Source organism: Agelaius tricolor, unplaced genomic scaffold (genome assembly GCF_023055355.1).
Source record: "Agelaius tricolor isolate 1412-34295 unplaced genomic scaffold, bAgeTri1.0.p SCAF_4, whole genome shotgun sequence".
NCBI lineage: Eukaryota > Metazoa > Chordata > Aves > Passeriformes > Icteridae > Agelaius > Agelaius tricolor.
In genome coordinates, this window is record NW_027269264.1 from 8,042,442 (window position 1) to 8,114,530 (window position 72,089).

Consider the following 72,089-nt stretch of genomic DNA (forward strand, 5'->3'; position numbering starts at 1 on the left):
CAGTGATATCAGGCTACATTATTATATTTCTATAAATGATGATGACATATAGGACAACCCATCAGGTTTAAACATATAAAAAAGAGAATTATTGCTCTTTCTAAAAAAGTATTTTTTTACCATGTGAGGTGAATCACTGCTTTGTGATTATTTTAGATCATAGATGGTCAAGGGAACCTTTTCTGGTCCATATCTTACAATATGCACAGCACAGATAATAAGAGAGTTCACACTACTTAGCTGGTAGTTTCCTTTGCTAGGAACCCTATGAAGTATTTCAGTTATTGTGATACTACACCAATTATTGGCCCTTGTGTGGAAGGGAGCTGCAATCTCAGAGATGGATCAAAGCTATGATCAACAGTGACATTTCTTGTCTGCTGAATAGAAAGAACGTGTTTCAAAAAATATATGACAGTGTTCCTGCAGTAAGAAAAATGGCAAGCATGCACGCTGAAAGCTATTTTAAAAAATGGCAGTGTGAGATAAATAGGATGGTGATTCAACACTTAATCATTTAGCGTAATTTTCCCACTCACTTCACTAAGTACTTTATTTATTTTGAGCCTACTCAGCTTTGCCAAAAAGTTGTTTTTCTTAATTTGTCTGTCGTTAGTTTTAACTCATTGTAAATTGTCTTTAAATTCACTTTAAACAGAATCAACTATATTTTAAAGCATAAACATGGAATTTCTTATTCCATGTACACAAATACATTGCAAATGAAACAAGAATCAGATGCTTTGGCTAGGAAATGATTTCTGGTTTTTTTGCCAGTCGATTTGGCACTAAGTTTTTGACATTATGCACATATAAATAATGCTACATAATGACAGAATGAAGGTGCCACCAGAGATTAAGGAATAGAAAGTATATTCTTTTTCTTATAGTACATTTTATTATTTTAAAAACCTATGTCCCTTTGAAAATAGCTCCTGTTGTAACCATTGAAGCTAGGAGATGTAGCAGGTTGACTTGTCATCAAGAATGATGACAGAAGGAATACAGGGAAGCAGGTGACTGACAGAAGAGACTTTATGTTTTTTGATAGGATCCTCACAATTGGCTTCTTAATAAACTGATAAAGAACTTTATATTTGAAAACATGTTTGGGGATGTAGTTTTTGAGGCCCTTCACCTTATTGCTATTGCAAATGTTGAAAAATCTTCCTGTGATTTGAAAACCAATTCAACATGCTAGCACTGTATGGTTAGGAAAAAAGCAGCAGATTAGAATAGGACAGAACAGGTTCTCAAAATTGCCCTTCTCTCTATAACATAAGTTTATATAGTTTGGTTGTCATCCCCAATCATTTGCTTGCAGATTTTATTTTACCTCTGTCAACTAAGAAAGCCTTCACAGACACAAATGATACTTCATTTTCCATCAAAAATTCCAGTTTCCTCCTCATATCAAAGCAAAAGGTGAGATGTGCGAATACAGTGCCATGTTTCTCTGATTAGTTATTCGTTATTATTAGTAATTAGTTTTTAAGGTTCATGAAACAACATAATTGTTTCATATTTTTCTGAGAGTCCAGACTCTTTCAGAGTGCAGACTGCATTCCATAATGCAGACTTGACTGGTGCACAACATTACTTATTCCCTGGAAATTAAGCCAAATATGTTGTTTCTAAGTCCTTAAATTAGAGGGAATGCTTAAAAGATTCTTGTTCTTTGGCTTGTTAGAAGGCTGGACAAAATCACTACTGAAATAATGTTGGCAATGAACATATTACCTGCTGTTTTGGTTGTCATATTATTTTCAAAAATAGAAAACAGGACAAAAACAGTCCACAAAATCACAAAACCAAAATTCAAATGGCATCAATGGTTCGTGCTAGAGACTTTTAGTGTGATCTTTAGGAAAGACTTAAAATGTTCTTCCTTTACTTCCATATTACTACATAGAAATGCCTAATAGGTAAATTGTTCAGGAAGGCTAAATCTGCCAGATTTTTATAAAACATCTAAAAAGTGTTTCAATATCATAAACTGGAGGTTCTATTACAGAGATTCCTTGTAAGGAATGTAAGGCTATTTGTTGCATGTTCCTCAGCTAAACTGTCTCCTCTGAAATTAAGCAAAGAAAACTTGGAAAACATCTTATTTTAAAAAAAAATTAACTAGTTGCTGTTACACTACTGCATTTTTCAGTGAACTGTATCTTCCCAAATGCCAAATGTGGGGTAAAGAGAGAATTAATATTCATGACCAGTTATCTATAAGTAACTGACATGTCAGCAGCAACATTAAGGCAAGGCTAGATAATGAAGATTAGCAACAGTTGATGCAACACTTCTAAATTTTTGGGGGGTGAACTTTCACTTCTGGATTTTAATTTCTTTATTTTCAGCATTTTTCCACTCTAGAAAAGTTACCCGACAAGGCAAGTGGTATCAGCAAAACACATTTAATACAAAATCTCAGTGTCATGGGCTGTTTTCCTGCATTTCATTCTTTTTGCAATGTAGCAAAAGCTGAATTAAATGTCAGAGGTCTTGCATTCTGGTCATTCCCCTGCCACTGTTGAAACATTTTGCTAGTGTTCATTAGCCAATTCAGACAGCTGTTATTGGTGAACTGACTGTGAAGGTGCTGAAAGCAAGGCCCTCAGGAATTGTATGGTGCAACAATTCATTCAGAATTTATGCTGCTGTGCTGAAAATTATCCATATCTATTTTTCCATAAAGGGTTTTGTAGGAAAGGCAATGCTGGAAAAGAACAGAGGTGCTGGGAGAGGTTCAATCCCAGCTAGGTGTGTGGGTAGCCATTTGTGCCAGCTCAGCCTCCTAGTCAAAAAAATCCAATAGCACTTGTTGATGGATCCATTATGTAGGAGAAGGAAATCTGACCTCAGTGGACCTTACAGGATATTTTATTTTTCTTGTGGTATATGCACATGATAAGATATCTGTGGTAAAAGAACACTTATGGCAGATGTGTTATTGTGAAAGTTCCTCTCCAGAGTCACTAATGAAAATCTCAGCATTGCTCTTCATTAGGGTTTTTACTGAGTGCTGCAAAGACAGGAGATGAACAGAATTTGATTTGGATTAATCACAGTGTAGTGAGGGGCTACATATTTACCTGGGAATGTTCCAGATGAGATCTTATCTTTTAAAGCCTGACTGGTCATTTGCAAAGTCTGGCAGCTGATGACAGAGATCTCAATGAAGGCAGAAGTAGTTGTTTTGCAGCAGCATTTCTTCTGGGTGCAGGGCAATTTCACCAGCAGCTGTTCATCCCTGAAATGATGTGAGCTCGAGACCAGGCACACGGGCCTATGGAATAGATGAATGAATGACATATTAGGGGTGTACTGTGCTCATGACTTGCAGGTCTCTGCTTCTGAAAGTTGTAATACTGATTACATACCAATGAGGACCCTCTGTATATCATAAAAAGCCTATTTGAACAAACTATTTTAGAAGTTTATAAAATTGGAAAATTAATTTCATGTATATGTGTATACCTGGACACTCCTGCCTATTTTTTTCTTTCCAAATGTTACAGCTACAGAAGATAACATCATACTCAGTGAGTCGTGGTTGATTTACTTAATTTTTCTGGATAGATGTAGCAAGACATTTTTTTTTACTGTCTAGCTGGAGCTTAGAGTTAGAATGGCATTTATCTGAGGTTGTTCAGGCTTTGGATGCTAAAGAGAGTCCCAAGTGATGGATTCATGAGTAGAAGGCAGGTAAGGCACACATAAAATTAACTTGTCACAAGGTAATTTATCACCTGATTGTGCAATTTTTCACATGGTTCTTACCCCTACAAAATAGCTGTAAGTGCTACATGTATAACGTAGAGGGAATGTTCTGTCTGCTTAAGAGGAATTCATTATATACCCACCTCAGATTTTTTTCATTTCTATAAGATATCACTTCAAAACAGTTTGAATTGCGTTGGCTGTAAGTGAATGTAAACATATTGAAGTAACAAACAGATAAACCCTTATCTTTGAAGAAGATATTGATATCTTTTTTCCTTGTGCCATCTAGTATCTATGGATACATCTAGATAATTAACTATTCACAGAATATTTGTTTGACAGTACCAATAGTTAATCTCCTTCTCTGAAGATCAGTGCTTTATGCTTTTGAAGATAAAACCACAAAAAACAAATGAAGACACAAAAATTCAACAGCTCCATGCTGCAAAAAAAGCAAAAGCAGAAATGTCCCATACAGATATGTATTTCACCATTTCTTCCACAATCCAAAGTTCAGTGTCAAGTATGACTCATGTACCTCTGTATGAAAATGTCCATTGTTCTAGTTGATGGGAAGAGGAAAAACTTAGTTGTTATATAAAAAGTGAACAAAGCAAACACAGGAATGAGTCTATATACTCTCTTCTATATATGAAAACATATGTTTTCATCAGCTAATCAACTTTAATGGAGCAGTATTTGAAGAGGCAAAGGAGGCTGATGGGGAAAAAAATCTTCCAAAAATATTCTAAATTTAATAGAAATAACATAGGATCAAGAAAAATGTTGTAAAATTGTTGGAACTGACATGTGGTAATAAGATTAGAACCTCAAGCAGACAGGGTTGATGTAGGATCTTAAAAGTTCCTAGCCTGAGGTGGAAATACTGTCCTCTGTCCTTTTGCATTTCTATGGGCTTTTTTTTTTCTAGACAGTTGCAAAAATGATAAATGTTCTCCTAGTGTTCTCCTTCTCAAGGGTTATGTAGCAGAAAGTCTAAATTATCAGTGCTGATATGTGTAGCTTTGAGAACTGCTATTACTTATTTATAAAATAGATATAGTTTCAATATTTCTTAAAAGAAAATGGCTAAGTTGTTGACCCCATTAGTATCTGAATATGTTATAATAGTACCAATATTTTATTAATATTGATATGATAGTTACAGTGGTGTGTTCACCATATTTATTCTCATGAGAGGTATCCAGAGGTCAGCTACAGGAGATGTATTTTTGAATTTGCTTCTGAAGTTCAGTGTTTAAGACTCTCAAGAAATAGTAATATTTTATTTATTGTATATTTTTGGTTAAAAATGGCCATTAAATGAAATGACTAAAGAATGGGTGCATTGAATTTCCCAAGTAGAATTATGTCTAAGAATGACAGGTGAATGGAGTTACTTATTCTGAGCTGATATTCTGAATGTTTTATAAAGGCCTTGTAAACACATCTATGTATTAAATGTGCTATAATTAGCCAATAAATTTTAAATTAAAGGCAGATATGCAGCTCAATGCTTCCCCTGTGTAGAAGTAACAGGAATTAGAAGAGAAATAAAGAAATGTTTTTATACAGGAAATGTAAGAGACAAGTGGTTCCTGAAACTGAAAATGCAGGTATGTCATTAGTCTTAAAAATAGCTAGGATTTCCCTTGCATACCTAAGTATCCTACGAGAAATATCAACATTCCTGTTTAATCATACTGTTTCTCCTTTACCCATATGGGTATCCAACCAAAAATTTTAAATCATATGCAAGTACAATTGAATGTTGGATACATATTGGTCTTTGCTAGATGCATAGAGTTGCACTAGGTTCTTTGCTTCTCTAGCCCAAGTGCTAAATAGAAACTACAAAAAATGTCTTTTTATAATGTGATAATTAAATTACCAATCATTATATTAGAAGCCTCTTATAGATTATATGGGCGTTGTTCTTCAAATAATATGTCAAAATACATAACAAATTAGACACAGGCACACTTAATATCTAAACTAGGAGTTAATATAGATTGAAAAAGGATAGCTAATTTTAAATTAGGCTGAAAGAAATGTTACTAAATATGTCAAAGAATGCAGGAGTTTAATGGAATGGTTTAGGTAAGTGGTTTGGAATTGCTGAAGAAAATTAATGCCTCAATTGTATCTATAAAATTTTAGGAAATGTAATTTTTTAAAAATAAGCACTTCCTTCATTTAGTTGTACTTGTTTTAGAAAGGATGTCTGTAGCTCATCATTCCTCCAAAACTCTTAACTACTGTGCAAAAGCACATTGTAATTCCTGCATGACTTTTAGTCTAAATATAATCAGACGTCATCTCCTGCTATTGACAACCAACTAATGAAATCACACAAAGGTCCTTGAAAATGCACCTGAGATCCTGACAGATATTTTTAGAATATGAGCTCCAGATTGACCCCTGAAAGTAGAAATTCAGCTAAGACCAAGAGTGTGCAACAGTTCCTTCTTCAGTTCCTGCAAGCAGCTTTTGTTACTTCAGACCTAGAGAAGAGAAGATAACAAACAAGCAAAGGTGTTACACTCTTTTGTGCTGTTACTGCAAACGAACAGGGCATTCTCCACGTCTGCCACTGATGGCGATTTTAATTTTAAAATAGACACAATATTATCATTTAAAAAAAATTAAATAACTAAAAGTGAACAGATGCAGGGCTGCCACAATCTCCAGGCTCAGATTTTTAGAAACGAAATTTGTGCAATTAAGACTCCACTTACTGATTCTTTTCCTTTTCTAAATGACTGAAGTGGGTCATTCAGTGGGCAAGTGCTTCTCTACCAGTCTCATGAAAGTGGAGCCCCTTGCTTTAAATCTAATGCAAATAAGAAGAACCAGCAATATATAACTATCTAATATGCACCTGAGAACTGCTCCACTGCAAGGATTTTTCCTTTAAGTACATTGGATAGGGCACATAAAAACCCTTCTATCTTCATCAATTGGCTCTGTATGGGGCAATTTACACCTTATGTGGAGACAATTTTTTCTCATGAGATAGCTGATTAAATTACAGCTCATTAACAAGAATACCTTTATTACTGAAACTTTCTCTTAACCATATGTAAGGCTCACTGTGACCTACTTCTATTGCTTTTAGAATGCTCAGATTTTTCATTTTTATTTGAGTACCTATCATACATGATTGGCTGCTGGATAAGACAGTATCACAGTCTAATTTTAGATTGGAAGATGTAGGTTTTCTTATGTGAGAAATAAATTAAAAAATAACTTTTTCGATAATAAAGATGCTGGCAAGTTTATGGAAATAGCTCACATTTCCATTCTAGCAGTGGAGAAAAGGGAAAAGTAATCTTGAACATTTATAACAGTGTTCTGATTCTTTATATTCAGATGAATATGGTTTTTTTCTGTCTGTGGCCCCAGAGGAGCTCTTTCTCAGGAAGTTTTTCCATTGCCTGTATTTCTAAAAACAGTATTTCTTTCTGGAAGATTCTGTAGAATTGAATGGGAAGCAAAAAGAAAGGTTTTAGAGAAATATAATGAGTTTTAGAGCAATTTCTGTGAAATTCCTAATAGTTTTATACAGAATTACTCATAATTTAATTTTTTGATTGCCTGTAAAATCCTGTAGTATGAATACAATTTTCTTCTACAGATTGGCTGGAAAATTCTGGAGAGACTGAAGTATATATTGAAGTATATATTAATCACTATAGTTTTTGGGGTTTTTTTTCCTCTTTCTTATTGAGAAATGAACTTTAAGTAAGTCATTGACCTGTATTATTAAGAAATTCCTAAAGTATTGCATCACCATGCAACTTTGGATTTCTGGGGCTTTCTGAGCAAAGGTACCATATTCTGGCACTGATAGAAGTGGATTCTATTCAGTGATTAGACAATGGCATTGCTATGTCTACAGACGGCAAGTGATCTAAGTGTGCAGAGAAAGATGTGATCCAGATACAAGACATCCTTCTGATGTCTTTCTTTGGTGCTCCTTCATTTATTCTACAGGCAAACTTAAAGTGGCACTTTTTGATCTGATGATCAAATGATCTACACCAGAACATGGAGGCATATCCAGACAATAATTCAGAGATCTATTTTTAAATCAATTGTCTTGCTTCAAGGTTTTTCCTTCCTTCAGATTCCACAATTTGGATTTTCAGCTTGTAACCTTCTGAATACAGAATGCATGAACTTAAAGATGTGCTTCAGCATGATCGAAACAGCTGTTTAGGTCTAGGCACTGAAATGGTCCTACTATAAGGTACTGGCCAAGGATTAAGATTTCCACAAATTTTGTTCTAATATACAAACACTAATTAAATTAAAAGAGCCATTTTTATGCACTTTTTAAATGAAAGTAAGATAGAATCTATAATCGTTCATCTGAACTGTGGAAATATTTGAAAAGAAAATTTCCATTTGCTAGGTAGTATTCCTAAATTACACATTCACTGTCAAGTCCCTTGAAAGAAAGCAAGATTATACATGTGATCAAATCTAGTACCTGCTGAATTGGTGCCTCGACTATCACATTGTTTTGCAAAAAATATGTAGCTCATGGCCTTTTCAGAGATCATAAAACAGAGCTTTTCTTTGGTAACGGGTGTCAGGACTACACAGTAATTATTTTGAACACTAAGAAGTAAAATAAAATGGCTTATCTGGTGTGCAGATGGTGGTTCCTATGAATTCAAATATAACTATTATAAACGAAAGCTTGACTTCCCAATGTCAGGGTTTAAATATCCTAATTAATGACATTGAAAACTAAAATGATTTCATTTTATTTGTTTTCTTCTATGCTCTACTAGGAGGAGCTGTTTTGTTTCGTTTTTTACCTCTGTAACCTGGATTTCTCAAGCGCACTGCACCTTCCAGTAACACCAAGGCCAAAAATATCTCATTCCTTCCTCAGTTGCCTTCTCTTACCACAAGCAAGACTGTTCTTCATCACAGCAGTAATAGCCATTAAGAAGTCCAATATATACAGGACCACAGGAGGGAATGAAACAAGCATTTATTTTATGTCTCTAAATCTCATTACTGTTTCCATTAGCTTTCAGTTTTTACCTGGTGGCATGTCCATGGCTACTTTAATCACTAAATACTTTTTAGAAATTTATTATTACCAAGTTATCCACAGAGGAATGAATGTCTTCAGGTATTGGTGATTTTTCTTTTTATTTAACTTAGAAATTAGGTGTGGTTTGTTAGGCTCATTAATCTAGACACCTATGTAGTAAAAACTTGGATAATTAAGCCTAACGTGGAACAACACTGGTGACAGTGACAGCCATCCATATAGCCTCCCCACCTGTCTAAGCTTAAACTTAAAGGGCAGAGTTGCAAGGCAGAAAAAAGTGGCATTCATGCTTTCTGCTTGTAGGGATAAGAAAGGTAAGATTTTGTTATATTTAGTTGTGCAGATGTTCAGAAATGCAAGTTTTCAGCAGTCTTTTTTCTCAGATTGCCATGTTCAGCAATCTTTAACATACCCTTGACATCCTCAGAATGTGATACAGAGCAAAATAAGCAATTCATCTTCCTTGCAAATTAAGAATATATAAATATACATATTTATATATAAAAATAAAAGGATCAGAGAAGGTAATGTTACAGGGCAGAATAGAAAGCTGTTGGCTGTAGAAATCTAAGACTTTGGCTTCTTTTGAGAGATAACACAAGAGCAACAAACATGTTGATCAACAGTTATTCAGTGCCTGGCATTTATGTTCAGGATAATACCCAAGACAGCAAAAGGACCAGATGAGCCTTTCAAAATTTGTGGAAATCTTAATCTTTGAAGAGTTATGGTACTGACCAATGGAAAGAAAAAGCTATTAAGTTAGGCAGAGGAGCTTACATCCTTTTTGTCATTCGCTGTCCTGGCACCCTGCTGAACAGAAAAGCACAATGACATTTCTCTGCTATGTTACAGTCACATCCAGCATCTCAGGGCCTTGTCTTCAGCCGTGAGGAGAATTAAGCTCAGAGTGTACATGAATGAGATAGCTGTACACACATATGTAGCTCTGTTTATATAAGATCATGTGTACTGGATTTGTTGCGTTCTTTTACTTTGCTGCAGTTTTTGCAAGCAGATTAACACTCATATGAAACTCTTGAGAATGTAGCATGGTCCCTAGATGTCAGTGCTAAGATGCTAAGATCCAATCCTAAGATGATGGAAACAACCTCTCTGAACAAAACAAAACAAACCAAACCAAAACAAAACAAAAAACCCCCAACCAACCAACCAAACAAAACCAACCAACCAACCAACCAAAAAAACAAACAAAAAAACACCCCCAAAAATCCCACCCAAAGAAACAAAACCGAAGCTGAAAAAAGATAATAAAATTTTCTGATTAATTTTTTGCATGTTATGAACTGGTAGCAGGAGAATACAACAGCAGAAAAAAAACATTACAAGGGAATTCACAAAGGCAAGCTAAATCATGAAAATGCTATGATGTTATTTTTTGCAGTCTCTTGTAGGGTAGAAATGCCCTTTGAGTTAACTTAGCCATTACCATCTCTGTTTAATTACTCCTTTGATAAAGAATTTCTGTTACATTTAGTGGCTGTTTTTCAGCACTTTACAGTGCAAAACCATTATTGTCCTTATCTCATTGTTACCAAAAAGATGATGTCAGGGAGTTAGTCTTTCTTCACTCCTTGCCATTTTACACATTGTTAACAATAGCAGTGTCTGACAATATTATGTGGTTTGTTTACTCATCCTGAATGAAACTAGTTTGACTCACTGTATTTTAAGTGATTGGATTTGTGCAAAATAGCAATAACTTTTTAATGCATTTTGCATAAAATGAATACAAATAAGTTCTGTAAATATATGAGGGTTGAGTGCATCATTTGTTACTCTTACAGCATATGGACACATGCCCTAATATTGATATTGCACTGTAACTAGAGTAGGAAAAAAATCATGTAAGGATGTTATGGCAGTCTCAAAATTACAAAAGCTGTGTTAACAGAAATTCTTTTTACATCAATTTACTGGGTTGCTGCATAATTTTACTTTTTAAACTGTGTCAGAAAAATGAAAACATAAAACTTCCTACACTCTGAGATTTTGCTTTACCAGTATTTGCTGGAAGAAGCAGTGCCCATTTATACACATCATATTTTTGGTAAGATTATAACATTATATCATTCTTAGTTTCCTGCAGAAAACCAGAATTAATTAAAGACATCCTTATTAGGGTGACTCCATATAATGACTCCATAGTTTTCAGCTCAAAAATCTGCTTAGTGTCATCTTTATTGCCGATTTTTGACCATCCAGACACAGACAAACAAAATTGCAACTTCAAATCTGATTAATGAAATCTAGATTAATGACCAAAGAGGACAAGATTTCCTCATGCTAATGAACTAATTCTGTTTATAGTTTGGTCTAAGGCCAGACTACACCTGTCATTCAATTTTATATCTTTCTAATGAGGGAGGCAATGTTTCAAGAAAAGGTAGGATTGAAAATTAACTCTCTTATTGAAAAGATTTTGCTTGTACTTTTAGGAATATAACCTCTGAAGATGGGAATCTCGGAACTTTAATGCTTGTCAAAAAACTAATATTTCCTAAACAACAGTAATCCTTTCTGAAGTACAAATGCATGACATTTTTTCTTATTTTCTCTCAAAATCTGGGAAGTTATGCAATTATTTCAATAATAGAAAGTATCCAAGCATTGTAAATATGAACTACACTTTTGAAAAAAAGTAGAACTGAGTTACAAAACATACCTCTGTAAAATTGCATTAAATTCCCTGTTCTGATTAGAAATAATAAGGTCATTACATACAACATTTTTCTCTTCATATATATTGTTTTGATAATGTGTTCATCTGCACATGTAGTGGCTTCAGAGTTTTTAATGATTTCTATGGAACATAAACATAACAACCTCCAAATATTTTTTTTTTCAGTAAAAATTGAACAAATTTCTTTTTTCCTAAAATATTCCTGGATTTACTTTGACCTTTTAAATGAAAAGGTCATACAAGGTCAGTGTGATTACAGTTTTTGTAATTAGTTGTAACTGGAGGTAATGTTCCTTCATTTTAGAAACAAAACCAAGTATTTAACAATGAACTCTTTTAAATGATGTTATTTTGTTGGACATGTGCAGGGAGGGAAATGCCATCCTGCAAGAATCCAGAAAAGATGAATTACCCACAGTCACATGATATGTCAATTACATAGGGAGAAAAAAATTAGGTCTATAGCACTCTTCCAAGTCCTTTGCTTCATTTTCAGACTCATTGCTCACTTTGAAAAGCACTTGAGTTGGAAGTAGTTCTGGATTTTTTTAATTGCATTCACAATAGTAAAGAAAAAAGTAATTTTCTTATGGCTTACAGAAAGCCATGTTTGTGTGTGTGTGTGTATTTTCCAGGATTAACTTTTGCAAGGGTTAAACAATAAATATATTTATCTTCTTCCACTTTTTAACAAAATAAGTAAGGGTGAATGAATAGAGAAAATCTGTTCCCCTTTAACATTTAAAATGAGACTCTGAGTGGAAAAAAAATATGAGTATTTGGTAAAGGGGTTTGTAAAGGGAGAGCAATACTCCAATTTACAGTACAAAAATGGACCAAAGAGGACCAAAAAAGAGATGTGGATTAAGGACATGCTAAAATGGACCAGGAACCTTTCAAAAACTAAATTTTAAACTGCATTCAAAAATGATACAGAAATTGGCAAAAATATTGCTAAAGACAATTTTGATTAAGGTTCCAATAAGAAGTTCTTGCAATTTTTGGAGGTTCAGACAGGATGTGAGATGGATGTTTGCCATGTAAATAAATTATTCATATGTAAGGAGGGTATCTTGGCATAAACACTTGGTTCTGTCTCAACCACATTGCATAGGCGGCTAGAATGAGTCACTGCATTTCTTCTTTGAACAAAGGTTACGCTTCTTGTCTTAGGGCTGAGGGAAATCTTGTCGTTAATGATGGACAAAATAGGGGGTTTTTTTCCCTGTGTTTATGTAGGCCAGCCCTGATAAGGCTCATATTAAGGTATATGGGTTAACTGGGAGATGGAAAAATGGGCACATTTAAATTATTAATCAAAATGTCAAGAATTAGTGCAGAGACTAAACAAGAATTTACATGTTTTCCAGCCTTTAAAGAAGTAGTACACTTTATGAAAGATTTTCTTCTGCTGTGATTGACAAATATTCCTTTTCAGTAGAGTGAAAGAAAATTACGTTTAAGGCCAGAGGGAACCATTTAATAAGTGCTTAAGGGCAAGAGATGAAGATGAGATGTTTGCTACAGAAGAAACAGGTAACTATTGTTAGAACTCTTTTCTCTTTCAAATAAGTTTGCCAATTGATAATATTTGCCATGCTAGATATTAGTAAAGATAAAAAATTCTTATAAAATTTTCAGTAAATTTTACTGAAAAGATGGTCACATATCCAGAGTCTTATTATTTTTTTTTCTTTTTATAACAAATACATGAAGGAAACATGCTTATTTTTATTTGTTTGTTTGTTTGTGTCCATAGAGTATTTTACTGCATGCATTTTAGCTTTAGGAAAATGGAAAATGTCAAATCTAATTGCCACTGATTCAGTTAGAAGATCATTTGCCATTCTCTGGTACATCTAATGGAAGGACTGGGGGAACCACCCTGCAAGGACCTCTGAATTTGTATTCTTAATGAATCCTTATGTTTAAAGAGGGCTAAAATCTTCACCTTTGAGTTAAATGGTACACTCTTTGAGAAAACTGGTTGTAATACTTCACATCTCTGAAGTATTATCTCACAAGCATCTCACAAGCTCTCCCAGCCTTTCTGTGTTTTCCTTTATTAATCCTTTACTGACCTTCAAGACATCTTTTTACTTACAGGGGAATAGCTAAAATTAACATTTGAAAAGGCATATAGTCAGGTGTTGTGACTAACTGATTGAGATAGATTTACAGAGTATATGAGTATTTGGGGCAGTGACTTCTGTTAGTGGTTTGTGAAACAGAAGGGATCTATTTTCTGCCTGGTGCATAGAAATTTATATACAGAGTTCCCTTCACAACAAATAAAGGGAAATGTCTATCTAAAACCTTGCACACATGTCTGAAACTCTACCAGATATTATTGGCAGAAGATCTGATGTTCTGATCTCTGAAATGAAAATAAGATTTAAAGCATTTCTGCAGCTGGATTTTTCTTCTGTTCATATTTTAGCCATCAAAGTCACAGTTAGATGACCTATTTGCAATAAAAATATACGTATACTCTTTTTAATTTTTTTTCACATTATATAAATGAAGATCTGCTTTTTGCAGAGGTGCATATGGAATTATATTTTGGATCTTGACTACTTCATCTTCTGTTATTTTCAAGTTAAATCTGATGTTGTCTGAAAACAGTGTTTTCTAGTAGGTATAATCAAAAGATGTCATGTCAGGAAGTACCAACACTGTCTGTCTACCACTAGTAGTCTAGAACTCAGAGAAAGCAGTCTAAGGAGCATAGCATTAAGTCTGCGAAAAAATGGTTAGGAAGAAATAAATCATGGAATCATAGAATTATTTAGTTAGAGAAGACCTCCAAGATCATTGAGCCCAAATTTTGAGTCATCAGCACTTTGTCAAGTACACCATGGTGCTAAATGTCACTACAAAGTCACTTCCTGAGCAGCCCCAGGGGATGGTGCCTCCATACCTTCCTGGACAGCCTATTCCAGTGCTTGACAACCCTTTCAGGGAAGAAATTCCTCCTGATGTTTAACCTGAGCATCTTCTGGCACAGATTGAGGCCTGTTCATTTCCTGTTCCTCTCCCTTGTTACCTGGGAAAGTCTGACCCCTACCTGGCTACAACCCCCTTTCTGGTGCTTGTAGAAAGTTATAAGGTCTCCATTGAACCTTCTTTTCTGCTGGCTAACATCCCCAGCTTCTTCAGTGGCTTCTCTTCAGCTTCTGTTGCCCTTCCCCAGCCCCACTGCCCTTCTCTGGACACTCTCCAGCAACTCAATGTCTTTCTTGAACAGAGGGGCTCAGAACTGGGCGCAGGATTTGAGGTGTGGCCTCATCAAGGCAGGGGGTTGTAGCCAGGTAGGGGTCAGACTTTCCCAGGTAACAAGTGAGAGGAACAGGAAATGAACAGGCCTCAATCTGTGCCAGAAGAGAAGGGGACAGTCACTGCCCTGGTCCTGCTGGCCACACTATTGCTGATACAGGCCAGGATGCCACTGGTCTTCTTGGCCACCTGGGCAGATTCCTAGCTCATGTTCAGCTGATGCCAACCAGCAGGACCAGGTCCTTTTCTGCTGGACAGCTCTGCAGCCACTGTTAGTCAAACCTGTTGTGCTGCATGGGATTTTTGTGACCAGAGTGCAGGATACCACACCTGGTCTAGTTTAACTAGTTTGTTGAATTGGGTCCTTAAATACCTTACCAGTCTCTGGTGTGTTATTAATAAATAAAAAAAAAAAAAAAATTGTTGAAGCTCTATAAATGCTGCCAAAGCAGCATTTCAGTCTCTGCTTCCATCCTGTCTTTGTGTCATTGTAGTCCTCCATCAGCAGTCACCAGTACCCTCCCATCCAGGAATATATTACCATGTTGCCTCATAGATGGACACACATCATTGCCAGCCAATTGTCAGACATCTTCTGTGTACTCTCCAGTAGCCCCTGGTGAAAGTCCCAGCAAAAGCAGAAATACAAATGTGGTGTAAAAATTGCATGTTATTTCTCACTCAGATCCTTTCTAATGGGTCTATTTACATGGCATTACACAACTTTCTGCTCTAAAGGAAAAATTTAATCTCTTTTCAAAATAAGAGTGAAAGAAAACTAACTACTGGTTTTGAGCCATTTCAAAATTATCAGGAGTAAAGAGGACTCCTGAGAATTCTCTGGAACAGAAAAAATTGACGTGAAAGCTTTCCCCCTTTAGCTATTTGCAGACATGCAGTCACTGAAATTCTATACCTGACACCTCTCTAATTTCTCTTGTCTAAAGCTTCCTGTCTGCTGAAAATCATTTGACAAGGCAGACAGAGAAGCAGCATTTGTAATATCTGTTTAAAGTAACCAGAGGCAAATCTTATGATTTTTTAATATGCATTGTAAATCATAGAAAATGTGAAGCCAGGCTGCAGATTAATCAGGCAAAATATTTAACTAATCATACTGTGATTCCTATGATGTTTACTGGAGCATCATGTTTAGTTCTGAATCAGAAATCCCAGTCAATAAATATGAGAGAATTGGAAGGATCCATCTGCATCCCTGTATCCAGATTAAATGATAAGGCAGTGCTCTGGTGGTAATGTCGTTGTGAAACCTATTAACTGGACAGCTTTGTCTATGTGCAATCTGTCAGGGGAGAATTGTGAATTGTCCTGAATTGCAGAACATCATGGTTTACAGTTTTAAATGTGTCCTGTTAAACAGTCATTATTTGCTTTCCTGATATTACTTCTTTGATCCATTACACTTGCTCCTTATCTTTTATTCCAAAGCCTTTATTGCTTTCTTTTAGATTTCCTTACTGCGGGTACCGAATTAGTGGAATGGACTTCATCTTATTTGAGTGTGTTTATCTCTCTTCACCTGATTAAGTGCAAATTACATCATTATGCTTAGGATGTTGCTGGTAGCCAGCTGAATAATTATGAGGGCTACTGTCACTGACAAGGGTTGCATGCTGAAACAAAATATGATAATTGTGAATTAGGTTGTGAGGTTTTAATTATATATGAGGAAATGCAGCTTTTGAACTTTAGACATAGAGACCACTGGTCTCTATGAATGTTGGATCAGATTGAAACTACCCAAGGATCTCTGCATTTGCCTCAGTTTTTAGATTACTATTATCAGTAAATTAGATGGCATAATGCTAAGGACCCAGATGCCTGTGACCATTTTGCCCTGCCAGTTGTGCCATGGGTAGGTACAGGTGGTCTCTGGGACAATTTGTAGGATGAAAGCTGCCTCCTGGAAGCCCAGGTGATTGTGCCATCCCAGAATAAAGGCTTGATGTCTTTCTTTGGGAAACCACCTGGTTTTCACTGAAACCTCTGAGATTTTTTTTTTCCAAGCAAGAGGGCACTTATGCTAGTGTTGGAATTTACTGATAACAGTTTCCCTGCTGGTGAATCCTGTGTACACTGTCCTGGGTTTCAAGGAAAAGACACCCATGGGAAGGCAAGACATAGCTTGGTGGAGGAGACAGAGAAGGAGAGAAGAAAATGGCCAAGCTAGAGGAAGAACAAAGTTGAAATATCATGCTTCAGTCAAGTTCTTTGCATGGCCCATCTTCTCTTTTCCAGAAATTCTTTCGTGATCCTGCCTTTTTCCTGTGCAATCTATGCCTTCACAGCAGCCAAAAACTAAAGCAACAATAGTCTTTAGCAGGCAATGCTCTGTTAGCATGGATTTCTGCCAACAGCAGTCAGCAGGAGGGCTTCTCTAAGCTACTCAGCTGGTAAACAGCACCTTTACATAACCTTTAGTCATTTGGTGATACATTAATGTTTGACAGCTGATTTAATGAACTCTGCTGGGCTTCTTAAACAATACAGGTGGTGAGATCTGGGTGTATTGTGGAGGAAGGGCTTGGCACAATCAAATGAAATTGAGTGGAGCTATTTTCTTGTTTTGGTGCTTGAAGTACCAAAATACATGCCTTAGAATTACACACAGATAGTGTGCATGGATAGATAACCTTCAAGTTTTCTCTAATAATGATAAGAAAAATTAAGTTAGTCTAGGCAGTTATCATATGCAATTTGGGTTCTATCAATCTTGCTCTATATTGATCTTTATCTGGTTATGACACTTAGAGGTACAAAAAAGAAAGTATGAAATTATTAGCTAGCTTCTCACCCTCTGAGAGCACTGTACTAGTTCCTGTATGCGCCTGAAGTGTTTCGAATATTTCACTTACATACCCCAGTCTTAGAGGGTTGGCACCTGCACGGCACTACAACCCTTAACTCTCCACATGCATCATCCTGCTCAGTAGCTAGTTTGAAAGAAACTGCTGACAGCAGTACTTGAATACCCTGAATATTTATGGGTTTATGTGTTTTCATGAATGATTGGCACTTTTAGAGAACTCACCTTTCATTACTATTTGAGAACTGGAAGCTTTTAGCAACCATAGGGAAAGGGACGAGTTTGTGGACTAAATCTTGTTTAGATTTCATTGTTCTACTATTAAGAGCTGGTTTGAGTGAATTGAACATTTTCTTGCTTGTTTATTTTAGCATCATCCTTTGTTTGATTCTCTGGGAACTGAATTCCCATAAATACAAGATCAAGCTTATCTGAGGCAATGAAAATGTAAGTAAGTCATGCCCAAAGTACTTGTGGCAGGATCACTTTGAAGATAATGAATAATTTTTTAGTATCCAATGTCCATTCAGTTCTTGGTTCATGCACGCAAGACAGCCCTTTACTCTTTCAGCAGTACAGCATAACTGGTTCATCCAAATACTGTTTTGATACTACTTCCAGCAGCCTTAAAAAGGCCTGACATCACAACATTGCATCATGTTGCCCTTCCTGTTGCAACTGAATAAGTTCAAGACAGTACAATATGTCCAGCATGTAAATGATACCCCAATTCAAGGCTGACTTATGTAAGTCAAATGTTATAGAAAAAAGACTTAAGTGATGAATGGAACCAAATGCTCTTTTGGTACTGGCTTAGGGTTTACCTGTTGTCTGCAGAACACAGCTGAATATGAGGAGGAAGGTGTTCAATGACTTACATAGTTGGTCAGTCTAGAATTTAGAAGTAGTTTGAGATCATCTCTGTCATTTACATTACTGTATTGTTTTGGCAGCAAGGTCAACTGTTTGGCTGTCTCTACTTGAGTAGTAGGTACAACATTTTCTTCAAAAGCAAATTACCCTGAATGTGCTCCCTGAGCCAGAGCCCCAAGTTCATACAGAAGTGAAAGCTGGTGGTAAACACACGACTCACTTTCTTTAGTGTATCTGTAAGGATGCATCTGTAAGGATAACACCCCACTTGCTCTATTGTATCATCTACTGGCAGATATCTGGTGAGAGTTTGAGATAATGGTTGGAGATATAAAGGACTTAAATAGTGTTGATTCACAGGGAAAGTCACCACTGGTGGGACATTATATGCAGTGGCATCTTCTCATGTTTGGTTCAGCCTCTTTTAAAAATTATTCTAAAGTTCTTAAACATTAAGGTTATCTTTTGAGACTATGTATGTGCTAAGGCTTCAAGGTGTTTCAAAGTATAAATGGGATATTTTTTAACTTATGCTTTGGATTCCTGACTGTGCTTAAACAAATTTTGGTGGGCATTTTTGTTATGGTTAAAATTCTTAGCTGTGAGTTGTCAATTTAAATAATTACATCTGTTCTAATCTTTGAATGTGATGCTGATTGTTTAAATGGAAATTAATGGTATACATATATTCTTTCAGCATCAAAGAAATGGAACACTGTATTAATCAGCATTTACAGCCACACACTGTACAGTACATACATACATGGTCTGTATATAATGGAACACCTTACCTTTTATTGATTAGCCATGAATGGGGTGGAAGCAAAGCTATGTTGTCAGTTCTGTATGGGTGTTGGTATATCTTAATTTTAGATTAGGTTTTTGTTCATATAACAAACCAACCCAACCCTCTGATTCAAATTCTAATTTCTGATAAAGATTAGCATACCTCTGTATATACTCTTTGCCCTTCAGCTTCTCCCTCCATTTATACTACAGCTGGATAATGGAAATAAAGATGATGGTATCTAACATGTTTTTTTAAGAAGGAGGCAGAAAGAAAAGTAGCATCTTCATTGTTATGGCCTGCTAATCCTCCCGTTATGATTATTACAATGTTTTATGCTTTGGTTACTTCATTAAGCATGTTTGTGGAAAGATTTTATTCTTTGCAGTATCTGAGTCACTGAAGATGTTCTCACTGAAATGTAAAAATTCACACTGTACTTCTTTAATGTTATTTTACTGAAGTGACATGTGCTACTCCCTTGTTTACCTTTTTACACAATTGTATTCCTTTTTAATTATTTTGTACTCCAATACTTTAACATCACCATAGTTCTAAAGTACTTGGTTAGCCATTGTGATTACCTCTCTGTACTACCCTTGAAGAAAAAGCCACAAAATAACACAATTCCTGTAAAGTGGAGCTAAACCCTTTTGTTCATTTATTACCCTGCATTTGAGAAGGCTGAGAAAAATGGCAGTTCCCATTTAATTTCTGTGTGGGGAGGGTAACATCAGTGATGTCCATGCAGGGAATTGTCTTTTATAATTAGTTTTGTCCACAGTGAGGTACTAAACCACTTTGTTAAATGTGGAGCTCAGAAGAGCAGAAAGTCCAGTAATTAGCCAGTGACTTGGACAACTCTGACATAACTTAGCATTTATTACTGTTTTGCTCATTGTGCTAACCTAATTCACTGACCTTTAATTTGAAACACACTTTATTTTCAGCAAGGAAAACTAGGATATGCATTTTCACCTGGGGACTGGAGAATATTAGGAACACCTGTTGAGCCCAGTGCCTCTCTGATGTGGCCAGGACCTGGAATTGCCCTTGCACCTGTGGTTGTTGCCAGTTGTGGTGAGGTTGCCAGCAGTCAGCTAGGAGAGGGGATTTGTAGGTAAAGAGTAGGGATAGGTGAAGGATGTGGTGCCTTGGATTTTGCTTTTTTGCACCAAGATTCTACAGAATGGCTGAGAAAATAGAAGCAAGAGTAAGTAAAAAATTCTAAATTACAAAGAAAGTCTGCATGCAGCTGTTCTATACAACTTGCAGTGGCTCTAACAAAAATGATACTTCAGACAGAGCTTCTTTAAAAATGCATTTAACAAAGTAAATTTTTGCTTGAAATTACCCCAGCTGTAAATTCTAGTATGCTCTGCTGTATAGTCCTCTCTTTTAAAGTAAATGGATTCTTCTTCAGTCTTTATGTTATCTGTATGTTTTATTTTTATGCACATGTGTATATGTAGATGTGTATATATACCCCCCTACATATATATATACAAATCAAATGTTCTATATTTCAGCAGTTTTATAGATTTCTTCCCTCTCTTTTTCCTTCTATATAATGTCACTAGATGAAGCTTAACTTACATTGCAGTCTTCTGAAGCAAGGCCTATATTTATGCTTTTTTCCCTTCTGTTTCATCATTGTTAAAGAATAGTAGCTATATTTTAAATAATATCTTGATTTTTTTTCCTCTACAGGTATACCTTTTTCATTCCTTCAAAAATTTATTAAATAATATTGATTTATTTTCCTGTAGTTATCCTTTAAATATTCACCTCTCTTCCATTAATAAGCTTTTAAAATGGATTCTACTAGATTTGATTATCTGGATATAAAGAACTAATAACTATACATGGACAGTTTTAGGAGAAAATTATACATTTGCTATGTAAGCCATTTATGCTATTCTAGCTGTATTTCTTTTAAATTCCTAAGATTTTTATAGCTGATTGATTCTCTAGAGAATGCTTCTCATGTAGGTAATTTGGATTTCACAGTCTGGGTTTTTTAAGGAAAAGAAAATAGGCAGGGAATATTCACATCAAATATATATTGTCTTCTCTCCATTCTCTATCATAAATTGGCAAATATTTTTCTTCCTATGGTTTCTGTCTGTCTTCACTTATTTATTTATTTTTAAAGCCCAGAAAGGAAAAGCAAATATGAGGCATTTTCTAAGTGAAAATGACTCAGATGGCAGAACTGATTGTGAGAGATTATTTTAGTCATGTCTAATTCTGCCTGGGAACAGAAGTATATATTTTTTTTATTCTTTCAAACTCTGTATTTGTATGTTTTCTATGAAAATTTGGAGTAACTCAATTTGGCATGTGTCTGGTTATGCAATATTATATGTAAGATTTTAGAAAAAGAACCGTATGGTTAAATAATTCGGTTTTATAAGTTGGAGAAATGAAGGTTGAGTTTTCTTGTAGAAACGTATCTGCTCCCTTACCACCTGTCATAGTTCCTTCCTGAACACTGTGATTTGATTTTAATTAAATTAGTAATTATTTTTTCCTTAGAAACTTTAGATCCATTCAAAAGCAGAATAGAAATATCAGAGTATGAATATGATAGGCTTTAAATTTAGTATTAAAATCAGAAACTGAGTAATCACACCAGGTAGAATTGATAATATTGAAGTGTTATTATCTCAAAGGCCATAGCACAGGTCAGACATAGAAACCATAATAGACATTGTTGGTGATCACCTCTCCTTTGTCCAAAAAAAATTAAAAATTTCAGGGTGAGCAGAGGTGGGCAGCAACTGGAAGAAGCCTATGAATGGACTGAGACAAGGTCTTCTGTTCCTGGCTTCCTGGATTACACCTGTATTTTGGCATCTATTCACATAGAAAAATAAAAATAAAGGATAAAAACCCCACAGTATTACATTAAGCTCAGAATAACTTTAAGTCAAAAGCTTCTAAACACAACATTTGCCAGGGCATCTTCTTACTCTGTCTTTACTAAGAGTCTATTATGGCAAATCTTAAAAACATTAGAAGACAATGCCTTTGACTCTCTGTATTTCACTGAGCATATCTATCATTGCTACTCCTCTCAGATATAAATGCAGCCCTCTAGTTTAATTCTGAGATTACATCATTGCTCTTTCAAGCTGATTCTTTGAGTAATTCCACCAAAATGTGCAGCAAGAAATGTCTCACAACGGGACCAGTTTAAAAAATCACAGTCAGCTTCAGTTGTAGCATTTCTGACCATTCCAGCTCCTTGCTAAAATACTTCATGTTACAATAAACCTGAAGACTGAAATGCTGTATCACTCTTGGAAGAGAAGTAGGGAAGGGAAGTGAAAGATATTTTCTTGGGAAACACAATGGCAGAAAACTGTAGTGAAAGTCAGTATTATAAGACTAGGCAAATTTACAGCTAAGTGAAAATACCCTATATTCTTGTAAAAGGAAACAAATTTTCTTGAACTCTTTGTTCTCTTAAATGTGAAGAACTCTAGAAGAGGACATGTGAAGTATGAAGGTTCTTGAGCCCATGAGCCTTGGAGGCTCTGTGTTTGTCACACTGCTGACCATCTCTGCAACAGAAATGTTCCTTCTCTTGCCCTTCAAACACCTGAGTTTTCAACTTGTCATGCCAGATTAAAACATGGGTAAAGACATATAAAATATGTATGGACTAAACACTGACAGAAAGACATTTGCACTGGGCTTTCCCATTCACAAGGCATTAAAAAACCCCAACAAACAACCTCCTAGAGGTGTTATAGCCTTCCAAAAAGTAGGGAACTAAGTTATTACACCACCTTACCTACAGTGGCACACTGGTGTACTGTAAAATTTCTTTGCCACTGCAAACAACGACTGGACCTGAATTAATGTGAATACTTTAAAATCCTGGTCTGATTTAGGTCAAAATTCCATTTTAACAAAAAAAACCCAAAAACCAAAAAACAAAACAACAAAAAAAGAATGTATGGTTTGACAAGAGAGTCTAATTTAAACCTGAAAATAAAAGGATTTTTTTAAAGAAAATAACCTTTTAAATTCTAAATTAAAATTCACTTAATACATTATAGTCTCAAAAAGAAAAGGCTGTGCTACTACAGCACATATCTTCAACACTGAGATAATTAATTAATAATTAATTAATTAATTGGATTTTTTCCACAATATGAGTAGCTATCTGAGTCAGTTCCTCTAGGAGACCATAATTTTGAAACAATGTGTTGTACTAGTACTTTAAAAATCTTCTTCAGCCCCTGCTATTTATCCCCCAACATGCTGAATAAATCATACAATTTAGGTTTTTTAAAAATTCCTAGATGGCTGTGAAATCTGATGCATCTTGTGAGAAGTCTCATTTCCTTCTGAAAGAAATTAATTTTTCAGCTGCTCTCTGGTTGAACAGATCTATCACTATAGAACTTTGGGGATGGGATAATGTACTGGGATACTGCTCATAGCTTTTAAAAAGGAATCTCTCTAAAGTTGTGGACACATACAGAAGACTGTTACACTTCCTAATCAAACTGATTAATTAATTAATTGCATTAAGAGATTGCATGAGACTCTTAAATAGCAAAGATATTTCTTTCCCTCTCTCCTTTTGCTGTAATCTTCAACCTTTTCCACTTCTTTGAAAGTTGGGTAGAATTTATAACTGAATCTTGGAAATGAAATGTTTAAGGAAAGTAAAAATATTTGAAAAAATTTCTCCAAACTTGTTTTGAATTTTCTGAAAATGCCAACTATCTTACTTTTAAAATGAGGTGGGGCAATTTAGCTCGAGGACTGTTACTCTAACTTGATAGTAGGTAGGTAGATTGATTGATTGATTGATTGAAATCTCTTTTATTATTCCATGAGGTGAGATACTTATCTTAAAGATTTGCAGTTGAAAGGTAATAGCATAAAATGAAAAAGACTTGTAACCTGCTCACACTGCTGGTAGTCCATGCAATGGACAGCAATAGTGCAGGTTTTACATCCAGATTCAATTATTTTAAGATAAAAATGCTAAACATCTGCACTCATTTCACATGGCACTACAACTGATGCCAGTGAGTGTAAGAAGGTCATTTACAGGTTTGTGGAAGTTTTCTATGTTTGAAGTCAGAATGTGACCATGCACGGTTATAAAACCTGTACCTTTTCATATATTAGTGCTAAAAAGCTATGACATCCTTATAAGATGATTACTTCTTATGGTTACTCTCCTGTTAGTGAAAGGAAGATAACACCTCTCAAGAGAACTCAAAATACGCCTGTAAGAATTACAGAATTGATGCCTCTTCTATAGTGATAAATGGTATAATAAATAGTGCAACATTAATTTCTTCTAGACAGTCACCTCTCTTTGTTTATTTCCTAGAATAATACGTTGATTAATAAGAAACTAGGTCACCTGGCTTCAAAATAGTGGTTCAATTTTGCTGCCAAAATGCAAAATGTTTGTCTCTCTTGAGGTTTACTATGTCTGTAATTTCCTACAACTACAACAATCCTAGGTGTACTTGGAAAGTAAAATCAGTAATGTGGTGTCCTTGAGATTACTTCATACCCTCTTTTCAAAGTAAGAGGTAGGTTTAATACTCAACAAAAACTACAGAAGAAACAATTGGGTGAGTCACTACTGAAGATTCTGGTGATAGAACAAATCTTATTTCTGAAAATACTGTTCACTAAGGCTCTTATGAGGGCCAAAACTAAGAACTCCCAAACAGAAGGTTGCAGTAATAATGCAAATTTGATTAGTGGCATCAGAATAGTTAATTAAGGTGTCTCAGGGGAAGGAACTATATGAAGGTCTGCATACATCTGAGGGAGGCAATCTATAGTCCAAATGGTAGAAAAAATTTTGTAAGGCTCCTTCAGCTAATCACAGATCACCTGTCTGAAAAATGCTTGGTTGGTGTTTCTTGGCAACTCTTATCAAAATAGAAATCCTCATCATGCAGTAGGCTTTGTAGGAGGTTAGAAACAACAGAGAACCTTTGGTCATGATTTCTATTATTTTTATTTTAATTTTTAAATATAAAGGTGAGATATTAAGTTTCAGGAATGCAGAAAATCAGAGGGACAATGCAGATTCTTAAACCCAAATTCTTAAAATATCAGGAAGGACTTCAGACTTTAAATAAATTAGAATAAAGTAGCAGAATGTCATAGTTGCTCCACTTTAAACCAATCAAATTCAATAGTCTGATTTCTTGGTTTATGTCCTTTGAATCATCTTTAATATGATTACATGTATTATTTTAAATCACTGCTGATCCATTCATACCTATGGAATAGGACATTACCTTTTATGGGAGTAAATAAACACAAAGTCTGGAATTTCTGTCTTGAGCAGTTTGGGGAGATTTTTTTCCTACCAAGTCTTTGCTTTGAATTTTTGGGATGATCTGTCTCATGATTACTGAGGAAGGTTGCATTTTCAGTTTTACCAAATATTTCTATTCTATTCTATTCTGTTCTAAATATTACATAATCCAGTACAATACCTCTCTTGATTTCATGTTTTGTTGGTTTTTTTGGTAGTCTCTTTAGCTTTATTTTTAGTTATTCATTTCACCCTGACAATCTTTCTCTCATTCTAGCATTACATTTTCCAGCAACATTTACATTTTCTGATATTTTATTTTTTTCACCTTCCCACAAGGAATCCATAGCGTCCCTTGCCAACTTCTAAATTTTTATGTTTATAAAATAATTTATTTTTCATCATTTCACCTTATGTTTTATTTTTCATTCATTTTAATCACAGTATTCTCAATCCTTTTCATTTATTCCCTCATTTTAATCTTTTATGCAGTCTCTTTAAAGCATTGATTCTTGTTGCTCTTTCATTTATTTTTTTCTCTCTGTTTATCCAGTTACCAACAGTTGTCACTTATTTATTGAAGTTTGTCAAGTTATTTCTAATCTGCACTTTTTATCACAGTAACAAAATCACAACTGTTTTTAGAAAGTGCATATGTATTTGTAATTTACACAAGCCTTGTATTTATTTCTCACAAAAAAACCCCAAAACAAGGTAAGGGTAAGCATAACCCTTGTGTCACCAAAACACATCAGGGATACTATAAAGTAAAACTTATTTGAAAGATCATTCAGTCAGCTCAAGGGTGTCTGAAGCCATCACAAAAATAGTATTATTTTATCAGAACTGTTTAATGTATCTGTGTTGTCTTTAATTTTTTGGAACCTAGTTGAAAGAAAGTCCTGTCAGTGAAGGCCAGTGCAAAGGTGGTGTTCTGTAAGTCTGCCTTTCTGCATCTTCAGCTAGCCCAGTCCCCTCTCCATTTGCTAAAGGGCCCACATAATCCTTCGTTTTGCTTTTGTAGTTGGTGTATTTAAGAAGCCCATCTTGTTCTTCTGGACACCTGTATCCAGATTTAATTCTAGATGGCCTGTAATTCTTTCTACTTAATCTGACAAGCTCTTTAGAGTCATGCAAAGGCCTGACTCTCTTTCGATCTCCCATCTTTTTTATTCTTATGTCTGACTGTTCCTTATTCATCCATGCAGTTCTCTTGCCTGCTTTCCTGATATTTTGCTCATTGGGATGCATTGTTTTTGAGCCTAAGGAAGTGATCCTTGTATATAACTCAGCTTTCTTGTACTACTGTTGGACTACCCTTCTCTGTAGGGCTTGTTTCCATGGGGTTCTTCCAAGAAGATACTGCTACAATCTTAATTCTGTCCTGCTTTGTCATCACCTAAAACTGAACTCTACAAAATCATGGTAGCTACTGCCAAGCTGCTCCCAACCTTCATATCTGCAGCAAGGCCTTCCCTATTGTTCTGTATGAGGTTGAGCAGCAAATCAGTCTTTGCGGGATCCTCTACAACCTGCAGCAAGAAGTTGTGACCCAGGATTTCCAGGAACCCCCTGGACTGCTTGTGCTTCCCTGCATTGCCTCTCCAGAAGTCTGGCTAGTTAAAGTCACCTAAAAGAACTAATGCCTGTGACTTTGAGACTGCTTCAAGCAGCTTCTAGATGATTTTGTCCACTTCCTCCTTCTGGAGGAAGCATGACAGGAGCCACCCTTAACTAGTCTGCCCTTTTATCCTGCTCCATAAGCTCTTGACTTGCTCATAATCCACTCCACAACAGAGCTTGACACTTATCAAGTGTTGCCTGACACAGAGAACAACTCCACCACTGTGTCCTCCTGATCTGCCCCACCTAAACAGTGTGCACCCCTTTGGGCTTCACTGCAGATCTTCACTGAATAATAACCTCATAGCAGTCAGATGAGACTAGGAAATAATTTAGACAATAGGTACAATATCTCTGGAAGAGAGAAAAGGTGTAAAGAGAAGGTTTCAGTTAACTCATGAAGGTTGAATAACTCTTTTCTATGAAAATATGAACTACCCGCATTGTCTGTAAAAATATATATATTTTTACACTGTGAGAGAAAAATGTTGAAACATCTCAGATATAGTATTACTTGGTACATATTAATAATTTCATTTTTTATTCTTTTGAATTCTAACTTGACAACATAATGTTGTATGAATATAAAACCACGTCCATACACATACATATACACACTTCTTTTTTTGGCCACATAGTTGCGGAAAAAGTGAAATACATGTCTGTTCTTGTACATGTTATATCAAATTGCCATATTTAATTTAAACAGTTTCCTGAGTCCATTCTACTCATGGATGTTACAAATTCAAAGTTTCATACACAGTGAGCCATTGGACAAACATATGCATTTATATGATTTCCAAAGAATATTATGAAATGATCTAGTAACAAACCCCTAAAAGTGCACCAGGATAGAACATTGTGTTGGTTTTACCAGAGGAAAAGGCTACATTTCCTGTTTTTAAAACAGATTTTGATAACACATATAATAAAGAATGTGAGCATATGTCTTTTCTCCAGGGTATAACATGTGGCTATCAAGCTGCCATGGCTGCTTAGGGTAAACAGAGTTAGTCTGGGATGTTTCTAGGAGGGGATCACTGGAGTCACACCCAAATTGCTTTGGTCAATAGGTGTGTCACAGTGTTTCATGTGGTCACAATGAATATAGCAGCTTATGATCAAAAATGTTACCTGGCTGCAGATTTTCTATCAGAAGCTGCAACCATTTCCTGTTTATATAGAGACTTTTAAAGAGATGTTTCATTTTCCTTTTCCTCCCCCAGTTTTCTTGTATCCTCTTTAGTTAGGACCTCATACTGTGTCTACAAAAACACCTGTGGAACACACCTAGAGAGGTTATTCAATTTATGTTCATTTTGCAAGGCCTTCATTCGGCACTTTTCAATCAGGCAAAATATCTATTATTTCAGAAGTCTGAGAGGATGCTACAGGACTGAGGCTCCATTTCAAAGAAATATTACTAATTTTTAATTTGTTCTGTGCCTTGAATTTTGTGTGTAAAACTTGCTAAGTGAGCAAAGTGGAACAGACTTGCACCAGCACTGAAAGAAATAGTAGAAATGTATTTGGCATAATAGAGAGTTAATTCTACCACAGTGGATTAAACTGGTGGGCTTTCAAATAGGGTGCCAATATATCCCATTCCCAGTGTCACTGAATAACCTTAAAAGTTAAAGACAGAAGTTTCAGATGCCTAGGTCCAGCTACTTATGTACCTGATATATGCTACAATGGCATTTACAAGGAGCTAGAGCCAAAGACTCATCTTTTCCTTTGGTTTAAGATGGAAATAACTGAAATTTCCTATTTCCATCCTCCTCCTTACACATATTTGAACTTAGAAATGGAAGCCTCACTATACTTTGAAATTTCATTGCCAAAGCCTAAAATTGTATTGCCATGGCCAGGCTGAAAGTTACTTTCTTCTAAACCACTACAAAGAGTGCTTCTTACCCAGAATATATTCTGAATCAAGGGAGTTAGTGAGTTTAGTGGAAATCATCCATGAGGTAAAGTATCTTGCTTTCAAAAGATGCTTTCAGTAACTGCCACTCCTCTTCTTCTATGAATGCTTTATCTATATATTCATTTTGCAAAGTGTTCTACAACTAAGTTCCATAAAACTTAATGCAATTTTACTCATATAATTCTGACAACAAAAAGACAACAGAATATAATCTTTTTGTCCACTGAACTAAACTGCAGAATCTTTTTTCATTTGATTATCAAATACAGAATATTTACTAACTGAAAGTGTGATATTTTCTCTGAACGTATGGTAAGTGAATATTGAGAGTATTAAATAAAGTTAAATTCAATAAAACACCTTTGACTTAGCACTTTTGCCCAAATGGGATCAGTGCTGAGACATCCCTAGCTCTATCTCTCTGTCCTGGCAGTGGTATTTGGGAGACTTGTTCAAGAAAATAAATTTGCTCCTTAATTTCCAGTAGGTAATTGCTACAAGGTTGGTTGTTTTTTCTATATAAATATTTCCTGGGAATAAGAAGCTGTATGGGCTCATAACCCTTTTACCTATACCTTAAGTTTTACTGCTCTGTTTATTCCCACTTGGATGTGTAAGGGGCAGGTAACTCCTCCTGTTATGTGCAGTGGAGAAAGTAAATGTCATAATAACTTTTTTTTTCAGGTATGGTTTTATAGTTTATGACACATTTTGAGTGTCTCTGTCTTGCCAGCTTAATTCTTTCATCATTGTTCTCTTGATAGCACTATATTGCTGTGAAGAACCTGTACTGGAGTGACTACAATGACAAAATTAATGAAAAATTGTTACTCCCTAGCTTATGTCAGGTTATTCCTGATGTATGGAAGAGATGGACATCTCTGGTTACATGGGAATCTTTTTCATCTCTTACACCCTGACTAAATGGTGGGAACAGAACTGGTTTACAGTTACTTGTGAAGAGGAGGTAAACATATAGTCTGACCTTACACTTGGAGTACAGGTGATCCAACTTTTCTTTCTGAATTTTTCACTATGACCTCATGACCTTATGTATTCTCTTCAGTGTGTCTCCAGTTCATGGTGTTCTTTGAAGCACCTGGAGATCTGTGGAGAAATTATTTTATCACATGTTGTTATCATACTACAGGAAGATAGGATTTTGTCAGCATGGCATATGAACCAACTTTCTAAAATGAATATTAATCTAGAGAAAAAATGGTTTGGTTTTTTTACAATACACAGAAGAATGCCCATCAATAGTTCTGTACCTTTTTCTTTTCAACAAGCAGAAAAAAAATTACTGGGAAATGTCATTACACTGAGAGAATTGATTTTTTTTTTAAAAATGAATTGCTGAAGTGATAACTTATCAGCCATTGCATTCTTACATCAGTAAGAAAAAAAAATCTTCCTTTAAAATAGAAAAAGGACTTTAAGGATAAAAAAAAATTATTTTAGATTGTTCTCCTTTTGGCAATTGTCTTCTTAGTCCTCCTCATGGCCCTGAATATAATTTTATTTTCCCATTCTGCATGTAGAGGTTTGATACATAAAATTTCTTTCCATGTTGCATTCACTCAAGGGTACACATACTACCCAGTTTCGTTTCTTCCTGCAATAAAGGAGTGATAGAAAAAGTGGCATGAAGTTGCTCTATGCTGAACAATGCCTTTGACATTCCCAGCAGTCAAGCAGAAAAGCTGCTCACAAATTCTTCATTGAGCAGTTGTTGTTCACATGTTGTTCATATGTTATTTCTGCTGTCAGTACTTTTCCCCCAGAATTCAGGCAGTTAAGATAATGATGTTTTCTTATACTACAGAGATGTTGTATTTCCTAGTACAGGTAGCAGCTAGAAGCATTTGCAAACTGCAAAGCATATTTTGCCTCCATGAATTCTTGAAATTTACCATAAGGAAAAAAAATCACAGAACCCTAAACGGCAGAAAATTATTTTATATTTTGTCTAACTTCCTGATTTCTAACTTATATTTATTAAATATTTGCATGCCTATTTATATGTACACACAGATATGAGGATTCCTACAGACTCATGTGAACATCTTAAGCTGTATAGCTCCCTACATATGGGAAAGAAAACAGTCATATCTCTTTACTCTTCTGATGTTTTTGTATTACAGAAGCTTGACAACTTCCAAACACAAATTCCTTTCTCTCTTGCTCTCTATTTTTTTTTTCTTCACTGTTCTGCCATATTTGAGAAAGAGGTTGTTTTTTGTCACAAAGTTTTTCCTTGGGTGTCTGCAAAAACAGCTCCTTTATTACACAGCATGACCCTATAGGGCCATAAAATTCCATAAGCATATGTTTGTTTATGTTGGCACATCTGGGCTAGGGGGTGTGTGGGGGATGCTCTCCACTGAAATGGCATGTAACTTTAAAAACATAAACTATAGATTAAATATTCAGGGCATCTGTCCAAATCAAAATCTGCAGTTTTGATAAAGCTGTACATACAGTCAGTATTCTTTGTGACATAACACTTATAAAAATATTATGACAGCATTGAAAACGTTTTGACAAGCAAGAAAGCTATTTGAAATAGAAGAGAAAAACAATTAAAGAAAGCCAAAGTAAGATGGCCATCTTGAAAAGCTCTGGGAAGGGCTGTGGTTTTCCTGCACTGCATTTGTTTACTGTGAATTGAGGAAATTAAAGAGATGTTCAGACTCATTTCTGCTAACTAAATACCAGTCCACTAGTGAAAGAACCAGGAAAAAAAAAGTTTGAAATTAGAAGTGGTGAAAAGAGAAGAATTTTGTCTTGAGGTGCTGATGATATGAAGGATATGAGGATAAGAGGATATGAATTGGGATGTCTGATTCCTGCCAGATTTGCTGTAAGGACACCAGAATCCCATTTAATTGACTTCTATAAAATTAATATCTGTTTCCTTTTTCAAGTATCTCACAAGAAATTATTTAGAAATTTTAGGGGTAGAGTGAGGACATATTTTTTCTCATTTCTCTCTGTAATCTTGTTTCTGATTGTGTAATTACAAAGTTTGTCCTTTGATTTGCTAGAAAGAATATGCACTGTTTCTATTTTTGAAGTCTGATAAGTGTATTTTTAAAGTATTTTATAAGTGTGGGTCCAGGTTGAAACTAAAATGCTAGAAACATTCTGACTGTATTTGTTACCTTCAAAGGAAAAAAGCCATGTGTGCAGGCAACCCTTCATGGGAAACACTAGGAGGCACTGGAATGGAGGAAAATGCAGCAACTTGCTGAAATATTTTCCAAATGAGTTAGTTTGATGGCGGTTTTTGGTGTGTGTGTGGGGGGTTTGGTTTTTGTTCCTTGTTGGTTTGGTTTTTGTTTTGTTCGGTTTGGTTTTGTTTTGTTTGTGTTTATTGCATTGTATAGGTTGGGTTTTTTGGGAAAGAGACTTTGGGTTTTTTGGTTTTGTTTTGTTTGTTTTTGTATAGAGTTGGGTTTTTTGAGGCTACGAATTGTCCCTTGTGCAGGACCCTGATGTATGTACCTCCCAAACAGTCTTACAAATCAAAGCAGAGAAAACTGGAAGAATTCCTGGCCCAGCTATTCACTGGTGATGTTGTGATTCGAAAGACTGCTGTCTGGAGTTTGCATTATGTTTTAGATAGTTTAAAAGATGCAAAATTTGCTCTAGGAGAACCTTATCCTGTATCTGGAGATATTTTTCTGCTTCAGCCAGCCCAAATGTTCATGTTTTCTTTTATGATGACTACTTCATCCGGTCTGGAATAGATGAGTAAGCAGAGCAAAAGTAACAAAGCCTCCTTAATGAGGGAAATTTAATACTCCTCCTACAGCTCACTGAGGACATTTTTTTTTTCCACCCTGTCTTAGTACTACTGTCAGGTCTTCTCCACAGCTCTCATGCCCTTCTGCTTACCTTGAAAAGCTTTTACATTCTGCCATAAAAATAATAACCATAACAACACTTTGTGGTTTTTATCTCACGGTTTGCCCAGACTGTTGCTGCTTTGCAGTGTTTCCAGTCTTATGACAGTATCATAGCCCTGTTCTAACTTCCATTTATTCAGCTGTATTTTCATTCTCTGATCTTCCTTCCCTCTTGCCCTACTTTAGCTGTAGATGTATTAATCAACGTCATTTTGTGCAATGGAACATGCAAATAAAAAGCATTTTACAGAGATGCCTCAAAAAATTCCAGTATGAATATGGGTATGAGCTGTAATTTAATATATGTTTCTACGTACACACATATTAAAATAATTTCAGTCTATAATTATTCATTAACCTGGTAAAATGAAAACTCCAGTACAGCCTTAAATGTAATGTTACTCTCTTGCCATAGGACTATAATATACATGTATCCACAGAGCTAATGATATAGTTGAAGCTGATGTTAACACTTACTACTATATTAAATTCTTTTTGTAGTTGTGGAAACTGCTGTATGTATTTGACCCTGTCCTTACTGAATCTGATGAATGTTCCTCCTAAAACTGAAAGCTGCATTTGGCATCATACCAGGTTTTCTCTTTTTCCCTTCCGCTTGCAATTTGGCTTAAATAGAGTCTCATTTCCATTTCTAATTTAATTGTACTTTAGTTCATTTTGACAGTATCTGCACTTGAAAGATTTGTCACAATATTTGTCCAATTTCTATCAAGTGCCAGGTTTTTCAGGTTCTCCTTCCTTCACTTGTCCCAGCACCTGCTAGTCACCACATTTATATCAACAGAACATAATGGTTTGAAGTAAGATTTGCCTCATTCATTGGCACTGATCTTAGAATGAATTTATTTTCAGAGCAGTTTCATAGAAGGCATATAATATTTTCTGAATATCAGTCCTTGTACTATTTTTCCTCTTAACTTAGTTGGAATGTTGATTTGTTTAGGCTGCCTTTACAATGGATTATGAATAGAACAAAAATAATAATAAACATCATGTCCCAGTTGTTTCTTACATAATTACCAGCAAAGAGACCAAGAGAGCTATTTAGACATGTGAAGCACCAAACCACCATAATTAGACTTATTGTGTAGCAGTGGCTTTTTTCTTCTCTCCCGAAACTTGAAATGCTCTGTCAGCTATTTATGATGACTGCCTGGCTTCTATCTTATCTTTTATCTTATTTCCAGGACATATTTTACACCAATATAAATACTTAGCTTTTATTGTCTTTGGTCTTTTTGTCTCCAGTGCCCTACACTGGACCTTCTTCAGGAGTTCCTTGTCTGTCTTCCAGATATGCCTCACCAGGGCCAAGTAGAGGGGCAGGATCACTCTCCTTGGACTGCTGGCAATGCTCTTTGGAATTTAGCCCAGGATGCCACTGGTCTTGGTCACCAAGAGAGCTTGTTGTCCACAGGACCCCCAGCTCCTTCTCCACAGAGCTGCTTCCCAGCAGGTCACCCCCAGGCTGTGCTGGTGCCTGGGGTTGTTCCTCCCCAGCTGCGGGACCCTGCCCTTGCCTTGGCTGAATTTCAGAAGGTTCCTCTGTGCCCATCTCTCCAGGCTCTGAGGTCCTTCTGAAGGGCTGCACAGCCCTCTGGGCCATCGGCCACTGCTGCCAGCTTTGTGTTGTCAGTGAAATTGCTGAGGAGGCCTCTGCCCTTCATCCAAGCCATTGATGGGTAAATTAAACAAGACCGGGCCCTCTATTGGACCTTGAGAGACACAACTAGGAACAGGCCTCCAACCAGAGCCTGTGCCACTGATTGTGCCACTGATTGTGAATCTGGGTTCTGTTCATCTTGCTCTGATCTTTTCTCGGTTAAATAATGAACTCCAGAGCATGTGGTCTATTGCTTGTGGAAAGTCAGTATGGTTTTTTCATTCAGTTTCCCCTCAGTTACAATAGAATGTTATCTAGGTAGGCATATTTGCTTATTTTTTAAAAGGCAGTTTCAAACACACCACCTAAAAGCAATGTTGCAAAAATGAAACACCACCCTTCCACCACCAGTTAAAAGATATTTACTTACAGGAGATCTGACAAAATGTATACCTGAATGTCAAATGTGTACAGATTACTATTGAGAAAAAGGAAATAAAAACCTTTCAGTGTTATGCTGCAAGACATCCACTAGAAAAAAGAATAAGAACAAAGAATGCCAATAGGAAACAACCCATTTCTAATTATTTCTGTCATTGTTATTACTGCGCTGAAACATCTCCAGCATGAATACCATGAATAGATTTTGGTGATGAACAACATGAAAAGGACGTGGACTATGTGTTTTATTAGTGGTGCATGTAAGGGCTACTGCTCTCTTCAGACTACTTTTTTTTTCCCTATGTCCATAAGGAAATTTGCCCAAACACTCAATAGGAGGCTGTTTTTTGAGACTTCTGAGTTTTAAAATATCTTGTACTCTCAATGAGGTGTTAGACAATCCAGTGTTTTGTCTACATGCCATTGTTTTCTCATTTTTTCTTAGCATATCTGTGGTTCCCAATGAATACTATCAGAAAAAAATACTTGGGGGAAAATTAGAAACATAATGGATCAGAACTTAAAATGAGGTAATTTAATACTACCAGCATAGGCTACCAATTAAAACTAATTACCCACTGAGATTTGCCTCTGAGTCCTAAATAAGTATAATTCTACTATATCAGTGGTAGTGTAAGAAGTCACCGTGTATCTACAAGAGCTTTTTTCTCTCTCAAGAGCCAGGACCACCTTAGCAGGAGTAACTTGATCAAAAAGGAGGCTTGATAGAAAAGCTAATTTTATAAGCTTTCCAATTTTTTGAAAATGCACCCATAGTTCTACATTTCTGTCAGATTTTGTAGCACTGAACTTTTGCCTCCTGTTAATGTATGAGTGTGACTGGCTGCTCAACTGCACCCTTCAACATGAAACTAATATTGTCATCAAATGTAACTCTTTTCTTTCTATAGGTGTGTGCCACTGTACTCCATTCTTAATCCTTGTCTGATGGCTAAAAGGTAATTTTACAACACAGTTAGCCAAGAAGATATGGCAGAAGCCTTAATACTCACTACTAAATGGGAATAATATTTTCAATCACACTACGTATGTGTGGTTTAGATTTACAAGATAATCAGCTAGTGTAGTTTTAAATGTTTGCCTCTTTAGGATCAGAAGCATCATCTCATAAATTCAGTGTGTTGTGTCTCAGAGGTTAGGAGCCTTTTATAATATATACTTCAAATTTAAACAACCAGAGGATGAATAAAAATGTAACTAGTATTTTTAGCTTTCATTATTGAGGAATATAAGATTACACATTAAACAAAGTACGTTTGTAATACAAGTACTTCTGCAGTCAGAACTTGAGGAGAATTTTATTGTCCTCAGAATAAAATTGAGAGACCTGACAGTACAGGTTAGATGTTAAGAGTCACGTATTAGTCTAGTTTCTAAAGGCATTCATTTTCCTAATCAGACCATAATTTTGTCAGATCCTTAGAGACACACAAGCAGCAAGTTCCTGACCTTGCTCAGAACAATTTGCCAAGCCACAGGGACTTCCCTAACAAAAGGAGTTCATCCTGAAGGTTATTTGTGAGTGGCTTGAATAAACACTTCAATTTTAAATACGTACCTGAGAAAAAACAAGATGTACAAGAAGTATTTCTATCTCTAACCTGTAAAATATATGTGGTTATTTTATATTATTCAATCACAAAAACCAAATTACCCAGAATATTGTCTGAAAGTGAAAATAAAAGCAGTCTAAATACAGCTAGGTTTGTTTGCTTTCATTTGGTGAAAAAATTATTTTTAAAAGTTAAATCTTTTGACACATTTCTTATAATTAAAATTAAATTCTTTGAAAAACCGAATTAACCATAATATCGGAGAATTAATTTATTATGCTTCATCTGTTGTATTTGGTTTTGATTTCTCCTATTGCATTTGAAAAAGTAATAAACAGAGAAATCACGCTTTAATAAATCTATAAACAAATTACAGGTTATATTTTTAAGTTACCTATTTGTATATACTCAAAAAGCTCTAGCAAGGCTGAATTTGAAGACTACTCTAGAGTGGAAAAGACTTTGTATATCATGAATACATAGCAGCACTTACCCAGAGGAAATATTTTTTGGCAGATCAGATGATTTGGTTGGTTACAGTATGATGTCTTTGCTGCGAAGTGTATAGGTGCGGTCATTTTTCTGGTGCCCTGTGAACAGCCATAATTACCCTGTAAATGAGAACAGTTAAAACTGAAAACTGCCTGAAAATATCATCGCACTCTGTTTTTTACCCATGATTTTTCCAAAGATTTTCTGCTGTCTACTAAAACACATGAGCAGATGACTTCTGAGCATAATCTGTCACTTGAAGCATTTTGGTCTTTCTGTCAAAAGACCATTACATTGTCAATAAGCAATCAGCATTTTTATCAAAGCTCAAAGTCCCAACTTGGAATGTCCAGTTTGATGCCCAGTTTCACATTCTGACACCATGCAGACAGTCCAAAACACGTGTATATGCATGTATGTAGATATGTGAAATTCTGTGTAAGGTCATGTTCATTTTCAGAGTTTCAGTGCATCTCTATTTTCCATAGTACTGATATAGCATTAACTATCAGTCAATCTTGCTCAGGAATACAGGTTATTATAATAATAGTTAATATTACTAATTTTTCTTTTATTAATTATTAATTTTTTTTTCCAAAGGTAAATCAATATCAGGAAACAGAAATAATGGAGGTTTATCTTAGATCTGCTTATTTGTGAGAGCATGACTAGTGTGTTATGCCACTGACTTGTATGAAATAAAGTGTACAACCCTGTGGTATTGTGGTTCATAGAAATTTGTGATATATACTGCTGAGTGAGTTAATCTGGAAGAAAAAAACATTAAACTGTATTTTCTAGAAGCATACATATTTTGACCCTTCAAAAAAGAAATCTTGTTCCAAATCTCTTCGCTGTTTTTAATTTTACTGTGGTAGATCTGTCAGCTTTTCAAGAGATTAATAACATAAAGAGGAGTAGTCATTTTATGCTTTTCTTACGACCCTAAAATTAATCCATTTTCAATCTATCAATCAGTGGTCATAATTTTAGGCTGACTGTTCTCATTGTAATGGAAAGAGTCTCATTTAAATTTATTGATAAACTGAGAAGCTTTGATAAAATACAGTCTGCTTTTATTAATCTTTTGACTTAATAACAAGCTGTCTGATTTTCTTCTCTCTGCTCACCCACCCTCTGCTTACTTCAGCTCTCCTTGATTTATGCTATGAGCATAGGGTTCTTTCCATTCTGCTGTGATTTTTTTCCTGATATGCCTGATAATTTTTCTGTACTTTTTTGTGTTTTATGTACTGTTCTTTTATTACCTCTTGGCTTAGACATGAAAAAATCTGCTATAGATGTAAAAATTGCTGTAGTGAATTAGACCATTGATTTACCTGCGCTGGTATTATCTCCTTGACAGTGCCAGAAATACCAGCCACTCCCGTGAGAAACACCTTTTCCAGCCACATCCTTTGAAACATGGGGATTGTGCTTTCTGCACTTTTAGAGAGGTTTTTTTTCAGTATTTTGTTGTTTTCATAGTCGGTGCAGATGTATAATTATTTACTTTTAACTCTCCTAAGCCTTTGGTTCAACAGTATTTTGAACAAATGTAAAAGCTACTGCATCACTGTGTTCAAAATGTAGACTTTGCTTTTATACTAAATTTTTTTATTGTTGTTGTTTTTGGCTTGCATTTTTTTAATAGTAGAACACAAGAGGTGGCAAATCCAAACAATATGATTTTTTTTACCAAATGTTTAGCTTTATAGGCTTTTGACCTCAGAGAGGCCATAATAAATTTTTGTATTTACAGAGGTTTTCAGTGAAAAGTACAGCAAAATATGGGGAAAATAGACAATGGAGTGAGTGAGAGATAATGGGAAGTGGCAGGTGGTGGTTCTGCCCACAGTACAAACACATTCAAGTGCGATATGTTGTCCTAAAATTATGTTATGTGTTATCTCAATAGTTACAGAAAATAAAATTGAAGGTGAAAAAAGGAAAATCAAAATAATCTTTCAAGAGATGCTTGTTATAAATTGAGTTCTACTAGCTAAAATAAAAAAATGGGCCTTGTACTTTAATAAAGGGACTTTGTGTCCTCTGTTAAAAATCCTTGACTTAAGGAAAGAAGAGTGACTTTAGAGCTGTCTTTGATCTTTATAACATAATAAAGTATTTGGTTTTGGGCATTACAGTTAAATTTCCAAATTAAAAATATACCTGTTATATTAAATCTGCTTCCCTCTGAAGTAACAAATACTGATCAACTTTGAAGGCAGGTTATGAGGGTAGAAGACTGGCTTTTTTTGTTGTATATGATTGTGATTTTTTTTTATCACTCTGTTAATTTCAATGTATCATTCTCCTTGATATTTTTTTTCTACTGTCCAATTTTTCTGTTCTGGAAAATTGCTCACCCTCAATATTTTTAATTGAAAAATTATAATTTTTCCAGGGGACAGTCTTTTTGAAACTGAATTCTCTAAAATAAGTTATTAGCAGAAATTAAAAGTTAATGAACTTAAAATGTTACTCCTAAAAGCCTTACACTGACTGCTGAAACAATATTTTTAAAATATATTTGAATAGGTAACCTAAACCTGAAATTTCCTTTAGCTTTTGTAGCTTTGATTGTAATTTCAGGTAGCTGCTCTCTTAGCCTGATGCTCTAGTCTAGTGAAAGCTTGGTACAATTTCTGAAACTTATTGTGCCCTCAGAAGCACAAGTGAGAGTAAAATAATCAGGTGTGGGGAATGTCAGAAAGTTTGGCTTATGGGTAATTCTTATCTGACCTTGCTTGAAGAGTAAAAACAATTGGCAAATTATCTGGGTATTTGTGTTGGCAAGTGTGAGAAAAAAGTGCAACTTAGATACATGGGTGAAAATCATAAAGAGGGTGAGGAATAAAAATTCAAGTAAGAGAGACCTAATTTTTTTGTTGCCATATTAAATACTATTATAAGCAGAAAAGAAGAAATCTGAAAAAATTATTCAGCAGATGCTTGAGAGATAGTGCAATATATATTGCCTGGTTACGGAAAAGACTTGTTTATTTTAAATATATGTTTCATCAAGACTAGAGTAAGACAGAAACGACAGCCAAACTGTCTTAATTATAGAATGTGAATTTCTAAATCTGTGTTGAACCCAAGATGTTATCATGGTGGCAAAGAAGTGAAAGGTAGTGAAGTTCTAGCCCTCTTATGGAAGCAGCAGAGTACAGCAGAGAGGGCGGCTGTGCTTCTTACAGAAACTTCTCAAAAACTCTAGCACAAGAAAGAACATAACCTTAATTTGTAAATTCACTTGTCTTTCTGTTTCAACAATTTATTCCTAAAAGGCTCATGTGAAGATAGTTTGAATTCCAGCTGATGTTACAGGGATGCCTGGTGAATATGATTTACCAGTGAAATCAGAATTGATATTCTTGTAACACTCTGTGCTACAAAGTACAAAAAAAGAAATCCTCAGAATTTACCAAGGTAGAATTTCATGGAAGGAAGAAAAACTTTCCTTGCTGGTCTTCTACAAATATGTCAATTTCTCCAATATTTGCAGTGAAACCCAGTTTAGACAATGCTATTATGTGTCAAATGACCTCTGTAAGCCCAAGGACCATCTGCCTTATTATTAATTCTCTAACAAAAGCTCTTCTTGTGTTCCTACCCAAGGTTATGCTCTATATTTATGGAGGAATTTTGTTATTCAGAAGGACTGGCTTCTAATTGGCATATGCTCATTTGCTTGAACATAATATTATAGGCATTATAATATTATTTCCAATGTCTCTGGGTCCAGTCTGAGTAAAGGCTGCTCATCTCATACAAGAGGTCTTTGGAAGATTCTCCATTCCACAGAGCCGTGTTTGATTTTATTCAAGGGATTACACCTGCAGTAGGGCATTAAAGGTGTCCTATTTGCTGACTGAAAATTTTTGCCCTGAAATTGGTCTAAGAAGAGTTACAGAAGGGATCCAAAGATTTTTGTCTTTCTCCCACTGTATTTTATCATTTGCTGCATTAGGTCCAATTTCAGGGAGTGGAGTACTGAAAATTGACAGCAAGAGCATGATAGGCAAAAAGCGGAAGGGGTCACTGTGTAGTCTGGAACAATCCCCTCTCTGTGCTGCAGGGATGTTAAAATTGTTAACTTTTATTTCAATATGGAAGCAAAGAAAAGATTTATAGTAATTCTTCCCAGGAGACAAGAGAAAGGAGAAATAAATGTATTTCCTCACACACTTTTCTTCTCCCTCCAGGAAAATCCAAATAGGAGAGAAATGAACACTGCCTTCAATAGCAGCTCAGTTGGTGGGAGTGAAGGATATGTGAAGGATATGTGAAGAAGGATAAGAGATACTGGAGGCTAGAGCTGCAAGACAGGTAAAAGAAGAGGAGATAGAAAGATGGATGTGTGATGGCCATGTTTTAGTGTGAAAAAGTGCGATAAAAGAGAAATTGTAAGAGTCACAATGCAGAATTTGTAAGGGAAAATATAAGGGGAAAATGAACCATATTATTTTTATAGGAAAAAAAATGATATGAAATTGTCTGCTTTTTGCCCTATAATATATAAAGCATAAATTGTGTCAATTCAAGGAAGACAATACACAATTAGCAACCTCTCCTAACTCAAAGCTATGTTTATCTGAAATGTCACATATAACACTCAAAAGTAAAACACATTGCCATAATGTGTGCTTCTTAACTGTATCCATAAATGAAAAGCTGCTGACAATATTCATGGTTGCCTACAGGCATTATATATGTGATTCTCTACACCTTCATGTTCTGCCCAATAATTAGTCTTGAAGGCTTTATCTGATAGTTTTAGCTACCTAATTTTTCCGTTCTGTCTCCCATTACCTCCTGTAGAAACTTAGGTGAATTTAATTTTCTGACTGATTTTTTTCAAGGACTTGTTTCTAGTTTGCCCCATCTAAAGTTCCCAAATACTCATCATTCAGTTTATGATGCTTGTGGTGGAAACAGTGGATCCTTTAAGTTTTGACCTGACTGTGCTGATTTCCTTATCATTCATGTGCACTAAATCCAAGCAAACATATTTTAGAAATAGCCATTAGATTTACTAGTTTCTAGCCTCTGTAAATACTTGTGCTGATTTTTCTACTGGATAAACACATAGAAAGGTCAGGAATATAAAAATTCGTATATTCATCAGTACAAAGAAACTACTGCTATTAAGCTTGGGCCCTCTCACAATTCAAAATAAGAGCTTTCCCTTTCAGTGGGGGGTTCTTAGTTGTTGGGGTTTTTTTGTTTTGGTTGGTAGGTTGGTTGGTTGGTTTTGGGTTTTTTATTGGGGTTTTTTTGGTTGCTTGTTTTGGATTTTTGTTTGTTTTGTTGAGTTGTGGTTGTTGTTGCTTTTTTGTTTGTTTGTTTGTTTTTTATTTTGTCACTTTAAAGTAACTGTATTATAATGCAAAAATAGAACCATGATGAAGTTACCAAAACAATGAAGTGTTGTTTTACCCTGGTCCCACATGCCAAGTCCAACCAATTTCACTCTGACAACACTGTGACAGTCCACATGGTTTATTTGCAGGGGGAAACTTTCCTTTTTTCATGCACTATATGTGAAAAGAAAACAGATGATAATTTTATCTTTGCTGTACCTTCCTGGTCAATAAAACCCATCTCCCAGAAGAGCTGGGGTTGCTCAAATGTCATCATACTATTTATGATGACAGTTGACTTTTAAAGAAGCAAGGAATGAAGCATCTGAGGAATGTATGTGTCCTGCCAGGAGCACAGTGGGATAAATGTCTTCCATTTAAGATAGGATGTACTGAGAGCTCAGTAGGAACAGCTGAAATTAACTGTGCATTTGGAGGTTTCATACTGACCTGAATCACTTGCAAGTGTCTTATAATTTGAATAAATCTTGCTTTTTCTGCGGAGCAGTAAAAAGAACTATGTGCATAGTTATTAATTAAAATTTTTGCCACAAAGAGCAATTGCAGTTTTTAAAAAAGAAACAGCCAAAAATTGCTTCAAAAGTAATTTGTTGTGCATTTTATTAAAAAAAAAAAAGGATGAAGAAAAAGTGATAGAGATGAGAGTGGAGATTAATCAGTGGTTTGTAAGCTTTGACTCTCTGCCTTTGCTGCAACTCAGCCAGGAGCTGAACTAAGGAGGTGTCTGTGGAGCTGTGGTGAGCAGCCAACAGTTCCTGAGTACTGCATCAAAAGAAGGGAAGACTAGTGTCAAAGACTGTCAATATATATCTAAGGACTAAAAGTTTCAGCAGAAAAATTTATGCTGATAAACCACAGGAAGAATGTCATGGGTGCATCCCTTTTTGATTGCAAAAAAAAGAATTAAAGAAGTCAAGCTGCTGGAGAAATATCAGTCCTACATATCAAAAAGCTTCTGTAACCATTTCTGATTCCTACCTGTGTTTCTGACTTATATAAATTTTCTGTATTTCCTTAAATGTATTAGAAGATGCAAAAAGCCCATCAGGACTCCTGGTGCTTCTTTTCTGTTTAGAGCTGACAATTACAGTGGTTTGCAAAATATTTGAGAAGTGCTCCAGTCCATGCTCTGGCTCAGTTGCTGGCTGAGTTCATGCAAAATTTGTTGAAACCATAAATGTGTTACAAACACTGCCCTTTCCTTCAAGATATACAAATTATAGACTGATACACCATCAAGCTCTTGTAGCAGAAAACAGAAAACAGCATCTTTCAAACTTTTAATGGTAAAAGTACAGGGTATGCTGGCCCAGCCTCTAGAATTAAATATTGCCTGTTTACTTATTAAATGGATTAAAGGGATGAGGATTAATGGCATCTGCATTTCATGGAAAGAAATGTGGAAAAACAGAGATGCACTTGCCAACAGCAGCATGGTTCAGGTTCACAGAGCTGCACTGCTGGCCCTAAGGCCTCTCTGGTGCTGTGCAATGTAACTGCAGCTTCTGAGGGTGGGCTCGGGTCATCTTGTTTAAGGAAAATCATGTGTAAACTAGAGTACAACATTAACCTAGAAAGCTGATACATGAAGAAAAATGAAAGACAGAGGTGAAGACTTGACAGTTTAGAAAAAAGTGAGATGACAGAACAGAAATATTGAAGCAAATCTCCATTGCTGCTGAGGTTCCAGATTCTTGAATGTGACTGTACTGATCACATTTTTAAATTTTGTCAGATGAGACTACAGAAAAACGTACCAGATTTGGACCAAAATATTTTTAAAGCTTTTGGTACTTGTATGGCATACACTAGAACCACAGATCCCCACATTGTGCTGGGGAACTCTTTGACACTAGAAAGTAGAAAGGATAGAAATTAAAGGCTTGAAAGAAAAAACATAAAATAGGCAAAAGTAAGATTTCATTTCAAATCTGAAATAAATCTGAAATGAAATAAATAAATAAATATGAATACTGAAATCTGAAGGTTCAATTAAGATTAAAAGAAGGATTGTACGTTTTGCACTTTAAAATATGCTTTCTAGGGACATATTTTATTTCTGGAGAGTGTATTATACTTTTATATGACTTCAGGATATGGAGCACCTTCAGGGTTTTTGTTTGTTTTTTTTTTTTTTTTCAAAATACCATATCACATGATGGTATCAAATATTTTCAGAATATGAAAAGGAAGACAAAATCACATGCCTTGTCTTCAGGTGTGCTGGCTACCAGGTGGCCAAGAAGCCCAGTGATATCCTGGCCTCTATCAGAAATGGTGTGGTCAATATTGGTAAGGTTACATCTCAATTTCTGTGTTCAGTTCTGCCCCCCTCATTGCAAGGGAATATTGAGGTGCTGAAGTGTGTCCAAAGAAGGGAAACAGAGCTGGTGAAGGTCTGGAACACAAGTGTGTTGAGGACCAGGTAGGGAAACTCGGGTTGTTGGGCATGCAAAAAAGTCTCAGGGGAGACCTTGTCATTCTCTACACCTGCCTGAAAGGAGACGGAGCAAGGGAGAATGCCCTCAAGTTGCACTGGGAAAGATGTAGATTGGGTATTGGAAATTATTTCTGCATTGAAAGAGTGGTCAGGCACTGCAATAGGTTGCTTGGGTAAGTGGTGAAATCACACCTCCCTGGAAGTGTTCAAAAGGAATGTGGTTGTGACATTTGGGGATATGGTGTTGTGGTGACCATGGAGGTGCTGGGTTAATGGCTGGACTTGATATTTTCCAGCCTTAGTGCTTTTATGAGTGTGTGCTTTTATAAATCTGGAGAATGTAAACCTTGGTGTTGTAAATGAGAGATTTAATAAAAACCTAGATGTGACAGATTGAGTTTTATAATTTCTTCCTTCCCCTCCCCAACAGATTCAGTGTTGCTGCCCAGGTGAATCTACACTAAATCTGCTGTTTGCATTTTCACCTTTGAATCCAGTGACAAGTTGAGGTTGAAATCAGTGACATTGGAGAAAGCCCAGTTTCTCACTGGAACAGGTACTAACAGCCTGTAATGACTTTTTATTATTCCTGCATAGAATATCTGCCTACCCCTTAATCTTTTAAATGCATTCCCCTTTGCTGATTCCTTTACCAATGAATGTATATTATCAGTGTTATTGTGTGTTGCTTCTTTGAGTCAGCTCTTAACAGGGCTGTTAGATGCTAGGTAGCGCAAGTTAGGAGATGCCACCAACAAAACAAACCTTAATAGGTTGTTTGTAGCATAGAGTGGACGAAAGAGAGATATTTTTAATTGGATTTTGCAATTGTTTCTTCATTATTCCCAATTATTCTCAAATCCATTTCTACAGTAGAGATGTAGTAATTTGCTTGGAATCACAAGATTGCAGAAGCCTGGATACCATGTCTTCTGCCTAAATCTTCTTCATTTTTTTTAGTGGAATTAGATGCAAGAACTAATATATATCTTATATATTTTATCTCTTCTTATCTAATATATATATCTTATTTCAGTCTGCTTCATACGCATTTTTATTGCTTCTGTAAGGAATTATGTTAGGAAAGGGGCACCAGCCAGAGTTGGTCTGGTAGAAAACTTGTATAGAGAGCTTGCTGAAATCACTTCTTCCCTGCTTCCTTTCCTTATAGCCTCACCAAATCAGGCCTGTTTTTCAACTGTTGTCAAGTGTTATCCATTCCTTTGGACAGCTTTTCTCCATGGAGTTCCTAGGTTCCTAATAATTTTTTAGTCTTTCCAGAGCCGCCTTCTTTCTTTGCTTTTTATTCAAATTGAGCTGTTCTCTTTTTTTCAATCTGCCTATGTCTAACATGATACACTGAGAGTAAAACTGACAGCTTTCCTTATTCTAAGTCTGTGTCTGAAGCTACCATGTACCAAAAGAGAAAGGAAGTTTTGTATCTTTGCATTAACAAATTTTAAAAGAAATTTCCATTTTCCCTTTCTGAAAAAGAAATAATCTTTCAAAGTAGAGCTGCAACTTCTAGTCTCTGCTCAAAATTTAGCACTCTCACTGAAAAACTCTCAGATTTCTAAATATGAAACAACTTTTTCTCACATAGACTGACTTTGAATAAGACTGAATTGTATTACCTGGGAAGAGAGATTGAATAGTAAGAGCACCTTGCACAAACACGTGGGTCACAACACTTTGCCACCACTAGCCTGTGAGTGAAAAAAATTTCTCATGACTTTAAAAGAAGAAATTCTCTCTGCAAACAATAACAACTAAGATAACATATCATAAAATCCAAACCAGATTAAATATGTGAACCTTCAAAATTATAAAACCCAACCAAAACAAGAAGAAAAAAAAAAGAAAAAGAAATGCAATTGCAAAGTAAAACAAGTCTTTAAACAAAAACAAAATTACTAAATTAACACTCTAAATTTCACACAGAGAAATATGTACAGACTAGTCACACTAACTTAACATGTATCCAGGTATCATTCTCCAGCTTATCTAGTTAAACGCTTCATTTATTTAAATAGATGACATGAGATTTTTCATGTATACGAAACACAGGATGGTTCACTAACATTGCTAACTTTTCTCTGATTTTTTGTGTTTATTAATAACTTTTTAATGTATTTTAGTATAGCACAATGTAAAGCTATTTGATAATTGGTATAGATTTTCCTTAAGAGGCATAAACTTTTCATGTACAGTCATGCTAAATCATAAAAATGATAGGAGACACTATCACTGTAGCTCAGGTTCCTAGAAATGAAGTTGGAAAGACTAAAGAAATCGGCTTATTTTCTTTTATGGTGCATTACAGAACAAGATGCAGAAGCTGTCATCAGATGTATATAACCTTTTTAAAGGGTATGAAGATCTGCTCCACTATAATATTTTATGAATCCCAAGTAACACCATCCCAGGTGTGCAGTGTCAGACGTGCTTTGGGTTTTTTCTTTGCTTGGACTACTGACAAGACCTGCTATGAAATGTGAGGAAGGCAGAATGGAATCCATTACCTGTGAAAAAGTGGCATGCTTGCAAGGGATACCAAACTGCATATACAAGTCTAAATGAGAAAATAATTGCTATACACTGAGTGGGGTTTATCCCTTTATATGCTAAATAGACTTTTGACCTTTTCTCTCTGTTAAAGTACTGTTGCAATCACTAGTTATAATCATTAAGGACTCAATCCTGCTCTCCTTACCTTTTGTGTTTAAAGTTTCCATGCCTGCACAACTTGAACTTCAGAGAATGAATTTATTTTCTAGCTTACATGGATACCTTTATGCTTGCTGGCTGTTGTGCAGTGTGCATCCCCCACAGAATAAATAACTCAAGAATTATATAACCATTGTCGATTCAGTAGTGTTTCTGGATGGAACTGCAGTGAATGACTAGGGAAGCTAATTCCTCCTATCCTTGAAGCACAGGAAAATAGTAGATACAAGCTACAGAGTCAGAATTGCTTGGAAGACATATGGCCACCCTTTCACCCTAACAGTTATTACTTAGGTGTGAGAATATCCCTGCTATCAGTGCCATTGCCTCAGAAAGAAAATTAGTATAGCACGTATGTATAAATATCCTGTTTATAGAATGTTAAGGATGCTTTTATTTTACTTAGAAATAGGGGGGGAGCTTAGGGAAGCCATGCTAGAGAAGTCCACAGAGCATATGATTTTACTGCTCACTTCATGCATTCCCTGGTTCAGAAGAGTAAGCAAGAAATTTGAAAATAGAAAGCTGTGAAAGAGCCTTCAAGAAGAGAATTTATAATTATCTTGTTTACCCTCTAGGGAATACATTTTAATGAAACACAAATTAGAGTTTGGAGTTTTCTTATTATCTGTTTAAGTAACTTTTGTTGTTGTTGTCTCTATGGTATCTCATTGTATTTGCTTCTATAAGCTAACAATTTATGTCAAAAATACTGAAAAAGACAAAGACTCAGACAGAGAATCAAAAAAAAATGAACACATGAGGCATAAGGAAAGATTAATACACAAAAAAGAGCACAGTACAAAATAAGGAAATGTCAGACTAAATGGAAGACAGACATCCCATTTACTTGTGGATAGTTAAAGGAAAAGCAAAAACTACTCTTCCATTTAGTTCTATTTGTAGATTTGCTGAAAACAGGTGTTTGATATTGCATTATTACCATGCATTTTGGTTGACAAAAAACCCAAAACAACAGGATGAGAACTAACAGAAATCCTTCTATATAGTGAACATGAACCTACAAGGCAAAAATGGAGAGAGACTCAAATCAGGTAAGAATTTTTCAGAAATATTAAAATTAAAACATGAATAAAACAAAGGAAGGGAAAAATGTAATATGGGGTTCATAAAAATCCTGTGGAATTAAATGTTCATTCTGCAGTAACTATGAGCAAATTAAAATACAATGTAAGCAATGAAAATGAAACCTCATTCAGGTTTCAACTTATTTACCAATTCATTCCTGCTGTTTATAAATTATTTCTTCAATGTCTTTTCCTTCTCCCCAGAAAATATCATATTTGACTTGAGGTTCTCTGGTAATTTCTAAAGGGAGCAAGACTGGGTTAATTCAGCTTTGTTTAGCAAATATAAAAGGGTGAATTCTGTGGGAAGATACTTCTATTCCTCTACCACATCTTCATGCCTCCTCCCCTATCAAAATACTCCTCCTATCAGTTTGTTCCAATTATTGAAACAGCAGCTTCATGAGTCATCACTTATCCTTTCTACCTTTCTTTCCCCACTGAATTACCAAAGACTGTGGGCATGCACTTGTAATTCAGACACAAAAGTTATTATACGTTATCATGTGAAATTCCACAGTAACATGACACATCTTTCTTGTGTGAATTACAACACAGTTAATGCTAATATGCCTGTATATGTAAGACCAATAAACAGACAATGCCTGTGCAGTTGCCAGGGTTCTCAGAAAGTTCATCTCAGAAATTAAAATTTTAAAAAATTGACTTCTGTTCCTAGACCTGTGCATATATTTTCTACTTTAGTCCCATGTAAGATGCTCCCTGTGTCAAAGGCTACAAATATAGAATACTCCAACTCCATCTTTGCTGGAATATCATTAAGATATTCCAAGAATTAAGAAATACTAGAATTAAGAATTAAGAAATACTAGCGTATTCTTAATACAAGAATTAAGAAATACTAGCGTAAAACTTGCCTTGACCAAAGTAATCCTAAAAACAGTGTGATAAATTATCATTAATTGGAACAAAACTGTCTGGAACTAAAATTGTCACACCTCTGGACTTTGTACAGCTTTTCTGAAATATTCTACCCCAGTTCTCACAGTTACAGGAACTTCATGATTCATCTCAAAGTACTGAAATATGATGTTCTTGTTCTGTTAGTTATAAGCAGACATTGCCTTGCTTCCACAGTCTAATTTTTGACATAGTGTGGAAATAATCTGGAGGGATCAAAAAACCCTGCCTACACTTCTCAGTGAAGAGAAGTGGGGGATGCACTTGGATGTGGAACAATCCCTTGGTGCTGGTTATAGAAATAAATGAAAATCTTGAATGCTTGACATTAACTTGTAGCTTGACATTGACTCTAGATTTAAAAGACAAGCATGAGTACAGAATCTGTATGACGTGCTTTGATGCACAAAAATCAGCACTTGCAGACAGTACCATTCGTAATACTAAGGGAATATATGCATTTTTTTGATGTAGAATCTGGTGTTCAGGATCAGCATGTAGAAGTGTGAAAACTGCACCCATTTATTTGCTCCAGATTTTTCTGCAAAAAATACTGTATTATTTCCCCACCCATACCTTTCTGACTTCTTCAGGAAAAAAAAAAATCAAAAAGTTCTAAAAGTCAACTCCTAAGCTTTTGGTGAGTGTATCTCTCTTCTTGTAGAAAATTATGATCTGTCATATACTACCCAATATTGTTAAGGACGCTCAGATAACCACATTCCCTCAAATAGCAGATTTAACTTCTGAACTACCCATTTTAAGCTTTATGTAATTTTGTGGATATTTAGTTTAGATGATGTGTTTGACCAACTGACCAACCAACCAACCAACCAACGCAAAAAACCAAATCCACAGTTTCCATGTGATTCAGGAAGACTTTAATTTTAGAATGTAGCATTTAATTTTATGATGTGAAAGATGGGTTGTTCGGTAAATATTTAATCTTGGGATTGAAAAGGGTTGAGGAAAACTTTTGCTTTTGGTGTTATGTTTGTTTTACTGCCATAGGAGATAACAGAGTCCAGAAAGGCAAATTACTGATGAGTCCTTGGAAAGAGCTTAGCAAGACCAGGTCCTGAAATGAAAAGTTTGGCAGCAAGGAAAGACTGTAAGTACAATGTAGCACTGAGCAAAAGAGAGAAGCAGATGGGGATGGGATGAGAAGTAAGGAGATGAGCTGGAGATGGTAACTCATGAAGAAGGCTGGAGGTGACAGAGGAGGAAAGGTGTGTACCTCTTATTTGCATCACCAGGGATTGAAGAATGGAATCTGTTATTGAGCACCCTGTCAAGAAGCTCTTATCCCCATTATGAAGATAAGATTTAATGGCTTCCAAATTTGAAAGAAAACAAAAATCCCTGGTATTGATAAGGAGAGAAACTGTATGTTCTGTCTCCTACATTCATGCATTTGCATATATTTCCAGTATCTGCTCTGCACAGATATTCAAGGTTTCATTTCTAATTTCTAAGGCCAAACGTAAACTTTGGTTAAAGGTCCTGAATTTTATTGGCAAGTTGTGGGAAAAAAAGCTAGGTGTTTCAGATATTAGATTTCAATTTTCTGTGTCATAGAAAGGGAAGATATATAAATGTGATTTCAACCTAGAAGTATATAAGTAGTAAATGTTATAAAATCAGCATATGACATTCACTGACACTCAGATGAGATTTTCAGAGCTTAATAAATGTCACTCCAGCTGAACTCAGCAAATTGCTGATTCTTTTTCTGTGCATTTGATTATAGGAATGTATTGTTTGCTTTGCATGGATTGAAAAGAACAGTTTAGGTATTGATGAAGAAAGAAATTCAGTTGCAACTGGGTGTGTGAAAAGAGGTATATGAGTTGTATAAAAAGATCTCAAAAGGTCTCTTCTAAGTTCAACTTCTGTGTGATTCTGTAGCACCAAAGCCTTCTAAAAAACATCCCCATGTATGTCTACAAATATGTACATATGCCTTAAAACATATATATATATATGCATAGAACACCTGCCTGCTGCTTAGTCATTTGATTATAATCAGATTCAAAACTAGCACTTTCTAGTTTTTGAATTAATAGATTGGCTTTTTAACATTTATGGGAGAGAAGGTTTAAGCATGGGTTCAGTAGGACAGCTTTCTCATTTATATGTGTATCAGTCCTCTGCCATGAATAAAGATGTATATTGCATTTGGTGTTCTCCTGATTTAATTTGTCAGCATTGTTGACTTTTTTACCTTCCTTATTTCATAGTTTCTTCCCACCAGAACTGTGTCTTGTGGACAGTACCTGCAACCTCCTGGGTCATTATGATTAGACACAGGATTTGTATAATTATTTCATGGTTGATTTTCTCCTTGGTTCTCATTCCTTAATAGAATAGTTTCAGCGCTGATTTGTGACAGATTGTGACACCCATTATTAATGATTGCCAGGAGGAATGATCCTCTCTATCTGGCCAAGTTTATCCCTTTTATTTTATTAGTAAACCATTCCACAATTCACACAAGATGTCTATACATAAAAGAGTCTGAGATTTCTGTGGGTTTCTTATTACTGAATTACTGTACGTTTCAGAAGTTGAAATCTTTGTTCTATTTTAATGCTGTAGACTTTCAGAAAGGATTGAGTGTTCGTGCTGTGAGGTCAAAGGCCTCAAATGGAGTACTTAATTAGGAGATCAATGATTATAGCATGTTTAACTAAAAAGATTTTTTATTGTAATGACAAAATGTTGGGAGAGAAGTTGGGCATTTTTAGCACTCAATATGAACTTTGCAATGTGACATAAAATTGAAACAATTTTTTTATTCCTATTTAATCTGAAATACACCAATCCTTTTGTTGCAGCGTTCTACTGTAAACTATTTTGTCAGTCTAATCTTTCTATTTTTTCTTCTTTAATTAACTGTTGGCTTTATCACTAAGAGAAGAACTGAAACCTTATCTATTTTTCCACCTTTTTTGCTACATGGGGCATTATTAATAAGCAAATTTTTGCATATTATTTTCAGTGTATGTAATTTACAATAAATTATAATTTAAACTTACATTTTAGCATTTTAACAGTTACATATTAGCAAATACTAATCAAAGATAAACTCTGTGAAGAAAATTAAAATGAAATTTTATGCAGTTTGGAATGGGGCGAATGATTACCACAAACTTCTCAGAAAAATCTCTTTCAAATGTCTGTCCACAGATTGAGGATTCACTCTTTCCTGCAATTTACATTCTTAGGCCTATAAATGTTTTATGACCTCCCTCTATGAGCACTTGCAGGCACTCACAGCCAGAAGGAGGTAATGCAAAATTGATCTGTGTAATAAAACTGCTGAGCCAAGCAGACATCTCAGAATTACAGTGATTGTGCTTTGGTTATTCAGCTGGCCTTCATGGAAATAGTATTTGCAAAAAGTTTATCAGTTATATGTGAATTTCCACTGTGATAACTTTTGTGGTTTTCAGTACCTTGCATGTGAGGTATCAGGTCTGGGATATTATTGAGAAACTCTTTTTATAATGTTGTTTTCCAGATTCAAATTAGGCTTAAAACAACACCACCACCAAGCAGTGGGATAGATATAATGTCATGGTGACATTTTAAATTTTTGTAAACTCTTTCACTTCCAGGTACCAGATTAGCATTAATAGATAGAGATAGTGATGTATAGATGCTAAAAACGAATCTAACAAAGTTGAGCCTGATTATGTTGATTTTGAACATTACCTCATTTCTCTAATTAGAAAATGAACTAGATTAGCCCTACAAAACATCTTATTTAAGAATTAAAAAAAAATTCTGGAGTTAGAAATAGTAAACCTGAGATTGTTCATGTATCTAATTTTCTATCTTCTAAATGTCCAATGCTAAGGAACTTATACCACAAACTGCACATGATGGCCTGTATGATTTTTCTAAGCACTTTCCTATTACTAACACTAAATACAATATTAACACATACAAAATATGTATTTGCATGTAGAAAGTTACATATCCATGCCTGGAGTTTTATTTATAATATTTTTGTGTAGCTTTTAGAGGTAAGTTCATCCAAAAGAAGTCCCAAACTTGTACTGCAAAATTAAAGCTTATTACAAGCATGGACTTTATTGTTTGAGTGCAATAGTAATTTTTTTCACTGAGAACTTAAAAAATTCTATGGCCTACATTTAAGATTCTAAATTCAGATTTTGGGTGGTTTTTTGTTTCTTTTTTTTTTTGTGTGTGTTTAATCAACTTCATGCAGATAAAAAATATTTAAAAAAGAAGAAAAAGAGTGGGCTTTGTGCAGCAGCATTTTGTGCTGTCTCATGAATCTTCTCTCAGTCACATAAATCTTGTTGTGGAAGAAGTAGACTCCTGGGTGGAATGCTGACGAAGCCATAGGCTGCAGAAAAATTCTTAGACATGGAAGGTTTATGGTCTTGTTAACCATGAAGATTTCACTGCAGTGGTAAATCAGAATTTTATGAAAAGGTTAGCTTCTCTGTGGCTAAAATTCTAATCTTACAATTCCTGAAAGGCAGTAATATGAATTACATTCTGAACTCCATTTTTGCAGAATGGAATTTTTGTGACAAGCAGTCCTAAAAAGTTACCTTGTTTGTTTATTTTTGAGGAAATAAAAGGAACCTACTTTTGAAAGGTGTATTGAGGACATTAAGCAAATGTGATATCTCGGTATATTATTCAGTTTCCAAGGAAACTTTTACTGAGTAGAGTCTGGATTCAGAGGTCATAGTTCTCAAATGCTCAAAATTGCCAACCATGTTTTTGTTATTTTGTTGGTCACCTCTTTGTCATTTCACCTGACTGTGTAGAGCACTCATTCCACCAAAATAAAATGCTTTGAACTAAATCAGAGTCACTCAAAAAAGCCAAGTCAGAGGACGAATAAGAAAATTCTTGAGTAGTGGCAAACATGTATGTAAGGACATAGGGACAAGACAGAGAGTCATAAGACACAAAAAGTGGTAACCTCACAGCAGAAGTCAGCAGCAAATGGGTCAGTTTTCATGTTTGCTTTGGTGCTTGTTCATGTTATCTACTGTAATACTGCATGTTACTAAACAGTAGATCCAAGAGTGTTGGCTCTTTTTTTTCTAATGGTTTATGATATTTGTGTATTTTAAATGGCTTGAACAGTATATTTTTGTAGGGCACTGAAAATTAGCTGTGAATATGAGAAGTATGTGTAGACAAATGTTAAAAGAACGATCTCCTTGGCAGCCTTGTGTGAAAAAAAAAACCAAATAAATGCATTATGATCACAAATCTTCTACATAACATATGTGAGCTTTAAAAATGCCACTTGAGCCCCACTATATTCCTCAGACAATCGTGCATATATATTACATTGTCCAAACGATATCAAATCAGCTGCTATTTCTGTCATGAATCTATTTTCAGGAAGTACCTGGGACTATAATTAGCCCTTGAGAAACTGATCTATCTGCAAAGTCTGTTTTTCCCGCTTTTGACCTTTTTTCACAAATAAATGAAGGTTTTCTTCAGGAGAAAAGCTTACAACGGGAGTTGGCTGTGTTATACTAGAACAATTTGTTCACATATGTAATGATGAAGGTTTTTAGTTAGAATAAAATTTTTGAGGAATAAAGTTTCAGAGCTCAATATAAGTACATTTTTAAATAGATGTTTTTACATCTTGATACACATAGTACAGAGAAAAAAACTTGGAATATTTGTTATCAAGTTTTGCTCCCTTCCATATGATTTTCTCTTTGTCCCTGGAAAGTATAGAAACTTAGACTTCAAGTAAACTCAGATTTGCTGCAGATTCCAAACCTTTACAGACATAAATGTGTACTTAAATTACTGCTATTTGTCCTGTCTTAAGAGCTGTCTCCTTTGAGAAGAAACAATGCATAATGAACCATTTCCTGATCTTTGACTACTATGACCTGAAGAACAGAGTGTATGTGTCTGTGTGTGTGTGTATTTATTTGTTTGTTTGTTTGTTTTTCACTTGTACCTGAATCCTTTTCAGTGGCCATTTTAAAGTACAACAGAAACTGAGAGGGCATTTCCGGAAGGAATGCACTACTTAGTCATGTTTAGTTTGAGGAGAACAATTATTTTTGTTAGAGGACCAGTTTCTGATTTCAGGGAAGAATGCTATTGGTATAAGCAGTCAAACATCAAAGTTGGGGTTCATGAGGGAGGTTTTTTTCTTATACGTTTTTTGCATACTGGTGCTTCTGTTCAGACTTCTAGTCTGTCAATAATAGGCATAACTTTTGAAGAGTACCTAGTAGTAGAAAATACCCATAGATGCTCAATGAGAATTTGAAGAACGCTGCAGATTTTGTGTTAAGATTCAGTATCAAACTGCACAATATTAATTCACGAGGTAGTAAATTAAATAGAGTTTTCAATCAAAGCAAGCTCTCTGCATTACTCCTCTGTGACAATAACATAATTTTATTTTTCATCAATGATGCATTTGAGACAAGAAGAAGAATCTCAGGTTAATTTACCACTTAATTTCAATTTTTTTTCCTGTTAGTGCTGTTTTTATGAGGTAGGAGTGCCTTTTTTTCTGTGCGCATTATATAATAAACAAATTTCAGCTGATAAATCATTTTACATGCAAGTATTATTTTGAAGAAAATGAAATGCTGGTACTGTATTGATTTTTATGTGCTTTGATGGATTTTTAACAGAAAAGAAGATGCAGGCAAGTTTTATAAATGGAAATTTTAAAAATGTCATCCAAGGAAACCTCAGCCTTGTGAAGAATTATGGATTTAGAACTGAATATATTATAATTTTATATAATTATTTAAGAAAAATAAAAGACAATTTCCTTGCTTTTTTTAAGTGCTGAATTGGGGGAAAAAAATAAGGAATAGAATGGAATGGATGATTTAAGATATTTAAGAGAAACAACAGGTCTAGTTTCAGTCTCAAAAACTACAGAGGACAAAAGAACCTGAGGATTTATCATACAGCTACTGGTCACTGGGAGGAGGAAGGGAGGAAGCAGGATATAAATATTTATCTCAGAAAATATGCTTACCATGAATGTAGGGAAGGGTGGCGCACTTAGCTGTGTTATTTCCAAGGATTTTGACAAAAATCAAGCATTATTTAGTATTCAATTTGTTTAGGTTTAATCTAGCTTGTGTGCCCCTCATTACTTTTTGTTTAGAGAAGTCTCTATACTTAAAATTAAAGATATTTTTAAGTGTCAGATTTTTCTCTCTCTAAGGCTTTCCCCAGTGCCCCGTTTCCACAAATTTTAGAGAAGGCAAGACGAATAATTCAGGATGCTGATGGAATTTCCTGAAACTCAAGTTCTAAAGCTTTACAGCTAGCTTAGCCAGACTGAAGTGAAACAAAGTCCATCAGATTGGATCTGTAAGTTTCTCCTTTCTTGTTATAACTCTTATAATGCAAAAAAGATAATTTCTATTAGAACTGTAGCTACTGACTCTAAATTTCCTTTGCATCTTTTCACCAAATTCTTAAATGAACTAAATTTTTGTGTTTTTTCTATTGATTTCAGTCTATTTCCCCCTCAGTATATATTTTATAAAATTACACAATTTAAAAAAAATCCACTAGGATTCCTGATTTCCAATCAGTATATCCTCTATGTGAGCATCAATAGTTTTTAACATCAAGCTAAAAGGACGACTAAGATGCCTCTTACAGAAAGACTTACCAGTAAGATACGGGGATACAAATCCTTTCAGTATGCAGTATAATTAGTAACCAAACAGAAAGCTAATTCTCCATGATCACTCAAATTTTATCATTTATGCCAAAGATTCAAAATTCCTTAGCATTTTATGGCGCCTGTAAAAAGTCTTTTCTCTTGTAAGTGAAAACATTTGGAACCCATATGAAGTACACACTCATTTTGCAGTGTTCTCTGAAGGCAGCTCCTCAGAACACCTTGAGATAAGACACTTACTTTTTCTACTATTTGAAGTTTTGATCTCTGAATTAAGCACTGATTAGATACATAAAGCCAGTGAGAGAAGAATTTTTTTTGGTCTAAGGTAAGTTACATTTATTTTTGGTCTAAACCAAATAATTAATTTTATTTCATAAATGTCCAAATATGGGCCATGTCCAATCCATTAAAAGTGATGTTAGAGAGTCAATTTGTTTGCCTGTGTGTAGACCAGAAGACCAGTGTCTTTTTAAAATGAAGAAAAAAACCCTCTTATTCTTTAAAGGAAAAAAAACCCTTATTCTTAAAATAAGCTGTGTAATTTGGTTTAGGGAAAAATTCTTTATTAACAAATATCTCAATATTTTGTTTTCTGAAACCATCAAAAGAAGTAAACTCCCACTAGGACTTTCCTTTCTGCCGACAGCTAAAAGTTCTGGTGCAACTTCGTTTAAAAATTCTGGGTCCCCATGTCAGCTAACATGATTATAAAAGGCTAATCTAATACAGTTTTCTACACAGATGTTTATAATTAAGTGTTATGAAAAGAGTGTCATAAATTATAAAGGAAATCAAATAGTAAATTATTTTAAGGACTAAATAATAGAGCTTTAACATAAGAGTCTTGAAAATACTGATCAAGTTGATCTTTAATAAATTTTGTAGGTGAGCTTTCCTGTATAGAATGTGTTTGCCAGTTTGTAAAAGTGACATGTGAAGGGCCACTGTGTAATCACTGTGAAGAGGTGTAAGATTTAATTTTAAGCCTATTTAGCATTCTATTAAATAACTTCCTGATTTGGTATTTTGCTCTTGATGTCTCCTTTATGTCAGCCTGTTAATTTTCTTGAGATCTTTGAACTTTAAAACACACCACTAACAGAGCACAGAGGATTTAGAAATTCTGCAGTGAGCCCTTGATGGACTGACAAGAGAACTTCTAATTTTCCCTTATGACTAAAAGAATGCAGATCTTTGATTATGTTTGTGTAGTTGCTAATGGTGAAATTGCTGTAGAACAGTTGAAGGATGACCAGCTCTTGGAGTGTGTGTGTTTGTGTGTGCATGTAATTATTAGTGCTTCTTTATGAAGGAGACAAAGCAGTACCCTCTGTAAATGACATTTCTTTCCCTGGACATATTTTTAAATTAGATACTGTAACCAAATTTAGCTTGGAAAATCTATAGTTGTTTGGGACAGGGTGGCTAGCAGCCTGACAGGTAACAAAAGTCAGAAACACTAAAATTTGAGCTGGACCGCAACGCTTAGCAAACAGTAGGAAAGAAGTTCCATGGAAGGCCAAAACAGTGTTCTCTGACAGCATAAATCATGGCTTCATAGTGCTCTGAGGAGGTCCCTTGCAGAACCAGGATAAAGTATTTGTTCCCCATAGAGGCAGCCACAGCTGTGCTGAAAATAGATTGCCTCTCACTCTTCTGTTTGTGCTGTGTGTTTTTTTTAGAGGTGATATGAAGAAATTAATCAGAAATCATTCCCCGTTTTAAAACCCCATGCCCAAACTCTGTCTGTATGTTGGTGTGAAATAACTTCATTGACTCTTGTTAATGACATTTATTAAAAACATATGTTACATATGTTGAAAAGATGTAAGACCTGTCTGTGTATTTGTTTTTTTCTTGTATTTGGGGGTGTGTAAAGTATATATTGCATAAATATATGCTTTTTAAATGTGAATTATTTGGCTCCTTTTAAAACAAATTTATCATGACTATCGCTATTTTAAGGATATACTGAAAGAGTATATATCAGCTATTCTTTATAGAACCATTACTTACTCAACACTGAGTTATTTGAATTTGAACCAAGAGCAGAAGTCATACCCCTGTGTAATTATGGCTGTTGATTGACGGTCATGGCATTTTTTAAAATTTTATATGAAAATACTTTATCTATATAAAGTATATAATTTTATAATATATAAAAATACTTTAAAGATTTGCCCTTTACAAAAATGAAAGAATTAAAAATTAATCTGACTGAGAATCACAACTGCAGTGAGGAATTTTGAGTTATCATTTCACCTAGTAAAGGGCAATAGCTCTCCCTGACCTGTTCCCCTCCCATACTGTGAAACTAGATTCAATATTTTGATAATGCCTTGAGATGAAAAGCTAAATGTTGCCAGGAATGTCCAAACATAGATATTTGGGTAATAGGCTCAAAACCTGGACAACCCTTGGAGAAAAAGAAAATAATATTTACATGAGTAATAAAAATGGAATTGCCTCTCAGTAAAAATTTCTATATTTTTCAAGAGAGTGTACATGTGAATAGTCAGCTATGTTTTGTAGAGTAGCATTTTTTCAATTTTCTAGGATGGTTGTGACACCAAGCATTGCCTTAGCTGAAGGCCCACCATCTCAGGATCAGACTTGGGACTTAGCACCTATTTCTGAAATTGTTCCTTGCTACATGTTTTAAATATTTCAGGTCCTTTTTCTCCTTTTCAATGATGTCTAAGGCAACGATTTTCTATACAAATTTCCAATTTCTCTGCAGGAGAAAGAGCAGACAAGGTGGTTTCTTCAGATTAATTGCTCATATTCATCCTGACAGACTAGAGAATTTTGGGGTCACTGAGATGTTCTGTCTGAAAAGGTGAATGCAGAAACATAATTATTCTCCCCTAGTTTCTCTTTGCCTTTCTTATTAATTTTTTGGAGGGAATTCTTACCAATTTATTTGTGCTTTTATCCAAGCATACTGCTGAGTAATGTGAATGAGACAAAGAAGTCAAGAAAAAAAACCAAAAAAACCTCAGCCAAACAAAAGGACCAGTGTCACAGTGTTTCTCCCATGACTCAGAAAGCACATTCCTATCTGGATTTACATAGATCTGTTCTGTACTGGTGCAGATGGTGACAATAAAGTGTTATGAGTAATAATTCCTAGAAGAGGGTTATTTTCTTTAATATAAGGCAACATTATTTTCTGAGAACATTAAGGCCTTAATTATTCCTTGTGCCATATGTGTATATATTGCTAACTATACGCTATACTTAGAAAATGTCTTCCATTTTCAGATTTGTTTCAGCAAATCTCAGCAGAAGTTTTGATAAAAATTTCAAGAAATGAACTGAAATACTAGGTCCTACATTGTAGCCCTTCATAAAACTCATGGTGAAAACTCGGTTGCATTTTAGTTAGTATTTTACTATTATTAAATTTGATTCAGACACCCACTGGTGTTTTTGTTATTAATATTATAGATACTAAGTTTCTATAAGTAAAAGTTTTACTTGATGCTTCTGTAGAGGCAGAGTTAATTTTCATGGATGTAGTGATTACAGTATATTATTAGCAGGAACTGAATACCTAAACAATTAAAATTAATTTTTAAAAATTCCATCTGTTTTGATGTTTTATTTTTGAAGGTAAAATAATTGCAACTAATGTAAGAATATCACTCTAGTTTCAAGGAATAATAATTACATTTTGAGGTTCCAATCAAAATTTATTAATACGTTGTTACTCATATTGTTTACTTTCCCTACTAAATTGCTAAAGGAAAGCTGTTGAAAGTCTGAGATTTCTCCTGACAGAGAACTATGGTATGATCTCTTTATGAAGGAGAACTATCCCATGCAAGACATCTCCTGAATAGAAATGCTGACAATGGTTTTGGCATTTTTTATTGAGCTGACCTTCTTTATCTGCTATTGGTCTACTGTGGAAAAATGTGTTACCACTGACAAAAATAAATCAGTCCAGCATGTGAGGTAATTTATGATAGGAAGGACATAGAAATTAATGTGAAAAAAATTAATATAGCTGTCTGATTTAGTTTTCTGAATGTTAGTTCTTTATTGTAAAATAAAGACAACCATTTGTTGTCACAGAGTTTGCTGCATTTTGACTATTTTTTATCTTTCAACGTGGATGTGACTGCTCAGTGAGAAAGTATAATATCTCACTCAGCTCAGAGTTACATTAATTAATATGCTTATGTTCAATTAGAGACAGGTAAGACAAGACAGGTAAGATGATCTCAGGTGGAATAATTAATTTTTGTTCTGGACTTACTATGTAGAGTCTTTAATTAAAAATTTTAAAAGTCCAGGGGGTAGTGGAAATCCAAGATCACTCAAGATCAAATTTTTTAGGAAATGTAGGAGTCATGTTCCATCTTGCAGATGACCCATACAGACTTGCAGTCACATCTAAATTTATATTCAGAAACAATCTCTCTCCTTCACCTTCACCTTCTGGTTTTGAGTTTGCCCAGATCAGCAAACACCAGCTCCATAATTCAGAGGTTTTAGGATTGCTGGCAGCCTCCATGTATCCTGGCTGCAAATCAAAACAAATTTTTTGAAAGAGGAAGAGAGAAATGAAATCTTGCTTATCTTTATATATTTAAGATTTCAGAACCAAGTTGGATTATTTTGTTATCCAGTTTGTGTTAAGGAATACATGTAATGGGTTCCTTGATACATCAAGAACCTTGATTTCCAATTATAAATGCTCTTCTTACTATTTGATATTCTTAGATATGTCAAAGTAGAAGTGTAAGAAATCTTTCAAACGCTCATATCTGTCTTTCAAATTCACTTCTGGATGGAAGATTGAAACAAATGTGCAGGGAAGAGGCATTTGAAAACAATCGTTGCTATTATCTCTCCCTCTTTGTCACCCTGTTAGATGTGTTGCAACACTTGCTTAACTAGTTTGATAACGTTTCATAAAAAAAAGATTTTTAATATTTTTATTTGCTTCTTTGTTTTCCTTTCATGGTGGTAGTAAATACAGATATTGCTTCTTCATCTGCACTTGTAAACATCCATTTCTGCTCATCTGCTGGTACTGGCATATATATAACAACAAGACTGAGGAAAAGTGTTTCAGAAAGTGGGCTATTGGCTTTGGAAAACATGAAGAACTACTGAGATTTTCTGGTGCAGAGCTACTCCTAGATGAAATTAGTGTCAAACCTAGGTAAAGTTTCAGAAAAAGAAGCCAGTAATCTTTTTGTGTGCGAGTGAGGAAAATAAAATCTCCAAACAATAAATCTTTTCTTCTTTTTTTAGTTTCTTTCTTTCTTTTACATAGAAGTAGAATGCACTTTAGTAAAATACAACATAACTCATTCTACTTTGAAAAGTTTGGTGGTAGGAGTTAAAAATTTAATTCATATGCCAGGTCCCTGTTGTCAAAAAGACTCGTACTTGGAGGTACAACCCATTTGGACTCTATTTTCTCCATCCAGGAGACATCTATAAAAATCTCTGAAGACATTGGGCAATGCTTCTTTGCAGATTTGTATTCTTTTGATACTTAGGTTTTGGCATCAGGAAAATAGAAACATCATGAGGTTGGACGTTTTTGTCAAGTTCAAAAGCTATTCAGGGAAAAATTATTTTAGAAATGACGTTGTTTACCACAACAAAGGTTCCATCCCACTTGCCATCCTCCATGCTTGTGCATACCTGTGGGTTGCTGTATTCATTGTGCAAACTTGTTAAGCACTAGCAAAAAGAGAACCTATATATGATTAACTGCTCTTGTAGCATAAAACCTTCAGCCTCCTTACTTAACAACAACTGAGTGTCTCAAGGAAAAAAAAACCCTCTGCTTTAGAAATGTCCCTCGACCAACCCTTTTGTTCTGATCCTGCCATATCAGTGTCCCCTGAGTGTTGGCTCTGGGTTGATGCAAATGGAAAGTAAAGGGCTCATACTTTTCACAAAAATGATATCTTAAAGCTACTAGGCCAACATGTTTTCCTTTCTGAGGCTGAGGAGCGCCAGTAGGGCTCTGCAAGCATCTGTGTGTGTCTGTATCTTTGTGCATATGTGAATTTCACTACAGAACATCTTTCCCTCTCCCTGCAACTCAGGAGACTTCGTTTTCAGATTTGTTTTTTTTTTTTTCAGGTTTGATGTGCAGGAAGTTTTAGGAGGGGATTGGAATCCTATTTTGGCCTGGGGATTTAAATCTTATCTATACTGGTGTTTGAATCCCTTTTTAGAAAAAGATGGCTCTGAGAAAAAACATTTCTAGATAGGTGTCCCTGCAGCTAATGCCACTGTGATGGATGTATAGCCTTGGTTTTTTGTGGGTTCTCAAGTTCAGAGTGGTAGCAAGAAAGCCACAAGGAGGATACAGAATTGTACAACTTGGGTAATGTCAACATCTCTCTGCTATAAAAAACCAACCTCTGAACCTATGAGGGTTAACATGGAGCTAGAGTGATATAGACACAGACTTAAATTGTTGAGGTGCACATGTAAATTGATAAAGGGATTTGATGCACCATAGTATTGAAATGTATCTAAATCCAATATGGTTAAACATTCTTAAAGATGAGATGAATTATACATAAAGTACATGGATTATTTGTCCAAGGCAAACAATGGTGACATTTCTATCTGTCACTTAGTATGACAAGGTTAGCATGTTTTATTGAAAAGTTTTAAGCAGTAAATGATTTGTATGAATTACTTTTTCATTGGACTGCCAGGTAAAACAGGAAATAAGACAACTGTTCTATGATGTGAAGTCAGATTTTGCATTAAACAAATTAGCATGAAAATGATTATTTCTAACATCTTTAAAATTCACCTGACATTGTCTTGTCATTTGGAGACCAAAAAACCAAACATTTAAAAACAGTGATGGAAAAAGAAACAAAGCAGCATTCTACTCCCTCAAAAATATTGTATATGAAGCATCAAGGTAAAAAACCAAAATGCCTTCATAATTGAGACCATGGTTTCATATAACTTAAAAGACCTATCTGCTGGAAGATAAAATTGAAATACACAGTATGAAGAGAATTGTGGCAGACATCTTTTTATGAAAATCCTTTCTTAGGATTTTTTCTTCCTGAGAAGTTAAGAGGCTCCAGGAACAAAATGTAAACAATGGTTATCTGCTGCTGTGGAATGCAACAGGTGGATCCGTGATTGGTCTCGTGTGGATGTTTGGATTTAGTGACCACTCACAGCAGAGCTGGCTCTCTCTCTCTGTCCGAGCCAGCTGCCTTTGTTATCATTCTTTCCTTTCTATTCTTAGCTTAGCTAGCCTTCTGAGATGAAACTTTTCCTTCTATTCTTTTTACTATAGTTATAATGTAATATATATATCACAAAATAATAAATCAAGCCTTCTGAAATAGTCAGATCTACGTCTCTTCCCTAATCCTGAAAACCCCTGTGACCACTGTCACAGAGAATCTTCTGAATTATAAAAAAAGTTAAAAATGAGGGAAAAAATCCTCCTCCCTTGATCATTCCTTGAGGCCTAATGAAGTATAATTTAGGGTTCAAATTCAGGAGTCCACTTGATTTTGGAATAGTCTTTGGATCATCTTTGCTTAATATCACCTGTTGAACTGGAAAATAAAACTAACTTTCATTGAACCAGAGAACAGAAAAACAGGAATAACTTTCTGCATGTGTGGTTGTGAAACTCTGCAAAGGATTGGTAAAATTGGATCCAATACCTACTCTGGGATAGCAGAAGCAGGTAATTCCCATATCCCAGATAAATGCCCAGACTTTTTCACCAGTGTGTGACATTCTATGCACTGAGGTGAAAAAGTCTGATATGACAACTATCAGCTTCATCTGCTTCCAGGCTTGCTATCGACATTTCTAACAGGAGTCAAACAGGGCAGGTTGTAGCATGATGGTTACAAGTTGGTTTTGTAATACCAAGCAGGATATTTTATGGCCTCTACAATGCATCTGAGAGATCTTTATTGTCCTAACACTTTTACCACCATTTCCGGTTTCTATATGTTGTCATTAAGAATCTCTCAAACCTAAGAGTGTTGTGGCATTCCAGATCCTGCTAGCATTTTACAAGGAGCATAACCAGTCCAGCAATAACAGAGATGACAACCTGCTGACAGAGTACTTGTCCCTTTATGGCAGTTCAGAGAATAGCAAGAGATTTAAGTAATGAGCCATATCGTGTAATTCAGGATTTACTTGTCTGATATCATCTCTGACAGTGGTCAGTTACAGATTTATTAGCAGAGGCACTTTTTCCTTCATTAACTTCCATTCTGGTTACTTATCTTATTGGACATATAAATCCTTATTTGGATTTTTTTTTCACCTCAAAGGCATTCTGTTGCAGAAAAGTTTGAATCAGAGCTGTGCACTGTGGGAAAGGAGTTGTACTGTGTGCATTTTTTATTATAATTTCTGAATTTTCTATTCTTCACATACTTAAAATTTTGAAGTGGGTGATCAATTGTATTTATGAACAGGAGTTGCAGTTGCATTTTGTCGATTTTTACACTAAAAAATAATTCTTTACAATATTCACAAAGCACACCAATTCAAGACTCAAGTAAATCAAACACTATTCATAGCAGGTGTCTGCTATAGATCAGTGGCAGTGAATCTTTCACCTTTATCGCATTTTCTTTCCTGGTGTTCTTCACAGATGAACATGTAAAAAGCAAGTAGATACATGTACATGAAAGGTGGACTGAGAAAATGAGGCTAGGAAATTGTAGTGTAGAAAGGAACAAGCAGGTGGATATGAATGGAAGAGTGAGGCCACAGCAGCAGCCCTGTACCTTGACAATGTCAGAAATCACATCTAAAGTTAACTACCATCTGACATGTTTCTCTTTAGACTTGCTGGCCATCACCAAGTATTGATCTGCCATTCACAGTAGCTGTTAGTCTCAAAAGCATTGTTTTTTTTCTTGAAGGTAGCTAGTTAGTTAATATTAGTTAGTTATATTGACAAATTTATGACATTTAATTGAGTAATAAATTTCTACAACTTGGAACACAAAATTGGTACAGTATAATTTCACAGTGCTCTGGCCCATCTCAAATCTACTGTACTGTCAGGTTTATTGAAGCCTCTTTTTGGTCTGCAAGTTTTCACCATAATTTCTAAACATTTAAATTACTTTAACTTGAATGTGCACCTTACTAATAAGAGCATTATAAAACTAAATTAAATCTATAAAGTAAGAACCAGTACTCCTTCAGCTGTGTTTATCTCCTGAAAAATTCTATTCCCCGTATATTTATATATTTATATTTATATTTGTCTCCAATTCTGAAAATGTTGCTGTGCTTGTTGTTCTAGCTTGGGATGTATCTTAGATGAGAAGTGAGTAACATCTCACAGAATCACAGAATCAATTACGTTGGAAAAGACCTCAAATCCAGATTATGACTGAACACCATCACCTAAATAAATCTGGGGCACTCAGTGCCACATCCAGTACTTCCTTAAACACCTCCAGGGACAGTGACTCCTGCACCTCCTTAGGGAACACATTCCAATATCTAGCCATCCTTTCTGTGAAGAACTTCTTCTTAAATATGATGTATGTCAAATAGAACAAATAAAAAAAGTAAGAATGTTTCTATGTGCTTTTGAATTAAGAAACATGCATTTGATTCCAAATATTATTTATTTAAACTGCCTGTGGATTGAATTCACAGTTCATAAAATCAAAATTTAGTAGTTTACCAGCTGGTTAATTTCCATTTATGATTCAACTGTCATAATAATATTTTCACTGTTTAAAACTTAATCTCAGTTTTCCCCTAATGAAGAAAACTCATTTTCCTACATTTAATGCTTCATTGTATTTTAGTTCTCCTTGTTTTCCTCAAAGCAAGTGGCAAAGAACAAATGAGAAAAGTTTTTTATACTTGTGCTGGTAGTCATTTGTAGTTTTCAGCTGGTAATTTTTAGGAATCACAAATTGGAATTAATTGGAAAAGTATTGTCTTGCATAATTTGAGCATAAAATAATTTTATGCTTCACCCTGCCTAAATTTATTTTTTTATTTTATTCCTGAAGTATCACACATTTCAGAAATATCTATTTCAATATCTATTTCTATCTCTTTTTGTGTGTCTCCATTTACCTGATTCTGTGAATTAATTCAAGAAAACCTTGTGTTTCCAGATGGATCGAATACTCAATGAGCACACCTTTCAAAATGTGATAGGGACTCTTTATTGAAATACTGGCAGTTTAATTACCTCTCCACCCAGGAACATTTTGTGTGTCTATATTTTATTGTGTAATTGTTCTTTTCAAACTTCTCATTATCTTATTTTCACTGGAAATTAAGCTCATAAAAGGCATCCCTAATTGAAGAAGTGGTAAGAGGAAAAATGTTGTTCATTTTATTGGTGCAAACATGTTACACATTATTTGGATATTTGCCCATGGGATGAAGAATTTGCACTGAATTTCCCTCACATTATTTGTAAATCTGCAGCCTAAGCTATAGCCAAATTCCCCATGCCTTAATCTGAGATGGGGTTTTCTGAGGTTCTTTCATGTCACAGGCTAGCACATAATGAAATGATATTTTTTCTAGAACAATAAACTGTTTGCTTCATGTGCTATATAGCTTGTTTACCTATATTTATAATATTTTTAAATAGAAAAGGTATATTGACCTACCTGACTCTTAATTTAATGTGTCAAGTTTCTCATTATATTATGCACTCAGTGTTAAAGGATATTGTTGTTTAAAATCTCATCTGGATTCAAAAGATTAAGTAATGCAAATTGTGTTATAGTTTCTTAATAGAGCCTGTTTAATGAGACATTCAGATTTCAAGGCTTACTCTGTTTGGAGTTACACAGAAACAGTGGCTATGGATAAGACCTACAGCTACTAATATTAATTATTATGCTCATGGAAAATAACTACCCTCTGCATTTGTAAATATTACTGTTCTGTTAATTTATTAGTAATAATACTAAAGGAAAAGAAAAAGAGGAAAAATAAAAAGAGGAAAAACAAAAAGAAGAAAAAAAAGAAATAAAAAGAAAAAGAAAAGAAAGAAAAGAAAAAGAGAAAAATGAAAAAGAAGAAAAATAGAAAAGAGAAAGAAAAACAGCTTGCTCCCTCTCACCTCCCTGGTCCTCTATCTTTCCACCTGTACTTTCATTCTCTCTCTGAATTTCTGCACTACTCCTGAAAACCAGAGGGAGTGACACTATGTATGCTGTGGGCATTTTTAGCAGGTAGAAGAGTTCAGAGAGAGGACCTGGAAACTTTTCTGAATGCTTGCAGCCTCCTCCAGAGCAGTCAGCTACTGAAATAAATGGAATAACTGTATGTGTGACTTCATGCACACCGGCCAGCACAGTGCCATCTTCCTGGTGTGTCTCTCCTTGGAATAGTATCACACTGCCAGGCTTGGTCTGTGTTGTACCACATGTATCAGAAGTTGCTCTTCTGGGAAAGGCAGTCATGCTTGCTAGCTGTCAGAGCAGATTGCCAAACACCCTTTACTTATGAGATTTTTTTTTAAACTCATGTGCAAATAATTCATTTCAGCTTTTTTTTATGCATTACAGACCATGAAAGATTGCTAAATATTTAGGGACCATTTGCAACTCATTCAATCAGTCAGAAAAAAATATTAAATCCTTATGCTTTGTCAATACATGTGAGGATAGAATTTGTCTTTCAGTGGGACCAGGGCTGGCAAGTGCAAGGAGCTGAGGGACCCCCCCTGCACTTGGGGCAGGAGCACAGCACAGCCGTGTCCCAGGCAGACAAAGGTGCTTGTGGGGAAGGCCCAGGGGAGAAGGTCCTGTGTTCTGTTCAGGACAAAGATGAGCAGGGACAGAGGGGCTGCAAACAAAAAGATTTTCCCCAGTGATAATGGTGGGTCAGTTGGTCCAATCCCTCCTTGGAGGGCTCTCAGTTCCTGTGGGATAAAACACTCAGCAACCAGGTCAACAAGCAGAGCGTTGAACTGGAGACCTGCTGTGTTCCCTAATGACCTGAAATGTCCTGTGGTCTTAAAATTATTTTCAAATTATGGAATCAGTCTCTGGACTATTATTTTATTATGGAGAAAAACCTTTCCTCTCTTGGTCAGTCAAAATTTTACTACTTTATGTAGTAAAGAATCTTTTAAAGAAAGGATCTTGTAAATTCTAATATGATTGCAAACTATGATCTCCCTGTTTCCTGCTAAATATAAGCAAAGACTCACAGAATTATTTAGGCTGGGATAGATCTCCAAGATCATTGAGTCCAAGCCCTGGCAGATCACCACCTTGTTAACTGGACCACAGCACATACCACATACAGCTTTTTCTTGTACACCTCTCTGGTGATGGTGACTCCACCACTTCCAGGGACAGTCAGTTACAAAGTTTGGCAACACATTTTATAGTGAAGGAAGGAAACTTTAAAGATTCTCCAGCATGTAGAATCATTTCATATAGATATTCCATATTCATATAGATATTAATCTTTTTTATCTCTCTATGTTCTCTTCTTTATAGATATTTGCATTTCTATTTTTTTTGGTAAACATTAGAGATGAACTTATATACAGGCTATGTAGTATCTGTGATTAATATACTAACCACATAAGTAATAATTTTCTGTGCATACACAAAGTTTTTACTGTCATTTGCACATTTTGATATTTATGTTTTTTAATTACAGCAGACAAGTTATTTATCCCTGGTGTAGATTTGCTGAAGAATGCTGATTTCTGGTTCATCTGCAGTATGAGCCTCCTGTTTCTCCTTCTGTGATCAGTGTTCAGCTGGGGGAGATTAGATTTAAAGGGCCCCATTATTCACTGCTTACACATCCTGATCATTGATTAAGTTAGTATGAGTACACAAGGAATGTGGAGCAGATTGAAAATCAGGAGCAAGCTTTGTCCATTGTGACTTTAAAATATGCACAGAGCAAATCCTACTCATATTTAGTTGTACTGTCTCATAGCTGATATTTTTTTCAGCCTTTTTAAAATAAAGTGCAATAACAGAATTGGTTTTAGCACTGCCTTCTAGTTGAACATTAAATAAAGAATTTATCTGAGAAAGTCCTAGTATTTGTAGCAAGCAGGCCTAGTTCATGCCATGATGTTACACAGATTGCAGATCATATCATGATTTAAGTCTTAATTTAATCTATGAAGTGATTAAACTTAGACACTGACATTGAAGAGTAAAAGCCAAATTAGTGCTTCCAAAAAGATCTTACCTAACATGTAGGATCAATATATATTAAAAATAATTTGTTGTGGTTTTTTTTTTTTAATATGTGTATTGACTCTCTTTGATAAATAAAAAGCTAAAAAATTAGCAGGTGAGAGAACAAGCAAGATATCTCTTCTGATCCTTCTTCTTGGTCTAGACTTTTTGGTGCAAAGGGAAAAAACCTTCAATATTCTTTCATTAGGCAGTAGTTGATACATGTATTCTATATTGCAAATAACCTGTTCTGTGGATTGTTAATATAGAATTTTATGTTCAGAACAGCAGACGTTATCCTCTTCCTCATCTCATTCACTACAGTACCAAGAAGCTTTACCTGGTCAGTGATTGGAAAATACAGATCTCCAAGTCTACAGTAAGATCATCAATATGTACTCTTTAAGTGTAAGAACTAGCATGCTCAGGTAATTAGCATTATCCATCCTTCCAAAAGTAAACTTGCATTAAAAACATTATCAACATTGCCAATTATTTTCCTGTCTTTCTCGTATTCATCAGAGACAGGATAGTGTGCCATTTTTAGTTTAAATGTCAATTTTATGACTCTACTCCACCATTTTCACTGCTCATAAAACATATTTTCAGTAATTAAGGATATGAAATAACTATTAATTAGGTTCCTCTTAATTTAACTGAAGGATAAAGATTAGTATCTATCCACCTATGATAGTTTTCACTAGTGGACATTAAGTGTCTCTCTCTGTTCTCAATTTCTAAAATTTTTCTTTACATATATTTACAGCCATTGTCTAAGAATTAGATTCTTGCCTAGCCAACCATTAATTTTATGACATGTATAAATTATCTAAAAATGTAATAATTCAATCAGTCTATGACTATGTTTTGACAGTGCTACCTTTATCAATCAGACTCTGTTGAAGCCTATCAGGAGTTCTCTCTATTAAAGACAAAACAAAATGCCTTCATGAGTTTTCTGAGAAACCTTAATGTAGAAAGTTGTCTCATTTGAAAAAAAGGGCTTGAGTCAGACAAGAGAAGGGTGTTTTTCAGAAAAATAAAGCTAATATACCTCTAGACAAAGAATAAGCATTGAAAAATGTGTGCTGTCTTTGTGAGGGATTTTTCACTGGTTGTACTGTGGTATAGAAGAACCATGAAGGAAAGTGACTCAACAGCCCTCATCAGTGTGGAGCTGAGGACTCAAGAGACTTCTCACAGCCTCCAGTGGTATCTGCCTGAAAAATCTCTTAATCCATCAGGCTGTTGATAAAACCATCACCTAAGCTGTGTCTTCAATCTGCCTGAGCTATCATTAGCAGAGATCAGAGGATAAAAGTTTTCCAAGCATGGTTGCACTAGGAGTTCTTGTTACTTGCAGAACCTCATTTGCAGGTAACTCTACCTAATACACATCATAGCCTCTGAGACTGGGGGGAAATATGATAGTATACAGGATCCTGGGGAATGAATACAT

The 72,089-nt window shown here is 35.2% G+C and overlaps 1 long non-coding RNA gene across 1 annotated transcript; it reads left to right on the top strand.

Annotated features, from left to right (window-relative positions):
* The first annotated feature begins 12,781 nt into the window (after positions 1 to 12,781).
* LOC139589468 (uncharacterized) lies at positions 12,782 to 45,555 on the top strand. The gene is made up of 3 exons (XR_011679022.1): positions 12,782 to 13,037; positions 41,387 to 41,510; positions 45,436 to 45,555. It is a non-coding gene; the product is annotated as an uncharacterized lncRNA (long non-coding RNA).
* The last annotated feature ends 26,534 nt before the right edge of the window (positions 45,556 to 72,089 follow it).